The 72,089-nt window shown below is 36.1% G+C and overlaps 7 protein-coding genes and 1 long non-coding RNA gene across 10 annotated transcripts; 3 read left to right on the top strand and 5 right to left on the bottom strand.

Annotated features, from left to right (window-relative positions):
- Positions 1 to 10,227: 10,227 nt before the first annotated feature.
- Positions 10,228 to 11,832, bottom strand: LOC136216847 (methyltransferase FGSG_00040-like). Its single transcript, XM_066003398.1, has one exon. It carries the CDS (start codon positions 11,830 to 11,832, stop codon positions 10,228 to 10,230), a length of 1,605 nt encoding a protein of 534 aa, XP_065859470.1.
- Positions 11,833 to 20,889: 9,057 nt separating this feature from the next.
- LOC136217755 (methyltransferase FGSG_00040-like) lies at positions 20,890 to 23,097 on the bottom strand. Its single transcript, XM_066004403.1, has one exon. It carries the CDS (start codon positions 22,716 to 22,718, stop codon positions 21,132 to 21,134), a length of 1,587 nt encoding a protein of 528 aa, XP_065860475.1. The 5' UTR covers positions 22,719 to 23,097; the 3' UTR covers positions 20,890 to 21,131.
- A 1,777-nt stretch (positions 23,098 to 24,874) lies between these two features.
- On the bottom strand, positions 24,875 to 33,840 carry LOC136217757 (anaphase-promoting complex subunit 2). 3 transcript variants are annotated; one of them, XR_010683533.1, is made up of 18 exons: positions 33,429 to 33,839; positions 32,855 to 32,944; positions 32,545 to 32,776; positions 32,064 to 32,359; positions 30,771 to 30,842; positions 30,203 to 30,438; positions 28,663 to 29,079; positions 28,337 to 28,538; positions 28,098 to 28,209; positions 27,906 to 27,988; positions 27,249 to 27,368; positions 27,062 to 27,150; positions 26,906 to 26,987; positions 26,379 to 26,570; positions 25,792 to 25,860; positions 25,552 to 25,703; positions 25,313 to 25,471; positions 24,875 to 25,135 (listed from the first exon to the last, which is right to left on the bottom strand). XR_010683533.1 is itself a non-coding variant. In XM_066004405.1 (17 exons), the coding sequence occupies exons 1-16, from the start codon at positions 33,663 to 33,665 to the stop codon at positions 25,581 to 25,583; spliced, it is 2,652 nt and encodes an 883-aa protein (XP_065860477.1). In that variant the 5' UTR covers positions 33,666 to 33,840; the 3' UTR covers positions 25,144 to 25,386; positions 25,552 to 25,580. The 3 variants fall into 3 exon arrangements, 2 of the variants coding, with proteins under 2 accessions (XP_065860477.1, XP_065860476.1); XM_066004405.1 differs by lacking the exon at positions 24,875 to 25,135 and having other exon boundaries at positions 25,144 to 25,386; positions 33,429 to 33,840; XM_066004404.1 differs by lacking the exon at positions 24,875 to 25,135 and having other exon boundaries at positions 25,146 to 25,471.
- A 100-nt stretch (positions 33,841 to 33,940) lies between these two features.
- Positions 33,941 to 36,605, top strand: LOC136217758 (mitochondrial uncoupling protein 3). Its single transcript, XM_066004406.1, has 2 exons — positions 33,941 to 34,451; positions 35,782 to 36,605. Exons 1-2 carry the CDS (start codon positions 34,068 to 34,070, stop codon positions 36,313 to 36,315), a joined length of 918 nt encoding a protein of 305 aa, XP_065860478.1. The 5' UTR covers positions 33,941 to 34,067; the 3' UTR covers positions 36,316 to 36,605.
- Positions 36,606 to 37,873: 1,268 nt separating this feature from the next.
- LOC136217759 (uncharacterized) lies at positions 37,874 to 44,667 on the top strand. Its single transcript, XR_010683534.1, has 3 exons — positions 37,874 to 38,065; positions 38,829 to 38,916; positions 44,146 to 44,667. It is a non-coding gene; the product is annotated as an uncharacterized lncRNA (long non-coding RNA).
- LOC136220221 (uncharacterized) lies at positions 40,103 to 41,503 on the bottom strand. Its single transcript, XM_066008012.1, has one exon. The coding sequence runs from the start codon at positions 41,501 to 41,503 to the stop codon at positions 40,103 to 40,105; it is 1,401 nt and encodes a 466-aa protein (XP_065864084.1).
- Positions 44,668 to 50,220: 5,553 nt separating the features above from the next.
- LOC136217760 (uncharacterized) lies at positions 50,221 to 51,959 on the bottom strand. The gene has a single exon (XM_066004408.1). It carries the CDS (start codon positions 51,850 to 51,852, stop codon positions 50,488 to 50,490), a length of 1,365 nt encoding a protein of 454 aa, XP_065860480.1. The 5' UTR covers positions 51,853 to 51,959; the 3' UTR covers positions 50,221 to 50,487.
- Positions 51,960 to 69,715: 17,756 nt separating this feature from the next.
- Positions 69,716 to 71,665, top strand: LOC136217761 (uncharacterized). Its single transcript, XM_066004409.1, has 4 exons — positions 69,716 to 69,914; positions 70,110 to 70,232; positions 70,947 to 71,049; positions 71,154 to 71,665. Exons 1-4 carry the CDS (start codon positions 69,820 to 69,822, stop codon positions 71,397 to 71,399), a joined length of 567 nt encoding a protein of 188 aa, XP_065860481.1. The 5' UTR covers positions 69,716 to 69,819; the 3' UTR covers positions 71,400 to 71,665.
- Positions 71,666 to 72,089: the final 424 nt, after the last annotated feature.

The raw sequence follows: 72,089 nt of genomic DNA on the forward strand, positions 1-72,089 counted from the left end.
GAAACAAAAGGTGTTCGAATGGAACGAGGATTGCAAAAAGGCCTTCGAAGGAATCAAACGGTTTCTCACGGAGCCGCCCATGATGAGTCGGCCACTGAAAGGCGAGGATCTCTACATGTATGTATCGGTTACAGATAAAGCTGTGTGCACGGTCATGATACGTGAAGAGGATGGCCAGCAGTATCCGATTTATTATGTGAGTAAAGTTTTAAAAGATGCTGAGACCAGATATTCGAAGCTCGATAAAATGGCGCTGGCTGTTGTCACCATAGCAATCCGCCTTAGGCCATATTTCCAGGCTTATACTGTTGTAGTTCGAACGAATATACCAATGAGGAAGTTGTTGCAAAAGCCGGACACTTCTGGGAGATTGATGGAGTGGGCAATCCGCCTTGGTGAATTCGATGTGCGATATGAGAGCAGGTCAGCTTTGAAGAGTCAAGTCTTGGCAGACTTTGTGAATGAATTCACCGAAGAAGGGATGAATCTCCCCAAATCTCAAATAGAAGAGTGGACGATGTACACAGATGGTGCCTCCTCAGCGAACGGAGCTGGTATAGGCATCGTAATCAAAAGCCCCCGATACATAAAGCTACGATACGCAGCAAAATTGAATTTTCATACAACTAACAATGCCACGGAGTATGAAGCTCTAATATTGGGGTTACGCCTGCTCAAAGAAATCACTCCTAAGAGGATCGTGATCTATAGTGACTCTAAGCTGATGGTCAATCAAGTGATCAAGAATTACGATGTGAAAGATGATGTTTTGGCCAAATACGTAACGGAAGTCAAAAAAATTGCTGGACCACCTCGAGGCTAAAGAAACTAAATGGGAGCTGATCCATGTACCCCGAGGATCAAATACCGAGGTGGATCATCTAGCCAAAATGGCTTCCAGTGAAGAGAGCTGGACGGATCCACAATGTCCATTCGAAGTTAAAATAGCTCCAGCCTTCGCCTCGAAAGAAGTATCCCTACTCACGACAGTAGAAGATGATTGGAGGTCGGCCATTCGCCAGTATCTATCAGATGGAGCTCTACCTGAGGATAAGGAGGAAGCTCGGTGGATCGTCAGAAAAGCGGCCTATTTTTCCATGATCAACGATGGCCTCTATAGAAAATCTTTTAGCCACCCTTGGTTAAAATGCATTCTGCCAGAAGAGGGACAACAAGTCCTCAAAGAGTTGCACGAGGGATCATGTGGGGCCCATGAGGCACCCGCCTCCATCTTGAAGAAATCCAGGTTAGCGGGATTTTATTGGCCAACGGCCGAACTTGATGCACAAAAATTGGTGGAATCTTGCCATAATTGTCAGATTCATGCGAATGAATCACATACTGCCAAACATCTCCAAAGACCCATCATAGAAGGACAACCATTTTCCATCTGGGGAATTGGCATCGTCGGACCATTTCCTCCTACTCGTAGACAAAGGAAGTACGTGGTAGTGGCAGTAGATCACTTCACCAAGTGGGTAGAAGCCGAAGCTGTTTCCTCCATCACTGCTGAACGAATGGTGGAATTTGTTAAAGACAACATCATGGGAAGATATGGCGTCCCCCACACAATCATCACCGATAATGGAACGCAGTTCAACTGTGGCGAGTTCAAAACTTTCTGTGAGAAATTGGGCATTTTGAATAGATTTGCCTCCGTTTATTATCCTCAATCCAACGGTATGACTGAAGTTACGAATCGGACGATCGTAAAAGGAATAAAGAAGAGATTGGGGGAGCATGATAAGAAGTGGGCGGATCAGTTGACAAGCGTCTTATGGGCCTATCGCACCACTCCTAGAACGGCCACAGGAGAAACACCATTCGCCCTCTCTCATGGTGTAGAAGCTGTAATCCCAGTTGAAATACTGGTCCCAAGTGATAGAGTTGCATTGTATTACGAGGAGGACAACAACGACAGATTAAAGGAGAGTCTTGATCAAGTAGAAGATCACTGAGACAAGGCCTATCTACATATGGCAGCATACAAACAGCGGATCACAGCTTACCATGACAAAAATGCCAAACTTGTAGACCTGAATGTGGGAGATCTCGTGCTCCGCAAAGCAGACAAAATCCAGTCTCGAGAAGGGAAGTGCAAGCTAGGGCTCACCTGGACAGGTCCATATCAGATAGTGGACAAGATTGGGTTCGCCACTGTAGACACCGAGTCGGAGGACCTGTGACGAAAACCTGAAACAAGACGGTCGAAGCGATTGATTCCGGAAGTTTTGAAAAATATATAGAGAATAATAAGCTGAGGAAAATTAACGGCACGGCGTGGGCACACAACGGCATCCCGCACGCGGACGACGATGGTCGAACGCCCGCTTGACTGCTCGAGACGTGCGCGCAGCGTCCGTCGGACGCACCGCGAGTGGCACACTCTCGACGCCCGAGCAATGCCTGGGACCGCTGGCGGTGCGCGCCCTCGTGGGCCGTTGAGCACACGTGCCTGGCAGCGCGGAGCGCGCGTTCGGCGGCCGCGACGTGCGAGCGTCTTGCTGCGCAGAACGCGCGCTCGGTGGCCACGGTGTGCACGCGTCCGACGGCGCGGGACACGCCCCGAGGGTCGCCGGGCGGGCACCCAACCGCGTCGGGCGAATGCCCAACGCATCGGGCGGACGCCCGACGAGGGTTGGGCGCGGGCGCCCAACCCCGCGTTGGGCGGCCGCCCAACTATTGTTGGGCGGCCGCCCAACACTAGGTTGGGCGACTGCCCAACCACAATGGGCGACGCCCAAATTTTTTTGGGCGTCGCCCATTGTTCCGGGATCCGTTTCCCTATATAAGGGCACGGATCCCAAGGCAAAAAAAGGGGGAGGAGGGAGGAAAAGAAGGAGGCTTTTTGGGGGAAAACTTTCTCACTCTAAACATTTTTAGAGAGAAAGAGTGGATTTTTTTTGAGAAAAATATTTTTTTTCTCAAAAATTCCAAATTTCCTAAGTTCAATTTTTACTAAATTTTTATTAAAATCGGGAGCTCGCGGTTCGTGGAATCAATCGGCTTCGACTGTCAGATACCGAATCAAAGGTATTATCCGAGGACTACGCTCTTTATTTTATTTAATTTATTTCTCTCCTTCTATTTATTTTTTATGCTATAGTTTTTACTCCTTTAGTCATTTATTTATTTTGTCACGTTTTATTTAGTTAGCGCATTTATTTAATTTTCGTTTCGTGTTAAATAAAATTTGGTTTTGTTTTAAAATAAAAACCTCGTTTTGGATATCCCAATACGAACTCTGATCCGATAAAAAGGTAGTTCAGGTATCGAAAGTGTTGTAATTATAAGTTCTTTTTTTTGAAAGGAGGTTTCCAAATAACGTTTTAAAATAAAAACATCGTTTTAGGAACTTCCGTTTTCGACTATGATCCATCTTTGGTAGTTCGGAAGTCCAAAACGATTGAATTGATTTAATTTAAAGCTTTTGAATAAATCTGGAAAATATTGGAGCGCTGCTGTAATTTGTCAATTCTGTCACTAAATGCTGTTTACCGACGGATTTTCCGTCGGTAAATCTGCCAAAATGTAAAAAATATCACTTGGTATCTAATTAATATATACTAGTATATGATATTTTTGGTATCTAATGTGTATATATATATAGTTTTGGGAATAGTTGAGTTATTTTAGTGATTATTGAGTGTAACTCATTTCTTATAAATATTATTTTCTTAGTTATAAGATTCATTTACTACTTTCACATTTTCAAAGTATAAGTATATAGTACCTATTATTTTCATATATATATAGTTCATTTTGTATTAGCTTTTATCCTCATATCCTATTTTTGATTTTAAATGTATATATGTATGCATAAATTACTTTCTTTATTCTTTTGGGCCTAATCTTATGTCCATATTTCAAGTGGGCTTTGTTTGAGTATTGATGATGGTTTAAATGGGTTGTTAACATAATTATAGCAATTAGAGAGTCCATTAAATAGATGGGGGAAATAAAAGACAAAAAGAGAGTTTTCAATTGAATTATTTAAATTAATGAGTTTTTTTTAGATTTCTAATGCAAATAAATAGAGTCTTTCTTGTTAATATTTCAAATTGTCTTCAAAATACCATGTTTTAAAGCCTTAATCCGTTCCAAAGGCGGATTAAAGGATCATTGTAATTAAAATCGTTTTCTCTGCGAATAATAGAGTTTTGAACCATTTTCTTAAAGAATTTGTACGAAATAAAATTGACTTGTATGTTTAACCATGTTTTCTTATTAAAAGGCTTTTACTTTAACGTTTTCAATTACTCAAGTCGTTCCAACGGCGATTCGGGTAAGCTTCATCGAACAGGGTTTTAAAACGCACCTAAATCGTTCCAATGGCGATTAAGGTGCGAATCATGTAATAAACATCGTTTTGGAGAAATAAATCAATGTAGAATAGACACACAACATAACGTTTAAATACGGTTGTAAATAAATCACTTCTTTCTTCCCCCTCTCTGTGCATGTATAAACATAAATGGGTGATTCTTTACTGATGTGGCTTTTCAATATCATATGCTCAAAACAGTTTCCAAAAAGAGAAAGAAAAGGGTTTCAAATGAATTTTAAACTTAAAGAAGTATACGATTAGTCCGTTATCGCCTAACATGCTGAGTAGGAGGCCGGTGGTTCATAACCGGGCGATGTCGGGGTGCCTAGTAGCCTTTCTCCGGAAAGGAGCTAGCCTTCTCGGCTCGTACCTAAGTTTCCCGAACCCACACCGGTCTCCCGCAAGGGATCGGTGTTCATTTTCCCATTCGTGGGTGGCGACTCTTCCATATCTTCGAGCTCCGGTCCTGCCGAGCAGCTTGATTCCACGATTGGTTGCTTTTGGCGCCAATCACCGCTTACGTCGCCATGAGGTTGTCCACCCCCCGGTCCGCCCGGGAGATTAGGCCGCGGCACCTCGTCTAACAGCCACATTCAAAATTCAAGACATGGAGGGGAACACATTGCCACGTACGTGGAACCTCCAAAATCTCCGCAAATATTTTGTCAGAAAATAAAGTGTACATACGGTCTTGAGTACTCTTTTTCCTTTAGTAAGCTTTTTCCCATGTGGTTTTTCTTATTAAAGGTTTTAACGAGGCTCACATGTAAGACCTGCTTGTTGTAATCAAGCGTATCTCCTATTAATAAAGAGCCATTGTTCTATTATCCTTGTTCTTTTTAAAGTTTTTATTGCAGCAATATCAATATTCCAGTCTTAAAAAGAGGGGGGGCATCCAACGCTCTCCACATTAAAAAGTACTGCTATCCCATAGCTACTTTTTCTCCTCTAAGATAGGAGAACAAATCTCATGAGCGGATCTCTCTCTGGAGGATCCCCATTCGAGATAGAGTTAAAACAGTCCTTGGAGGCAAGGTCTTTACACTCTCTTACACCCTTCCCAGAGAAGGATTCACAAGTCCTAAAGGCGGATCACTTCACCTCAAAGATAGGTAGCAAGTTGATCCCTAAGGCAGCTTTACTTCCTCTAAGAGGAATAAAACAGCTTCTAACCCTCACAAAGGTTCACGCAATGGAGTATGGCTGCCCACCTACTCCAAAATAAATCCTAAACGCTTATATATTTACTTACGCAAACGTAAAGGTAAAATAAATAGCTACCATAAGGATTAAAAAAATTGCACTTAAAAAGTTTTTACAATCAAAAACGAAAAAAGCTAAACAACAGGAGCATCCTCATTCGCATTTTTCTCACTTGAGGCACCTGCTTGAGAAGCTTCCTTCTCCACAGCCTCAGATACGCCTACCAAGGATACCTCCTTTTGCAAGGAAGATGTTGGCCCAGGAAGAAGGGTGCTATCGGTGATCAGCTCCTCACCCGCCTTGGGGGGCACTACCTCCAGATCCACTAGCTTGACATCCGTGCTGGGTTTCCTTTCTTCAATGGGACCCTTCATCCATCTCCGAACATAATCACGGAGGTAGTCCTTGATGTCTGGAATTTTGTTATATTTGTGTACATCATCTGGGTCTGGGACGACGAACTGCGGATCTGTGAATTCGATCTCGGGATGCGCCAAGGAGACATACACCATGATCAGTTCGCCATAGAAGAAAGCTTGCTCACCAGCCATGTACTCTGCCTCTCCTATAGCATCTTCATGCTCCTTGGCATCCGTCACGATCTTCTCCTTGATTTCGGCATCCTTAAGGGCCATGGCGGGCGTGGCAGATGTGATGTTTGCATTGGCATCCACTACCTCCTTCTCCAACCTATCTATGGTAGTCTTGTCCACAACATTTTCTAGGAGCTCGGCCTCCATAGCGCGTATGCGAGTGTACATCTGTAAAAAACATACAGTTTTGTCAAAAGGAAAGAACAAAGGTACAACTTCTTCTAAAAAAGAGATCTTTTCTAGGAGACCTACCGTGAGAAGCTCCGCCTTTACCATTTGGGTGTGAACTGATCCCGGAATCTGGTTCTGATTCCTCTGTACCTCGCCCAACTGACCCAGAGCTTCGTCTAGGTCATTTATAACCGATTCATTCTCTAAGGAACCTTGAGCACCATACTTGGTGGACCAGTATCCGCCTAAGTCAGGCTTCGCCATCTACACAAAAGATGTCAGGGTCAAAACTTAGGTTCACAAACAGGGCAAACAGATAAAGATAAAGATAACCTACTTGCTCCATCTCCACTGCAGGCATGGCGGGCCTCATGGCATCCGCCATAAGCTTAGGACCTCCAGTAGCTGCCGGTTTCCTCCTCTTTAGTGGCGGATTGACTGTTGTGTCAGCTACACGTTTCCCAGCATCCTTTTGGGGATTCGCCGCTTGATCTTTCCTGCGAGCTTCAGCCTCCAACAACTTCCAACGCTTCTCTGCAAGAGCGTGATTGTCCTTAGATAAACCCCTGCCAAAGAAAACAATAAAGTATTCAAGGTTCAAGATGAAATAAAAGTTACCTTGTTCAAATTGAGCAATCTTTGAATACATGAACTTGTTCCCTTTTTGGCGAATCAGGGGAATATCGCTCATCATGAAGGCTAAAGCGTCTGCGTATGTCCAAGCATCCGCCTTGACCTCCTTCATGAGCTCCGCCACTACCTCATCGCTATCGGTCAATATGCGCATATCGCCCGCCATGTGTAAAGGTTTGAGATTCCAGAACGTTGGAAAACCCAATGATTCGCCCTCGTTTACCTTTACGTAGAAGAATCTTTCGTCCCAACAAGACATTGGACATCTTGTCACAAAATGGCGAATATGCTCCGAACTTTGCAAAAGTGAGATAAGACTCGGACTTCCGCTTTGAAGGTTTATGAAAAGCTCTAAAAATACGGGGCGTGCACACTACTCCTAAATTTGAGGCGAGGTAGCAATCTAAAGCAATGTCCAGCCAACCATTGGGATGTAATTGGCTGACAGTGATATCGAAGTAGGAGAGGATATCCGCCATCATCTTTGAAAGAGGAAGTCGGAACCCTCTCTCCACATGACTACAGTACACGGTTAGGAAACCACTTGGCGGACAGGAAGGACGTTGATGAGCCGCCGCTAACTAAGTTTCATAATTGTTGATCCATGGGAAACGACTCGCCAGATCTGATAGATCCGCGATACTCATACGAGATGGAGTGGACTCCGCTCTAGGGTTCTTTTTCCTAGGTTGGGCAGAAGAAGAGGCCATTGACCCCGAAAAACGCCTAGAATCAACGGTCGGAGCAATACCTGTGACCGGAGTAGACAGAATTTGACTCCTAGTTGAACGAGTTCGATAGCGATTACACGCCGAGTTACACAACTCAGCTAAATCGGAGCTAACTGTGTCCTCGGAAGAAGATGAATTTCCCGATGAAGAAGTGGTCCAACTAAAACTAACTACAATTTCGGGAGGAGGGGTCAAATTAAAAAGTTCAGAGGTTGATCTAGAGGATGACGAAGAACTCCTAAACATTCAGAGAAAAGTTAAAAAGAAAAGATGAACTTACATGTAAGCGAAAGCTTTGAAAAAGAACTCTGAAATCTCACAGAAAAATCTTCGAGCAACGAAGAAACAGAGGCAAATGGAGAAGGAGTGAGGAAGAAAGAGAAAGAAAAAGGAGAAGAAGGCATCTTCTCCTTGGACAGTGCGCCCGTTACACGTGGCACTCTGCGCTTGGCATCGAACAAAGTGCTCATTAATGCGGGTAATCATGACGGCACGCGCAGAAGCTCAAAAGCCCTAAAGGACTTTAAGGGAACTTTGAGGGGGCTTCTGATAACATTGAGATATTATCCCAAGGACCAAAAAGGATATTCACCCGAAGAACGCCACGTATTGATCTCCCCCCAAGAGATCCGACTGGCGGATCACCAAGGTCCCGCCAGAAGAGACCCGCCGGCGAACCTACAAGGCGAATCTCCTTGAACACACGATTCGCCACTAGAACGGTTGGGCCGACCTGGCCATAAAGACCATTAATGAGATATCAATTAGCTAACCGCCAGCTTAAAGGTAACTTGTAACCGTCATTAATGGAACATTAATGGAGACTTTCTAGTTACTGAAGGTTACAAGTTCCTAGCTATATATAGCCTACATCTCCAGCTATCAAGGTACACATTCACTTACCCTTTGTCAATTCAGTTTACTCTCTTGTTCTTCCTTACTGACTTTGGCATCGGAGCTTCCCCCCGTTGAACCCAACGACGCCCCCACAGGGACGAAAGCTGATCAGAATTTCTCCTAAGTCATCAATAACCTAACTTGCAAATAACCCATAACTTTTAACATTAAGCCACAGAACCATAAAACCAGCTAGAGAGTAGAACCACAGAACCAGCTAGAGAGCAGAAATACAGAGATGAAACAAGAATATTGATTAGAGGAGTTTTTGAAGAAGAACAGAGAAATAAGTTCAAGGTTCAGAATCTTACCAGCTAGAGAGTAGAGACTAACAAAGATGAAACAATCGTAGAAATCGGGGTAGTGAGACCGACTGGAGCGGCACCGGTGATGATGGAAACCGACGCCGTCAATGTCGCAAGGTTACAGAGTGAGAGTCGGTGCAGGCAATGTCGCAATGTTACACAGTGAGAGTTTTATCGAATGAGAGATAATTTTAGGGTTTAGAAAGGAAACTTTCTAAAACCCATTTATATAGTTTTATTTTTTATTTTAATATTTTATTATATTAAATTATATATATTGCTGATGACTGTCACTATCTCGTATATTTTTAGAGAAGGTAACCGTGCAGCGAACGCCTTGGCTAGAAATGGTGCATCTGCCGACAGTATCATCTGGTAGCCATCGGCCCCTGCTTTTTGTAATCACTTTATTTTGTATGACCTTTGTAATGTGGCGCACGTTCGCTACTCCTAACTCTCTCTATGTTCTATTCTTTATTATGTATTGAATTTGGGTTGGTCGGGGCAAGCGTCGGGGGTGCTAGCCTGGCTGGGATGTCCGGCTATTGTCTCCTGACCAGGTCCCAGCTCTTTATTAAAAAAAAAAATTATATATATTTTTTTATTTTTATTTTTTTAATATAATTTGAACTCCTACACAAATTTGGGTTGGTGATCAATATAATAGGTAGGTGCAATCACCTACAATTAAAAACACCTACTTAATTAATAGGTTTATGACTTCCTCGAACTAGTTGGGCTAGGATGGTTATAGTTTTCTGCATAAGTTTCTTGTTCTCTGCGTATGGGTCAATTCCTACAACATGGAATCCATTCTCTTGTGATGTTGAGAATGAATCATATCAACATATTTTAGCTCAGAGTGTATTTCATCCATTCGTGTGGTGGTAACATCAGTTTGCTCAGCTAGTTCAGTGTTTAGTAAACGTAGATGTTGTTCTAGGTTTTTTTACGATGGCTCCTCTTCTAGGTGTTCAAGTTCTCTTAGCAGTGTTATTTACCATATCACGATAGAATGTTTAGAAAAATAGATTTAAAAAAGACTGGGAAGAGAGAACAGAGGAAAAGAATAAAGAAGCAAGAGAGAGAAAGTTCTTAGATATTTCATAAATCATGCCTTAAATCATATTCTAGTAATCTCATATAACAACGCTACAATTATATAAAAGGACAAGACTAAATCTGCATCTACCTCTCAACAACATTAGTACCTTTTCAACTATTCATATTAACTCAGAAGTTGATAGAATAATTATATATATACTAGTTGTGTAATTATATATTAGGGTTAGCCTATAATATCTATACACACTCCACTTATACCTAATATAAACTAAGTTTGCCATATATGTACTAATTGTGTCATTCTACAGCAGTGTCTTAATTGCAAGACGATTCTTCACAACATTCCCATATATTCTTCTTCCATTTCTTATTACTCTTTCCATCATCTCACCTCCACCATTTTCACTTCTCTTCAATACTTCCATCAGCACTTTGACTATCCTCTCATCACTTCCGATTACCTCTCCAACACTATCCGCCACCACATCTGCCGCCGGAATCAGTCTCCCCCACTCCTTCAGTACCTTCTCTGAACCATATACCTTACTATATGTATCCCAAAATGATGCTCTCAAATACCCTTTCTCTATTCCTCTCATCCTTTTCATACCTTCTTCTACACTATGAACTGCACTACCAATGTCTATTAATCCCAGTTCTAGCCATTTCTCTGTAACTTCCATCTCTTGCTTCATACTCGTTTCCTCTTCAAATTTGCATCTTTTACAATTGCAATTGAAACCCCATTCTTTCAACATTTCTTTTCTTTTCTCTAGTGGCGAAAGAACATCAAAATATGGGAGTGTGATTTCTTCTCCTGATTTTACATCTCTTGAAACATGGACTAATATGTAATCTTTTATGTGTAGTCTTCTTGAATTGGGAATGCAGGAATGGTTGATGAATGAAGCTAGAACCCATAATCCATATCCATAAAAGTCTTTGTTTTTTCCTAGGACTTTGGATGAAACTGAAGCTTCAACTAGAGAATTTACATCTAATATGTTCATTAGTCTAGCCTTATCAAGATCTTCATTTTCTAGATTGTTATCAACATCTCCATCTGGCTTAAACAGACTCATTTCAGGAACTTCAAGCTTGTCTTCATCTTCTCCGGTTGATAATGTGATGATCCAATCTCGGATTCTTCCCCATTTTTGGGTGGTTTTTACAACTTCATCAACGAAATTCTTCCACATTACTAATTTTGCATTCTGGTCTGAATCTTCACCTGAAAGTATGCATCTTTCTGTGGCTATTGCTTTGTTCACAAACAACAAAGTTCCGGCATCCATGTCCTTTATTGCAAATAGGCCTCTCCCACTGAACTCTGACTTCTTGATCTCAATTGGGCCAATAAATTCAGCGAGCACCAGCAACTTTCCTCGAAAGTGATTTATCACCCAATTAGATATATCGAAAGCTCCAGTTCTTGATAGCAACTTAAGTTTCTTACATTTCTCCACATATTTCTTACATTTCTCCACATACTCATTCAAAGTTTCAAGATTCCCATTAGTCTGTGGATCAAGAAGAAGAGCTTTTTTGAAGCAATCCAAGGCTAAAGAGTACTTGTTCAAACGGAGCAAGATTTTACCTTTGCAGATAAGAGCTTCGAAATGGCTACTCTCGGTCATCAGCGCCTCATCACAATCTTCAAGTGCTTGAGTAAATTCTCTAAGCTTATATAGTGATCGGGCTCGATTGGAGAGGGCTAAACAGAAGGATTTCTGAATCTTGAGAAGGGAAGGAAGTTCAATACTCTGTTCTAGGCAGAGATTGATGAATTTAGTATAAACTTCCACCGATTCTTGCCATTCTTTTCGGAGGAGGAGTTCATTCGCCTTCAATTGGAGATTTTCCATTAGCTCCTCCAATGAGGGATTTTCATTGTCGTCTTCCGCCATTGTAATTTGGAAGGGATTGTTTTTTACTTGTGTTTGTGAATTTTCTGGTTTCTTGATTTAAATGTGGGATGTTTTAGCGGTAATGTAATAGCAACGGCCATATATGTTTCTGATAACATAAATATGACAATTCCTTTTAAAATTACAGCGCGTGCTACCAAATTATACACTTATGCAACTCGTTTACCTCAAAATAGCCTTATAAGAGTGATTTACGAAACTAATCTAAGGGCGATTCACGTCAAAATATGGAAAGAAGATGACAAAGCTTGATAACACCAAATCTAAAGTAAGTTTCATCCATCTCTTCACATCAACAAAACATGATTTAATGATATATTGGGTTTTTGATTTTTTGCATTATGTATTTCATATAGGTTTTAGGTTTTGATTTTGTTGTGATTGGGCATGAATTTGATGTTTTATGTTTGGTTATGATTTTCGAACTCATTTTTTATTTATTAGTTTAGAAATTGAAAGTTTTTGGTTCAGGGATCAGTTGTGATACTTCGTATATTATGAGTTTGCTTCGCAATTATCAAATTGTTAAGCCATTTTTTTCAACCAAGAACCTTCATCCTCATCTAGAAAATGGCTTCGCAAATAGGTAAATGTGAAACCTTCTAAGGAATTGCGAAACTATTTTTAGTAAAGGGTTTTGTAATTTCGAAATTGTGAGCATTTCACTTGGAATGCGAACTGCAATTTCCACATGTTTCACAATTGAATTAAATTACGAATTTGGTTGCTTCACAAATAGGTATATCTACAAAAGTAACCTAGAGAGATCCATTTATATTCTTAGACCCATTTCAATACATGCTATGAAACTATACACTTACTCAAACTTGTTTACCCAAAACACCTTTATAAGGGTGATTTACAAAACTACTCTAAGGGCGATTTATGCAAAATGTGGAAAGAAGATAACAAAGCTTCATAGCAACAAATGTAGAGTAAGTTTCCTCCCTCTCTTTGCATCAAAATAACATTATTTAATGGTATACGATGAGGTTTATATCTAACGGTATAATGTTTAGGAAAATCGATTTAGACAACACTGGGAAGAGAGAGAGAGAATAAGTTATTAATATTTCACAAATCATGCCTACATCATATTCTAGTGACGTCATATAGCAATGCTCTATGATGAGGTAGCAGAAACGGTTACATAAATTGACAAAGCTAGAATCTAATCCATGATTCTAACAATTTCCCTGACAACTATTTTAGGGAATTAATAATTCTAAAAACAGAATAAACAATAACTATTATAATTCAAGCAATTATCTCAAGTATTTCTATGCTTATATGTGAAAATAGCCTCCTTTGGCACATTCTTATCCCCAAGAATGGTAGAAGTCAAGGAATTGAGCAACTATCATAGTTGCATCATCCTAAGTGGCATCGATATTGAACATCAGAGTCATTGATAATGGCATTGCGGGTATTGATAACTTTAGTAGGGACAATGATGAAGGTATCATCCTGTATGGGGGCAGAGTGGCCAAGGTAGGGCTAAAGAGACCAGGTTGCTTTTTGAGGAGGGAAATGTAGAAAATAGGATGAATTCTACATGTGGTAGGAAGTTGGAGCTTGTAAGCAATTTTACCAATACGTTCCAAAACTTTATAAGGTTCGTAGTATTTTGTAGTGAGCTTGAGGGAACTCTTAAGTTCTAGTGTAGTATGTCTATAGGGTTGAATTTTGAGGCATACCTATGCTGAAACCCAATTTCGATGAAGTTTTGACTATGACAAAAATTACAATTAAAGAATTAGATCTCTCAAGTAATTAAAATTCAGAATCAATACAATGTCTTTATGTACTAATAATTTTATCCAAGTGATTTATATTGAATAAGACATTAAAGGCTAAATACAAAAGATAGCTAAAAGGCCTTAAAAGAATTAAAGACCTAGCTGAAAAGCCTAGAACCGGAACTAGAAGCCCATGTTGAAAGTCCGACAGAAGACTTTCCCAATCTGGCAAAATTTGGAAGACAAGACTCTATCAGAAACTTATCTCTCTCTATTATCGCCGATATGGAAATGCCTAGTCTACATCATGCGGTTGGACGAAGTTTTCAATGGTCAATAGTCTTCTAAAGGAAGAAACAACTAGTTTCCTTAAATGGAAAAATGGGCCGCAGCAGTCAAAAGCTCTAAAGAAGATCAGAAGTTGTTTCTTCTCAATGACCACTTTCTGATTCAAACAACTAGTCTGAAAGCTCCACCTATAAAAGCCAACTCCAGCTTAAGTTTCACAACTGATCATCAAATATATACGAGATATATTTTAAAGACAATTCTCTATTATTTCTAGTTCAAAGTTATAATTAACTCATATCTCATATATATATGGCTGTAAGCTAACTACAAAACTTTCAAATATCAACTCCAAGTCATACTTAATATCAAGTATGTAACCCATATCACCAAATATCAAATAAGTTGCAAATTTTCATACACCTAATATTTTACTAACCATCAAATCCTCGAAAAATTCCAAATTATTTCTTAGCTATCACCAAATATTCATATTCCTCAATGACTATCGATTATTTCTTAACTATCATCAAATATCGATATTCCTCAATTATTATCAACCTTAGGTCCGAAGAATTTAACATAGATCTCTGATATCAAACTGTCACACCCGACCCTAAACGACCTCAATCGGCATCGGGCGTGAAATAGAAAGATAATAAACAATACTTAGGAGTCTCCAATTTATCCACATATCATTATATTACAATGGCAATACCAAAATTTTAACCATAATTCTAACAAAAGCAGCCAACTTCCAAACCTCGCCTAATCGGGCGATAACCTTCTCTCTATCATGTACTTTCTCACCTAAAAACATTAAAACATTTAAAAATGTGAGACAAAAATCTCAGTAAGAAACTATCAGCTATAAAAACCAACTTTACTTAACATAACTACATATATACCTTTAAAAAGGGATTTAATTAAAACCTTATAAAATATATTCAAAACCAAAGTTCATAATATAGTCAAAATAGTAACCAAAAATATAAAATCTTGTATCGATTCTTAAGTTCAAAACCTTATAAAATATTATAATCAAATAAGTGTTTTATCAAACCAAATCGTAATCAATTAAACGTAAAATCTTATATCAAAATCAATCATAACGTAAAACATAATCCAAATGAACTTAAAACATTGTATCCATCCTCGAGTTTCTCCCCTTAAGTATCAATCCATAACCACATATATAATCGAGACGTCTCTTAACATTGCCTATCCCATATGGTCTTACCCGACACTTCTTTGCCATACCCAATAGGTCTTTCAAACTGTGTACACAGGCCGTGTCCCTTACTGAACATGGTCTTCAAATATGGAACCACCGATCCGGATAGCTCTCGATGGATATAAAATCATAAAATCATAAAATCATAACGTGCTCAAATTTCCTTTCACAATCAAATTCCAAACTATTTCACAACCAAAAATCATTTGGCTTCAATTAGCCATTTTGTATCATAAAAATCATATTTGGACTTCAATCCAAAATAATAATAATAACCGCAACATATTTCTCAATCCAAACACAATTCGTAAGATATCATCAAATTCATTTTGTTCAATATAGATATATATTGAAACCAAAAACATATATGTATATATGTAAATCAACCAAATTAAGCCTTAAATCAACATAATCAAGTAAAATCTGAAATTCACATTGAAGCATAGTCAATAGCTTCATTTGAACCATAATTTCACAATTAAAAGCAAAATCGTAAAAAATCCCAATTTTATAAAATTCCTGCAGAACCTTCAAATATCAATATTCGAAACTTTTTTGATTATATATATATCTATATACATAAACCTCAAAATATAGTTGATAGTTACTTACCTTGGCTACTAATTCAAGACCACAAACCCGTTCAATTCGCCACTAAACTCTGTCTAAGACATTTCTCTCTAAACACTGCCGAAACTCAAAAACTCTCGGTTAGGACTTAAATGTATGTATAAGGATTCTATGTTTCCAATTTTGAGTGATTCGGACGGTCGAATATCCGTAAATCAAAGAAACGGTGGAGAAACGGTTCGGTCTTGATGACTCTGCAGAAGAAGCAGAAAGAAAAAGAAAAAGAAAAAGTAAAGATGATGATGGTGGTGGATCATACGGGAAGGTTTGGGATATATATCCCAAATCTGGCAAATATCCCTTTTGGTCCTCCATCTTTATATAATATTTTAAAAATTATCCCAAACTTTTAATTTATACCTAAAACCATCAAATTAACTCCAAACTTTTCCTATAACACCAAATAAAAATCATACACCTAATAATCATCATATATACTAATATCAAAATATAAATTCTAGAAATTTAGTCGCGGACGTGACAATTCTCCCCACCTTAAGAAATTTCGTCCTCGAAATTCATATTCTCTAATCGAAATTTTCTTCCTCAAATCATCTCCAAAATCACAAAATTATTTCACATTATCAAGATTCCTTATAGCATAATAAGACTATAAATTCTCATCTTTCCCTCCATTAACTTCATCATTTATCCATATCCATAGTAGATAATTCTTAGTAACTCTAAACTTCAATATAGTTAATTCTATCGCCATAATCCACAATAAAACTTCAAATATCATTCATATCTTTCTAACATACACCAAATCTCACTTCAATAAATTTAAATCACAATTGAATTCCATCAATTGCAGATATATATCAAATATATTTTACCTATCTCCAAGTTCTACAGACTTCAAAAATATCACTTTTGAACCGCTAATATGTATGATATTATATTTTTCTTAAACTTCAAATAATTCGAATAATGATTATGAGGAATCTTCATAATGTGAAATAATTTTTGTGATTTTGGAGATTATTTGAGGAAGAAAAATTAGATTAGAGAACGTGAATTTCGAGGACGAAATTTTTTAAGGTGGGGAGAATTGTCACATCCGTGTCTAAATTTCTAGAAATTATATTTTGATGTTCGTATATATTATAATTATTAGGTATGTGATAGTAATTTGGTGTTATAAGGAAAATTTGGAGTTAATTTGATGGTTGTATGTGTAAATTAAAAGTTAGGATAATTTTTAAAAGATTATAGAAAGATGAAGGATCAAACATGATGTTTGCCAAATTTGAGATAAATATCTCAAATCTTAGGCGGTTATGTACGGAGATATATATCTTCTTTTCTTCCTTTTCTTTTTCTTTTTTCTTTCAGCTTTATCAAATCGTTCTTCGACCGTTTCTTCACCGTTTCTTTGATTTACGGAGATTCGACCGTCCGAATCACTTGAAATTGAAAACATAGCATCTTTATGCATAGCTCTAAGTCCTAGCCGAAAAGTTTTTGAGTTTCAGCAATGTTTGGAGGGAAATGGCTTAAACAGAATTTAGAGGAGAATTGAACGGGTTTGTGGTTTCAATTAATAGCCAAGGTAAGTAACTATCAACTATATTTTGAGGTTTATGTATATAAATATAATATATAATCAAAGAAGTTTCAGAAATTGATATTTTAGGGTTATGCAGGAATTTAAAATTGGGGTTTTTCCTGATTTTGCTTTTTATTGTGAAATTGCGGTTCAAATGAAGCTATTGATTATGCTTCTATGTGAATTTCAGGTTTTACTTGATTATATTGATTTTAAGGCTTAATTTGGTTGATTTACATATATACACATATGTGTTTTTGGTTTCAATATATATCTATATTGAACAAAATGAATTTGATGATGTCTTACGAATGGTTTTTCGATTGAGAAATCTGTTGCGGTTATTATTGTTATTATTTTGGGTTGAAGTCCAAATATGATTTTTATGATACAAAAGGGCTAATTGAAGCCAAATGATTTTGGTTAAGAAATAGTTTGGCATTTGATTGTGAAAGGAAATTTGAGTACGTTATGATTTTATGATTTTATATCCATCGAGAGCTATCCGGATCGGTGGTTCCATATTTGAAGACCATGTTCAGTGAGGGACATGGCCTGTGTACACAGTTTGAAAGACCTATTGGGTATGGCAAAGAAGTGTCGGGTAAGACCATATGGGATAGGCAATGTTAAGAGACGTCTCGATTATCTATGTGGTTATGGATTGATACTTAAGGGGAGAAACTCGAGGATGGATACAACATTTTTAAGTTCATTTGGATTATGTTTTCCGTTATGATTGATTTTAATATAAGATTTTACGTTTGTTTGATTACGATTTGGTTTGATAAAACGTTTATTTGTTTATAATATTTTATAAGGTTTTGAACTCAAGAATCGATACAAGATGATATATTTTTGGTTTTTGGTTCACTACTTTGACTATATTATGAACTTTGGTTTTGAGTGTATTTTATAAGGTTTTAATTAAATCCCTTACTAAAGGTATATATGTAGTTATGTTAAGTAAAGCTGATTTTTATAGCTGATAGTTTCTTACTGAGATTTTTGTCTCACATTTTTAAATGTTTTAATGTTTTTAGGTGAGAAAGTACATGATAGAGAGAAGGTTACCGCCCGATTAGGCGAGGTTTGGAAGTTGGATGCTTATTGTCAGAATTATAGTTAGAACGTTGGTATTGCAATTGTAATATAATGATATGTGGATAAATTGGAGACTCCTAAGTATTGATTATTATCTTTCCATTTCACGCCCGATGCCGATTGAGGTCATTTAGGGTCGGGTGTGACATTGCCTCTGATTCCAAGAATACCCTTTGTGTTGTATTGACTTGAATAAGAAAAGTTTTTAAAGGATTAAGTTACTCAATAGTTCTATTCACCCCTTTAGAACTCATCCTAGGGGACCAACAACCTAGTCACCTATAGAGAAATACAGTCTTTCCTCTTTTTGTCTTCAAACTGTTTCATGCAATTTTGAGCAAAGGACATGCATTCTTTAAGTGCTGAAGTCTTTGGTAAATCATAGATGATCTAGTAGCTCCTTTTCATAGACTGAATTTTTTTAGTTCCTTGGACTAAGAGATTTAGAAAGGAAACATATTGGCATGTGATTCTGAATGAGAACTCCCCCCATTCTAGTGCCACATGCATCACATCATCGTTGGAACGAAAAAAATCCCATGAAGGCATTTCACATATGGTGTGCAATATGCAAATTCAAGTATGAATGGTTGAGAAAATTTTGGCAAACACTAGTGCTCGAGTCATTAATAGTTTCAAGTGACAAAAAGCTCTGGATGCTTTAGAGGTCAATAGTTTCTTGAGAAGTTCTGTTAAAGGTTTACTTAGTGTCCCATAGTCCTTGATGAACTGCCTAGAGTACCATGTGAGGCCAAGGAATCTTGTTAGCCCTTTGAGGCAAGTTGGTATAGGCCAATCAACCATAGTAGAGATCTTATCTGGATCCTTTCCCACTCCCTCTTTAGATAAAATGTGACCTATATAGGCAATGTGGTGAACTCCAAATTCACACTTAGAAGCCTTAGCAAACAGCTGATGAGAAGTGAGGAGGTCATACACAACTTGAAGGCATTGTGCATGAAATTTAAATGTGGGGTTGTAAACTAGTATGTCATCGAAAAATACTAGGACAAATTTCCCGAGATAGGGTTGGAACACTGAGTTCACGAGTGATTGGAAGGTTGCAAGGGCATTTATGAGGCCAGAAGGCATCACTGTGAACTCATATTGGCTAGAGTGTGTCCTAAAAGCAATTTTGCAAATGTCATGTTCTTGCATTTTGATTTGATGATAGCCTACCATAGGAGGTCCAACTTAGAAAAAAACTCCTGCCCAATGAGTTCATCTATGAGCTTCCTTCAAGTGGGTTTCTTAAAGTTTTTCTTGTTTAATGGCTGCATATAGGTCACTGGATCTCATAGCAAATTTTAGTTCTGGTTTTAGGCTAGTAATAAAACTAATCTTGGTAAGCCAAAATCGTAGAGGTTTGCTTGAGATAGGATAGTTGCTCAACCACATCCAATGCCTCTGAGTTTTGAAATCTTTTCTCCACTTCATCCACAAATGTTTCCCAACATATCTCATTCTTACCTTGGATCCAGGTGCTATACCATTTCTCTACTTTGCCCTGCAAGTAAAGACCAACCAGTTCCACCTTTCTTTTAGGCGGTACTCCAAACAGTTGGAAGTATTTAGTGCATTGGAGATCCATAAATCCACCTCAGTACCATCACAGACAGATAGATTACACCTAGGAAACAACTTATTGAAGTATGTATTATTCCCTTGTTAGGTCTCTCTAACCTCCCTTGCAGACGGGTTGCCTAGAATTTCTCTTTCTAGATGGGTTCCAGATGAGGTATGAATTGTGTCTCTGCTTTTGGCATCATTAAGGATTCTAGAAGGAGGATGAACAGAGGAGGAAGGTTGATGACTTCCTTAGGCTAGGATGGTTATAGTTTTCAGCATCATCTCCTTGAGAAGTTTGTTGTTCTTTGCATAACAGGGTCTGCTTCTGCAACATGGAATCCATTCTCTTGTGATGTTTAGAAAGAATCGTATGAACATCTTGTAGCTCAGAGCATATTTCATCAATTCATGTGGTGGTAGCCTCAGTTTCCTCCGCAAGTTTGGTATTTAGGAAAGGTAGTTGATGTTCTAGGTTTTTCATGATGGCTTCTCTTCTAGCTGCTCGAGTTCTCTTAGCAGTGGTATTTACCATGGTTAGGGGAAAGATTGTCTCTGATACCAATGTCAGGTTTGGATCTGATGATAGAATATATATGAAAATAGATTTAGAAAAGAACCAGAAGAGAGAAGGAAGAGACAGAGAAGGAGAAAGTTCTTGATATTTCATAAATCATGCCTTAGATCATATTCTAGTGACCTCATATAACAACCCTCTGTAACGAGGTGACAGAAACAATTATATAAAATGACAGGGCCAAATCTACAACTGTTTATGATTCTAACAACTTCCTTACCCGCTATTGCAGGGAATTAATAATTCTAAAAACAATATAAACAATAACTAACATAATCCAAGCAATTATCTCAAGCATTTCTGTGCTTATATGTGACATCGTGAGGCTTAGACTTGTTCTGAAAACATAAACAAGTAAAAAGGTAACCCATTAAAAGTTTGGATTCAGACAGATTTATTTGAAATTATAGGGTAATTCTTGAACACCTCAATTGAGTAAATTTAAGAATGAATACAACTTAACAAAATGAAAAACTATTCCAACTATATGCAAAATTATAAAGCTTTAAACTTTGCATATATGGATATGAGTAATTGTAAAAAGTTGCAAGTTATACCAGCAACAAACACAAAAAATCTACTGTAATATTTTCAGCTAAGAAGTGACTTAACTGCGGGTTGTTTCTTCACCACTTTCCCATATATTCCTCTTCCATGCCTTATTACTCTTTCCATCATCTCACCCCCACCATTTTCACTTCTCTTCAACACTTTGAATACCCTCTCATCACTTCCGGTTACCTCTCCGACACTATCCACCACCACATCCGCCGCCGGAATCTGTCTCCCCCACTTCTTCACTACCTTCTCTGAACCATATACCTTACTATATGCATCCCAAAATGATGCCCTCAAATACCCTTTCTCTATTCCTCTCATCCTTTTCATACCTTCTTCTACTCTATGAACTGCTCTACCAATGTCTACTAATCCCATTTCTAGCCCTATCCCTATCTTTTCCATCTCTTGCTTCATACTCATTTCCTCTTCAAATTTGCATCTTTTACAATTGCAATTGAAACCCCATTGTTTCAACGTTTCTTTTCTTTTCTCTAATGGTGAAAGAATATCAAAATATGGCAATGTGATTTCTTCTCCTGATTTTACATCTCTTGAAGCATGGACTAATATGTGATCTCCTATGTGTACTCTTCTTGAATTGGGAATGCAGGAATGGTTGATGAATGAAGCTAGAACCCATAATCCAACTCCATAATAGTCTCTGTTTTTGCCTAGAACTTTGGATGAAACTGAATCTTCAACTAGAGAATTTACATCTAATATGCTCATTAGTCTATCCTTATCAAGATCTTGATTTGCTAGATTGATAACAACATCTCCATCTGGCTTAAACAGGCCAATTTCAGGAACTTCAAGCTTGTCTTCATCTTCTCCGGTTGACAATGTGCTGATCCAATCTCGGGTTCTTCCACATTTTTGGGTGCATTTTACAACTTCATCAACGAAATTCTTCCACATTACTAATTTTGCATTCTGGCCTGAATCTTCACCTGAAAGTATGCATCTTTCTGTGGCTATTGCTTTGTTCACAAACAACAATGTTCCGGCATCGATGTTCTTTATTGCAAATAGGCCTCTCCCACTGAACTCTGACTTCTTGATCTGAATTGGGCCAATAAACTCAGCGAGCTCCGGCAACTTTCCTCGAAACCGATTTACCACCCAATCAGATATATCGAAAGCTCCAGTTCTTGATAGAAACTCAAGTTTCTTACATTTCTCCACATACCCAATCAAAGTTTCACGATTCCCATTAGTCTGTGGATCAAGAAGAGCTTTCTTGAAGCAATCCAAGGCTAAAGAGTACTTATTCAAACAGAGCAAGATTTTACCTTTGCAGATAAGAGATTTGAAATGGCTACTCTCGATTTGCAGCGCCTGATCACAATCTTCAAGTGCTTTAGTAAATTCTCTAAGCCTAGATAGTGCTTCGGCTCGATTGGAGAGGGCTAAACAGAAGGATTTCTGAATCTTGAGAAATGGACCAGGGGGATGAAGTTCAACACTCTGGTCTTTGCAGAGATTGATGAATTGAGTATAAACTTCCACCGATTCTTGCCATTCTTCTCGGAGGAGGAGTTCATTCGCCTTCAATCGGAGATTCTGCATTAACTCCTCCGACGAGGGTTGCGGCTGTAGGCCATCGTCTTCTGCCATTGTGATTTGGAAAAGGTTTGTTTTTAGTTGTGTTTGTGCAATTTTTCTGTTTCTTGATTTAAATGTTGGAGGTTTTAACGGTCACAGAACGTAACCGCAACGGCTATAATATATAATAAATATGATAATTAAAACTATTTGACATTTAAAATGGGAAATAGAGGGATAAAAGGTAAGAATATAGTCAAAAAGCATTTTGAGGTGGTATATTTAGCCATTGATTTTTCATTTTCCTACTTAATATTTTGAATTTGAAAATTCTTAAAAGGAGGCAATATTGTATTAACTTTTTTTTTTTATAAAGTGTATTAAAATCGTAATTAGGTCCTAACGTATTTTAACATCGTCAATTGGATCTCACCTATAATTTAAATAAAATTTGATATTTTCATTTCGGGTTGGATCAATATTTTTTAATATTTTAGCTTTCGGTTATTATTTCATTTTTAGTAAAAAAAATCGTTTAAACCGAACCAAAACTAAGGTTATAGAAAATGCTAGATGCTAGTCGGGTGGATAGTTAATTAGAGATTAATCGGGGATTAATAGTTTTATATTTTTTATAATTTTTAATAAATAAATTATTTTATAAATATAATTAAATTATGAATTATATTATGTAAATATAATAATATAAAATATTTAAGATAGAAAAACATATATATTTTTAATATCTGTTACATTAATATCTAATAAAAAAATAAAAACGTGTTAACTAAATAACATTAATAAAGAATTTTATATAAAAAAATAACATTAATATCTTTAAAAATAACATTTGATACTTTTAGATAGTTTCTTTTAGTTTTTAGTTATTTAATAATTTATTTAAAATTGAAAAAATTGATATAAAATTAAATGGTCAATTTTTTAAAAATGACCGTATAACACTGCATGGATCTCTCTGGGAGCCATCTGGGATCACATGAGCAGCTAAAAATTGATAAACCATCTTATATCTACTGACTTGATTAAATCGAGATGGTATTTTAAAAATTCCCGCATAGACTCCACCTGGATCAATCTTTAGAACAGTGACCAAAATTAATATTTATGTGTATAAATTTATTTTGGTTAGATTTAGCTAATTGTTTTTACTAAAACTGAACAATTTGAAAATATAAATTTATTTTTGTTAGGTTTAGCTAAATGTTTTTACCTAATTACTTTACTCCAAGTAATCATTTTTCGAGTCTCAAATTTACTCAACTTCAAACAAGTTTCAACTTATACATATATGATTTTTCCAAGCCAATTTTGTTCAATTTCCACCATCATTGCAGCAGCCTCTAAGCTCTTAGAATTCTATTTTAATCAGACACTTTTTTTCCTCATTATTTTATTCGAATTACTCCCGCCATCATTTTCCAAACTCTTAGTTCGCTATGTAATTGTTATGAGCTTGATCTTCGCTCCAATTACCAATCCATAATCCTTTTTATTTCCTTTTCTTTTGTGCTATAATTCTAGTCAATTACTCGCTCAATAATCTTCCGTTCACACGAGATCAATTCCAACTTCAAGTCCACGAATTTGCCATTTGTTTTGGCTTCAACTTTGACATTTTAATTTCATTCATATTGTTTATTACTGTCCATTCCAATTTCAATTGTCTTGGTTTATTTGCATTAGATGCATTTTCCCTACGAAATTAGTATTTCGGTTGTAATTTCTTGCTTTCTTCCAATTCAACCTTTGTAATCAAATTATCTTTAAAAAAATCAATAAAAATGGAAATCTCAAATCCTTGTGTTAATTTTACTTTTGTAGTGACTATCAATTCTACAGTGGTGCTGGAAACCCAAGAGAGATTTTACTCAATCTTTGAAGTCTTCGTTCAATCGTCATAGTTTTAGAAGACAAGTTTATGCGCATAATCACAACCCAAAGACATCCAAAATCAATTGACAATTAATTTTTCTGACACACCTACACAAAATACACATGCGTCCAGATTGAAATCAACATATTCCGAAAATATCACTAATAAGTACATCAACACTATAACCATCCAAAACCCCGCTAATATCATGTAATGTGTCTACAAGTCACAATTTATTTTACTATCTGTATTAAAGATGACGTGTAACAATATATGATGTTTGAGTCGTGTTTGCAAGTAATATTGTAATTTTATTACCTTTATAATAAAGGTGACATGTAAAAATATGAGATAATATAATAATAATTTTAACATTCGTATCTTTTTCGAGTTAGCATGTCAACCATAACCAACCCAAAAATTTGCATGTCAGTTTCGCATCAACCCAAAACTAACACGTTACCTATTAACCTAAACTCAGACACTAAAATTGCGTGTCTTCTTATCGTGTAATTGGATCGTATGTACTTTTGCCACCTCTAATCATAGGACTCATATTGAGATGTTGTTCATGCAAGTATTTATTTGAGACTTGCTGCGAAAGAACATATACTCAATAATATATAAACTCAGAAAACTGAATGTATACATAATACATATATGAATAAATGAGAAGAATTTTGATCAGAATCCTTTCATAAACTGCAAAAATAGTCCCTGAATATTTACTTTTTAATACTAGATCAATGTGATTGTAATTCGAAAGGATTACCTGCCTCCATGGTAAGCTTGTAAAAGCCAGTTAAGATTGCAGGCGATTCCAAGACAACGATGATCATCGCAAACCTAGGATAGGTGGAGAGTGAAACTTAACGAACAAATCCATTAACCATCATTGTCACAATTGTCCTCAATTTCGAACCATTCATTACTAAAAAGACAATGATAGAAAAGATCAATCACAGCAGTAGATAGTGTTCTGATGTTATAGTGCAGGAGCAATAAACTCACTTTTGCTTGTTCTGCAGCAAATTGATTCGCTACTTCTTCAAGCAGTACATTCCATTTCTTAGTTCCAACTTCTCTTCAGAAGCTAAACCTGACAAGAAGCTTTGTAGTTGCTGGAGTGACTTGTCATAAGGAGGATCAGCCACACAAAACATCTGAAGCAATGCATTTGTTTCGAGTAAGGCTAAAGAGAAGTAACTCAAAAAAACCAATCCTGACACACTTTACTAAAACCATCCTAACCTTGAGAGTATTATGAATGCGATCCAATGCCATGCTGCCAAAATTTGTAAGCATCCCCAATATAAATTTCTACAAGAAAACAAATGAGCTTTAGAAAGTTAGGAAATACGAACTTCCAAAACATTTCTTCCACAACTCCACCTATACAAGCACATAGTTTTTCCTCATATCTGTTAGCTGACCAATATGTTACGCACAGGTAGCTTCACAGCTACAACAAGCCCATAATATCCATCGAGAAGATGCATATATAGCTGCATCTCACACAAATTTCTTTTTAATTTTCAGGGATTAACAGTTGAATTAAGCACCGCCTTAAGTGCAACAGATGGCTTATCCTGGGAGCAATTAAATCAAATTCCACCATCCAAAACACAAAGTATACCGGTGGCTAGTAGAACAATTGATTATAGTACTCATTATAGAAAGCTTTGGTGAGACAGAAAAGAATCATATTTCTAGTAACCTTAAGAGGAAATGAACACTCTAGAACCCAACATACCAGGCAGATGAAAGAGACATTTCTTGACCCATTTCAAATGATATAACACAATAGATGCTCATGCAGAAATTCATGTCATATCTACCTCATAAACTGTCATTTCCTTGCGTAATTGGTCCTCAACAGAAGCTACGGATCTCTCTCCCTCCTCATCACCAACTAGTAGTTCCTCAGAACTCACACCGTTACCACCAGTCTTACTAGCATCACCTACACCTTCCACTAGGGTAAAAATGTGATCGTTCTTGTCAATCCCAAATGATTCAGCAAGAATTCCCTGGGTGCAGAAAGAGAGGTAAAAATGGTGATTTACATCCAAACAATTTGGTCTTTTGAATTTCAATTCCATCATTAAAATATTTATTACCAGGTAATAACATTTTAGTCAAAACTTGCCAAGAAAAGAGACAAGTGGTTGACTTCAAAATAAATGGCAATTTGCATCATTCAGATCTACAAACAATAAAAACTAGATAACTGCATAATTTAATGATTTGGCTTAATCAAAATAAGCTATAGCCATGGCCTAGTCAGCAAATGTGTTTCATGTTTGTTACCAGGGATTCATATAAACATTAAAAAGTGAATGGCGTAAAAAAATTCTTGGCTGACCTTGCTTATCCAAAAGCTTATCCTCCGGATGAGTACATCCACTGGTATCCCAGTAGCAGCTGCAAGCTCGCTAGATGTCCAACTGAGGTAGAAAATGAAAAACTGTCAAACAGTGTTTGCATAAAATTATGTCTCGGAAGTGACTCCCAAAGCTACCTCTTACGGTCTTGAAATTGCATGATTATTTCAGCATGTACAGGGGTTACAGTAAATTGCATTGCTCTATCTTCAAATTGCAACTCCAACTATAACAGCATATCCATGGTTATGTATTGTTATGCTTCAGCAGAAAACTGGAGAAAAGAAACAAGGATAACTGCAAGGAGATATTGAAGCATCTAACCTTGACTGTGCCAAGATTCTTTTTCCACAGTAACTTACGAGGGGTCTTAATTTCATGAAACCTTTTTGCATAATCAGTGAGCAATTTATCAACAGGCTCAGGTACATTAAGTGTCTCATCCTGAAATTAAGAATCACATAGCTCATGCTTCTGTCAAAAATTAACTTTCACAAAAGGATGGCCTTGACAAGAATGAATACAGTACACATATAAAACTCTTATCTCAACGTAATTATTAAATACATGAAATATAAATAATGTCAAAAAACATTTTGAGAAAAAAAGATAAAACAATGTAAGCTTTCGTCTGTCTTTTGGTTTATCTCAGATTTTATTTTTGTTGAACATACAGATCGACATACTCTTTTGGATATTCCTACTCGTTTTCCCTTCAAATAACTATCGACCATAATTGCTCTATTTACCTATGTTTTTTTCCTGAAATGAAATCCAATTGTTTTTTTGTCTGGGAAACGGGTTTCCCAGACCGATACGCGTATCCAACTTCTGAATATTACGGAAACGCCCCCGAAACGTATCCCCGCAGTTTCCCAAAGTTTCCGTATCCGAAATGTATTGGAAACGTGATACGCCGGCATGTTGAAGTTTCCGTGCATCATAGAATTACAGCAGCAGTAGCCAAGTCATATGTAATACCTGAATTGGAGGCCAGAAATTTGAAGATATAATTGTTGCATCAAGAATATCAAGAGATACTCCCACGTCTTGCTGTGCCGGATCTAAGAATACACTCAAGGGAACATTGTCAACACCAAAACCAATGACACAATTAATGATGAGCAAGCAGTTGAAGAGTTCAAATAAGGCTGAAAGTTTTTAATGGATTACCTGTTTGAAATGGCTGTATAGTTTGTTTAATATTGTGGTTTGTTCTCTTTGAATCAATCAAGTCATTAAGCATGATTTCACACCTCTGCATGCTGCCCTCTCCAAAATGTATCTGGACAATGGAAGGAGAACGAAAGTTAAAAGTCTAATATTTGGACACTAAGAAACGTGAAAGGAAGATATTTCCATGCAACAAACTCAATCAAAGGGAAAGACCAAAATAGTACAAGACCACCTGCCTTGAGAAGTTCTAGAGTACGTATTTCTGAGTCAATATCATAATCTGATTTGTTAAGAAGCTTTTCAGCAAGCATCACTCTATATTCATTAACAAGTTGGTCTTTTGAACCAATTATGCTGACAATCATCCCCAATATGTCAACCTTCCTTTGATTCCTACTACCCTTTGATGGGTCCACTTCTACAGGATCAGGCTCCCAGCTGAAAGGGCAAATTTCAAACAAAGCTACAAGTCAACACTTGTAGTAGAACAAACTGATGGAATAGCATTCACCAACAAGCAATAAAATGAATTTTCGTCACATGAATTACAACTCCCACATACCGCTCAGCATCAATCCATGCTTGCTTGTCATCAGTATGAAAATCATCATCAGCACAAGCATTTTCTTGACTTTCCTCATCCCTGTTTAATTCCTCAAGAAGGCTATCCCCAGCAATTCCAGATCCGTTAGCATTTCCCCCAGTCCCATCAGTAAGCATGGTTACAATGCATTTTATGGTGTCTTTCCTACCTTTCAGATAGTCTCTTATCGGTTCACCAACAGCTTCAAGAAAGACACCAGCAGGATCAATTGTACGCAGTGCTTTAATAGTTGAAACATATTGGTGCAGTATGTCATTGGTTGAAGCACCCGCAGTAAGTAAGCGATATCTCAGTGCAGAAATAAAAGACTCAACAAGTTTAGAATGTTGTCCAGTATATTCAAGGCACTGTTTTAAGTCCTCAATAGCAGGAGAGCTGTAGGATAGGTAAAAATAATTAGGGAACATCAAGGAACTTCCAACAGTATCTTACAATAACCAAATCCATTTATTTAGCTCATTGTGTTGTATAGAAAGAGAATGGATTGTTTGTTACATGTAAAAGAAAGTGCATCCAGGTCACTGAAACAAATTGCAAAAACCGCCAAACAAAATTGCATGTTTAAAGTTGATTTCATATTTTATGAATTTAAGATGAAGAAAAAAAATCACTCCATAATTTGAAAATTAACCTTAACCAATGAATAACCCTCCAAAGAACCACTGCACCCAAAAGTTTAAACTGATGGGTAAAGGCTCCAAGAATAGTTTCATTATCTCTAACAACCCCCAACAAATAAACAAGAAAGCAACTGACAAATGGCTATTCTTCCTTTTACCAATACACTTGCTGAACTCTATAATGAACAAGATAAAAAGAAGAGCAGGTGATGCACCGAAGCCGAGTGATTTGCCAAATCCATTTGATAAATAAATTTCACATCTAACTTAGAGAAAAGTTCAAACACTTTTGCATGTGCAACAAGACTAACGTTTAAAGTATTCAGTCCAGCATTTTGGAATAATTTTCTAAGGGATGAAATATGCCTGTTAAAACCAAGTTCTGCTACTCCTTTCATGCTCACCTAAAGCAAAACCATGGATAACCCACAATCATAACCGTCAGATATTAATATGAATTGGGCCTTTAACAATCAGCTTAAGCTTTTAGTTCAATTGGTTCCATGACATGGTATCAGAGCTTCTTTGACCTTTAAGTGGTTCAATTGGTTCCTGACAACCCATTTGTTGATTTAATTTCAACAAATGGTTAGATGGGCCTATGTTGTTCATGCTTCGGAGTGTGTCAGATATTAATATGAATTGGGCCTATCAACTTAAGCTTTTAGTTCAATTGGTTCCATGACAATAACATATTGGGTTCTTAAAGTGCCATTGCAAACACGATGATGCATCAAATTATCTCATAAAGAAATATAGTAATCTTCATCCCTCACTTTGAACAAAATCAAAGTCAGAAAGGTAGATGACTAGATGCCATTCTCCTCCCACACTAGAAAGTTAAAAAGAAAATAAGGTCAGAATGCAAAAAGGCTTACCTATCAGGATAGTCCACAATAATCTCGAATAGTTTCGCTATTCTCAAATCTTGCAATGTTTCATATGCAAAATACTCTAGACGTAACTGCCATCTAACAAGTCCTTCTGATGGAGTATTAGTTTCAGGATGGTTTGATGATGGATGAGAAGCTAAAGGTGAATTGCGGCCAGGTGAAGAGCTAACAGAATCGCCAAGATATGCAAGAAGTGCATGCAAGAATTGGAGTGGAACAGCCTGTACATTATATCTCCATGGAATTATTCACTAGCAACATAACCATACAGACCCAACTGTAGACATAATAGGCAGCATGCATAAAACTACACGATCTGAACCAATTTAAAGTCTTTTCTGTGAAATTTATGGGTACAATGTGCAGTGGACTGTGTATTAAATAACAAATGAGGCAAATAAGACCGCAACACAAAATGGACAGTTGGATAATTTAATAAAGTACCAGGATAATATTATTGGAAAATAAAAGCATTCCATAAATAGAGGAATCTACAGATCCAGTAATTGGACAGACTGAGAAAATGGAAATGCTAAACAAATACAGAAACAACCTTTATCCACTCTTTAATGGACTCTAAAACAGAAGCCCTGTAATCATCTCCAGCTAGATCATGCACTTTAGCCTGCCATCAAAGAAGGAAATCGTCTGTTACAACTAAATAAGGTATATCAATGATTTGTGTGGTCATATGATATATCAATGATTTGTGTGTTCATATGCATGCTCGAGTGTGTAACATCATTAAGATGCCATGACATAAATGCAGTAAGAAAATCAAGAACCTAAGGACAAGAAAAATCAAATGAAACCTATAAGTAACTGCTTCACTCGATTGTGCTTTCCATATCCTCCTAAATTATCTCTCTAGTTTCATCCCTATACTCACAGTTTTATTTACACCCAACAGACCTGCTTCTCCACACAATTTTCCATTCTAAATACCAAAGCTGCAACCTGTCCTCTTTCAAAAATAAATATATGAAATGCTATACCAGGCAACATCAAGCTGAAAAGAACTAGTGTCAAAATTTATATTTTTTACGGTGCAATTATCTAAAAGGAAGCCATCTAAATTGCTGTATCGTCATGAACACTTAGAAGAATATAGTACCATCAAACCAAAAAATATAAATCATAATTTGAATTCATGAAAACACCTCAAAATAAAAAGTATGTTCCAAAAATTTTTCTATTTCTTTTTCTTAATTCTTTTAAAAACATAATATGTAATTGTATTTTGGGATCCAAGAATCCTTGACGTACTGCATGAAAAGTAAGTACAAAAACAAGAACTTCTGTCAAGAAAAAATTATTTCTTATGGTGCAATTATTCTAACTAAAAAGTATGTTCGAATATTTGTTTCCATTTTTTCCTAATTCTTTTAACATCAAAATGTGTAATTCAGTAATTGTATTTTGGGATCCAGAACCCTTGACTTACTTTTCTTTGGAAGAAGAGACGCAACCAAAGTAAAGTACAGTTAATGCCAATATTAAAATTCTAAATTGCAAATTAGCCCCTCATGTTCCCCCCTTTTATTTTAGAGCAACAAAATGTTCATTAAATGATACAACCCCTTTGTTTTCTAAAGTTTGCCTGATAATGAAAAAGATCAAATTTTCCCGTTTGTACTTGTTCACATTTTCTTAGTGTTTCAACGTCTGCTATAAGTGTTTTCACAATACATATTTCTTTATGAAACATAACGGAAACCTATTTCCACATTTTTTGACCAATTCAAAATATACAAATTTAAAAAGGCATTTTGATACATGAAATGGCTTGTGCTTCATGGCAGATTATCAGTGAGGAAGCAGATGAATCAACTAACCACAAATTCACCTTTAGAAGTAAAAAGATGGCAGAAGCATAAGCATCTTCAGTCATAGAAGTAAATCCAAGACTTCTAAGGTCTCGAACAACCTTCCCAATGTTCTTCACCAACATGCTTTCTGTCAATTTACCCTGGAGATAACATTCATCAATATCCATTTCACCATTTTTAGAAGACAGTTTGCTTTTTTCATCCAAATCCATGTCATCTTTATCTTGAGGATCATTATCATCATCACTAATATCTCCATCCATGATTGTGCTTAGCTCCTCCAGCCTTCCCTTAAAATATCGGTGTAGAATTTCTAAGAAAATTGTAAGGCATGCAAAGAAGGATACTGATTAAACTTACTATCAAATATTTGTTGACTCGAAACACTAAAAGAGATCACCAATTAGCTTTAACATCCATTTGAAAATATGAAGCTTAAAAGGCACATAAAACATGGTAATTCAAAATACACATGACAAACGAAGGATATATGCATACCAGGAAAACGTTGAGGAAGACTAGCCATAAGAATTGAGGATACCATTAACTGATATCTCGAAAAGAGATATGATCTTTCAGCATCTGAATTATGTTTTCCCTTAGGTAAAGATTCTTTATAAGATTGTAAAGCATGTGCTAACATTGACAGGCACTTCTCCTGATACTCTTTTTCCAAAGAAATCTCTTGGAGAGCTCCACAGAAAAATTGCTGCAGCTCATGGTCAAAACCCTACATTTTTTTTCCATTTCAAGATATCAATATCATAACTCAATAAACCGAACTGGCAAATGTAACATGCTCACTTACAGGAGTCATATTCTTCTCCTGAGCTGCTACATTGGTATAATTATCAAAATGCTGCCAAAATTTTGAAGTGCTTTCCTTCTCAAACATTTCCTGTTACATAATTGAACATATTATTTCCCTTAGGCAAATTCATGAAAAGCATATAATAATCTTATATTAACATCAGAGTAAAACATTAATTTTGTAATCATTCATTAACCGCAAAATGATACTAAAAGAAGTTGCCACAAGTTTCCCCGCTAACAATGAGTAGCAAAATAACAAGGCATAACAGAAGTATCAATTTAGACTCCACCCACAAATTAGCACCAATGTAAGCCTAACTTTAAAAAAAGTAGCAATTTAGGCCTCCATAACAAAATATGATAAGTCATTCATATTACTCCGATTTCTCTCTAGGCCTACAATTGACAAACTTAATGAAGTAATGACACTTCTGTTATTAAGACCTAAATTGGCATTTTTGTTAAAACTTTAATTCTATATTGGTTTGCTATTTTGTACGTGGAGTCTAAATTTATACTTTTCAAAAACCATAGTCCTATTTTGGTACTTTATCCCAAATAACAAATACCTCTAATGATTTGAGGAAGTGATCGCAAACGAAAGTCTCAAGGCCATGCCGGCAAAGCGAGTGAACGCGAGACACGAACTGCGGTGCAACAGAGCTATCAGTAGCGCCGTTCAGAAGAGCTTCCGTAGCTACACAGAATCCAGTATAACCCTCGAGAATTTCATGAATCGATTGACCACTGAGTAAGTCCAAAATTCCTAAATTGCTCACTAGTGGAGTTGCTTCTTCTTCTTCCATTACCTTCACTCTCTCGAAAACCCTAGAGAGAGATAGAGAGGCAGCAGAGTAGCAGCAAGGCTGAGCTGAGAGTGTAGGAGAGACTAGAGAGGGAAGGAAGGAAAACAAAAATTCCCTCTTCCTTTTTTCGTAATTTCAATTGGAAAGTGGTGAAGGAGCTTGATGACATGGTACACCTTTTAACAATTAACACCCAGTGGACCCTTAATAAGGGTCTAATTGCGCTTATGTAAAACTTATAGGGACATATTTAAGACTTATTTTAAATTAAGGGTAAAGTTGCTGCTCAAAGAAAAGGGTAAAATTGCTGCTCAATCCTTAGCAAATGTTGTTTCTACCATGAAATTACATTTCGTCGAGTAACTGTACTTGATAATATCAAGTTGATATCCGTCTTCTTCCATGAAATCGAGCCAGAGCCATGGACTCGACCAGACCGAAACTAGGACAAAAATCTTATTGACCTCACTCTCCGCCATGGTGGCGGAGACGGCGACCTTTCCGGTGGACCTTATAAAGACTCGACTTCAGCTACACGGAGAGTCTTTGTCATCCACTCGCCCCACCAACGCACTGCGAATGGCCGGTGAGATCCTTCGCCAACAAGGTCCTATGGGACTTTACCAAGGCCTTTCCCCTGCTATTCTCAGACACCTCTTCTATACCCCTATAAGAATTGTAGGTTATGAAAATTTGAGAAATTTTCATGTCAATGATGGTGCTGCTGCTTCCATTTCTCTACCTAGTAAAGCCCTCCTCGGTGGAATCTCCGGCGTTATCGCCCAGGTAAGAGATAGGAACCTATTTCTTACTATTCCAAATAAATTTGTAGTTTTAAAAATAGAGAAAGATACCTGGATGCTTGATTTAGGATTAAAGTGTGCCTTAGCAGTTATTGTAATACAGGGTTGTTTTCTTGGTATTAAGCATTCTGGTTTTAGGAGGTTATAGATATGTTTCCACACCTCATTAACAACATGATTAGAGAGCATTACTCTTTTAGAGGTTTGTTTGTTGTTCTCAGTCTATAATGTCTGATCCTTTTCTTCTATTTGGATCTTCGTCTTCTAATTTTTTAGAAAAAAATTAATCACTATATCAATGACCTTTGCTGCAATCTGACAATATAATATAGTTCTTGTTTGTTCTTCATGTTTCAGGGAGCAACAACATAATGCCATGTCAATTTTCTAGATCAAAAGATATTAACAGCATATTCTCAACATTTAGCTGCTATGCATAATTATGTATGCTTAATGTCGTATGAAGAACAAAAAAATCATACTTCCTATACTTAGAAAGTCCTAGCCTGCTTGTTCTTTTTGACTTGCAAACAGATAGATACTTTCAGATCTGCTCTTATAAGGTGTCTTATCTTTGATATCTATATACCAGTTTTAGGATTATGGTTTAGATGATATGTTTTAGTGGCTGAAGCTGTACTATTGTTTGATTTTTCATACTCAAGAAAATTCTATTGATGTTAATAATGTTTGCTTCATTCTGTTTTTCGAAAAAAGGCCTAGATGACATAATATAAAGCATTCCTCTCATTCAGAGGGTACCACACCCTTCATATCTTTAGAGGGCATGACATATAGAGTGAGCTGGAATGTCCGTATTTGCCTATTTGGTGCCATTCCATTTTATATGCTTATGTAAAGTAACATGAATTAAGAAATTCTTAGATTCACATGAAATGTTTCAGTAGGGAAAAATTGAAGCATACAAAGCTTACTTTATGCTTGAGGGCATATACCACATATGAATAAATGTTGAAATGTTGCTTCTATAGACAACAATGTCATTTGTCTGTCATTAAGTGTAGAAATGATCTGTCATTTTGGTTTTAGAAGAGCAATTATTAGTTCTGAGGTGAAAACTTCAGAACTGTGCAAATTCAAGGAGTTCAGTCAATGCTTAAAAACCGTGAAAGCATTTCAGCCACTATCAGTTGGATGATTGATCTAATTAATTCCGTATAAATTGTTGGCAGTCACTAATCAATATTAATCTAGTGATCCAAATTCTTGCTGGTGCTTTTTTTTTGTGATGCATAAATGTTGGAGAATAAGTTTAAGTAACTCAAATTCATTTCCCATTATTAGTAGTACAGATGGTGGCTAGCCCTGCTGATCTTGTTAAAGTGCGGATGCAAGCAGATGGTCGCTCAGTGATCCAAGGGCACCTACCTAGATACTCAGGTCCTTTCGATGCGTTCGGCAAGATTGTACGAGCTGAAGGGTTCAGTGGACTATGGAAAGGTGTTTTCCCAAACATACAAAGGGCATTTTTAGTGAACATGGGAGAATTAGCCTGTTATGATCATGCGAAACGATTAGTTATCGAAAACAAGATTGCTCGAGATAATATATATGCCCACACCTTAGCATCCATCATGTCGGGACTTTGTGCAACGGCGTTGAGTTGTCCAGCAGATGTGGTGAAGACTAGAATGATGAATGAGAAGGAAGGCAAGATTATATACAGGAGTTCTTATGATTGTTTGGTAAAGACAGTTAGAATTGAGGGATTAAGAGCACTTTGGAAAGGGTTTTTTCCTACATGGGCAAGACTTGGTCCTTGGCAATTTGTGTTTTGGGTTTCTTATGAGAAGTTTAGAAAAGCTGCGGGCCTATCTTCTTTCTGATAATTTTATCAATGGATTCCTTCCTTTTATGGTTTTAATTTTTTAAAATTCACAGTATTGCATGGGAAATGAAATGATTGATATTAAAAAATAAATAAATATAAGTTGCATCAAATAAATTGGTCATATATATTGTTGCTGGATTATTGTTGAATTTCTTGGTCACAAAATGTAACTAATGTCATTGGTGCTTTTTGGCGTATGCTTTGTTCTCGTTTTCATGTGCTCGAGGAAACATGTTCCATTCCATAATTGTTGATTCTGTTTTTGTAATTGCAATTGTTTCTGCCATTTTGGCTTGAATTTCCTGCATATTTTGCAATGTAACTAGTAATATGTTGTGAGATTCCGAGTTGTATCAGACTTCTTTATCGCGTTACCCTCGAGGTTATGAACTTCAAGATCTTGCTCATCACTAGTCGTGATTCTCTCTTCCCTTCTTGATGCGGAGTCAGAGAAATCTCTCAAGGCCTCCCACTGACTTCAGACGATCTCATTTTCATGTCTCGAGTTGTGGATATTGAAAATCTGGAGATCGCGGAGTAAATTTCACTCACCGCACCAAATGTTAACTTTTGAGTTGACTTCTTTGGTTGGCTCCTTGGGTACATTCTGGTACGAACACCAGTGATCAATCAGAGTAAAGATATTAATATTTTATATAATTAGTAACAACCGCTAGTTCCTTGGTTCCCTATTAGAACCATTTGCACCTTTAGATTCTCTATCAGAATCACTTACGTCTCTAGAATGTGGAATGCTTAAATTTGAAGTGATATAGACATTCTAAATCAATTACAATCCGCGGACCCTCACATTCACATCCACAAGGTACAACAAAGCATACTGGAAAAAAATGAACTTTGAAAAAACAGCACAACTTTACAAAAAGAGAAAAGAGTAAATCCTCGGAAAAACGATCCACCTAGGTCTTATAAAAATATGAAAGAGTTTCGCACTAATTAGTTGGCTTATAAGACCATTTATCACTGTTTAACCGCTAAGAAGTTAAAACAACGGCTATTAACTTTTTTTTATATGCAAACAGATATCAATCACACCTTCCGTTGGATGTGAGACATCAAGCATTAAAAATTGTCTCACATGCAATGATTTGAAATGTACCATTGAGGAAGGTATGACATAAGTTCAATGGACCCAAAAGTCTCACCACCTACTACACCGATTTATAAGCCATCATCTCAGTTAGGAGCAACAATGTATTTCACCATTTCGACTTCTAAAAGAAAAAATTAATTTTCGTTTTTTTAGAATGGATAATGCATTCCTTTTTAGTATTTTCTCCCTAGGGATCTTATTGACTACGACATCCGAATGTTCCCAGTGACTCAACCCAGTGCAGGTAAATCTCAGAAGGACAAATAAGCATCAAAGCTCTTGGCGCAGACCCATCATTTATATTTGTTAAAAACATAATAAAATGAAGCATACACTTAATATTTTATTTTATAATATAAGTATCTAATAATTCATTTGTAAGCGAATTAGAAAGGTGACGGGAGATGAAGATACTCTTATAAACTGAAAGGGTAATTTTCTGATATTGATTATACATGTTATCGAACTTCTATAAACTTGATCTTTCTTTTATAACTGCGAGCATGAACTCAATCATTCTCAGCTGTTTCACCTACGATTGAATACGGATTCATTGTTCTCAATTTTCTGAATCAGATCGACGCCATCGGTTTCCCTCAACCAAACGAAGCTTAAACTTCTCAAGCAATGGGTAAACAACTCTTCTTATTCTCTTCAAATGAAGAATCCTAATTCCGATTAGTTTGTGTTTTGAGTCATTGTTACTGCATCAAGTGCGCATTGTCAGTTCACTTATTAGGTAATTGAGACGCAATTTTCTTTTGAAACTGATAATGAATTAGTTTTCTCAACAAAGATGCGCAGAAATAGAGGTCTTTGAGCAATATATTGCCATAATTAATCATTGTCAGTAAATATGAGAATTCATGTAATGTCAATTGATAAAAGAAACATGATTGCGTATAAGGTACTAAGGTCACAAGATATATGTACTTACTTCCAATTGAGTTGACATGTGTCTTTGGTCCTTAAAGTTAAGTACACAGAGTAAGAGATATCATTGCTGAGGTCTCTTTTGGCTTCGGTACGCTTTCTTGATGCTAGTTTTTGTCGTTTGCCTATGTAGAAATAAGACGCATCTTAGAAAAACTGTTGCCTTCTTTAGATAGTCTATCTCCATCCTTATGCTTGAAAGTTGACAGGTCGTGCTGATGTTTTTAATAATTTGTCAATGTATTTATGGAGATCTCATATTAATATCATACTGTTGTTGGAATTGCACATGCAATGTTATATTATTTTGATGCCTTGAGAAGCAAAAACTCATAAATCAAAGAGAGTGTCTTTTTCTGTTTGTTTGTTTTCTTTTGTGTGTGAGAGAGAGAATATTGTGATTTTAAGTGACTCATCAGGAACAGAAAAGCAATGAAAATGCAATGATTTTTTCCTTGCAGAGGTAGAGCAATATGAAAAGGAATCAAATGCTCAACTTTGGTACTTGCTTACGTTGCTGGAAATGGGCTAAAGCTTTTGAAGCTTATGGTAAGTCATATCGATTTTCACTTGCATGAGAAACGTTTATGGTGTGGTGTTTGGAGAGTTATAGAGGTACGCATGTTTTCTTTATATTTTTGATGAGGATGTCAGATCAATGATTAGGATAACATTTAATGTTGTGAATGTAGTGTTCATATATGTATTACATATTAGCTCGTGAGAAAATAGGCACTCCTACAAGCATATTATGAAAACAACGGAGATTACACTTCATATATTAATTATTTGTCTAAGTGTGATTTTTTTTTCTTTTCCCATTTTAATTCAGGTTACATAGAAGAAATATTTATGGTTAAAGAAAAGGGATGATTTAGGAGGATGTAGTATATATGATTGAAGTTATAGAATGGATAGCAAGTCTATGTCAATTAAAAAAGATCTTTCACGACACCAGTGGCATTAGTTATTCCTTAGGGTGCAAAAGGAGGAGAGAGTGAGAGAAGAAGATGCTTATGTAATGGTTGTTTCTCATTCTAAGGGAAGGAGAAGATTTTGAAGCATGTTGATCAAAAAAGCTAAAATGCTTGCGAGTTGAGAGGACCTAATAGGTGCAAACGGTTGATAGTCAATTATGGACTTCTAGGTAGAGATGTGGAATAACTGTAGGTGAAATGCAACCAATGAGATGCATTGCCTAACGATAGGCATATCAAGTATAACATGAAAGCTTTGGCACATTTTGCACCGAGAAAGAAAAAAAGCTATTATAGTTTAGAAATAAAATGTGTAGGGGTCTTTTAAGGCTATGCTAGTATACAGTAAAATTAGTTGTCAGAATTTAAGGCTAACTAGAGTAGCTTCTTTATTAACTAATAGTCTTGTAAGTTTCTGAAGTTTAGACATGGTATTACAATACTTACATGCATATAATTGCTGGAATCTTGCATTTGTAGGCATTTTTGAACAACTTCGTCTCAACATTGGATAAGCCTGGTCTATTCTCTACATCATCTATAAAATTATGTCTTTTTTTGGAGGAAGTAGTCTTCATTTCTCCTCTATGCAACAAGTTGAGAAGAGGTGAAATGTGATGATATATATGCCTATAGGATGAGGCGATTCTAACTTCTTAGATTAAGCCCAAATACAAAGCGTATTGATCAATAGCCCGTAGCGGTTTGACTTAACAAATATTGAACTATGTTTACATGTATGACAATATACATCTATCCTATAAGGGAAGTCCTGAGCATCTTCTGAAAGTCCCAATGTTACTGCCTTCAGAAATTGCCATTCCAATTCCTGTTCTTCCTCCTCCTTCTCCAACTCCAACATAATACAATCTCCATTCATCCACTTTATCTTCCATCTGAATCAGGCATGGGGATCGTACTCCCATATTGTCCCATTTTTCCCCTTTTTGAGGCTCTAGTATTGGATCTTCTTGGAGTCTCTCCCAATTCTTCAGCCCATCTGGAGATACAGCCAATCCGATACTCCTCACTCCATTAGCGGCGGCACCCTCATATGCCATCAAGTATTTTCCATCTTTTCGGCTTCTGACTACACATGCATTTTTTACACCAAGCTCATCAAAACCACCTTTTTTCCCTCTACCCAAGATCTTCCCCAGCTTCACCCATCTAATCCCATCCCTGGATCTGGCAACTCCAAGAGCAAATGACCCACTTTCTTGGTCAAATGAATAATAATACATCCTAATGTCATCACTACTATGGACAACAACATGCGGTGCGGCAATAAATAAAGAATCCCATTTTTTGCCCGATCCTACATCAAGCAAGGCCCCACTATGAAGATCTCCTTCAATTCTGGCCCAATGCTTGCCATCTTGGCTGCAAGCTAAACCTGGTAGAGACTTAAAAATCTTGCCAATTTGATACTTCCCATCCTTTTTATTTTCGTTATCCACTCTCTCTGGATTTTCAAACATTTCTGTAGAAAATCCTGGAATTTCTACTTCTTCAGAACTGAAGCCTGTATAATAAAGCCAATAAACTGAACTGTACATTTGGCTGGACATGATCACAAGCTCTGAAGGCCTAATGCTTTCTGTGTCAAATGCCCACCAGTTCTTGCTGCAATTCATCACTACACCTGTATCATCACCACATGACCTCTCATTTTCTGATCCACGTATCCAATGGACTCCATTGCTTGAAACTGCCAATCCAATGCGGTCTGTTTTGTCGGTATCTGAGCTTCCATGGTACCACATGAACCACCTTTCTTCATTGTCGCCAATGTATCGTTTCACTACTGGAGATCCAATTTCTGTGCTATCCCATGAGTTTGTGGGACCTAAATCAAATACCAAACCTTTTAACTGCGATGGTGTATGTGATGGGTTTGATCTTGGAGTTGCTAAATGTTGGTTCATTGAATTGGAATCCAGTTCAATGGCAGGATTTCTACTTGTAGCATTATTGCTATCAATGCCTGGTTTTGTTGAGCAGCGAGTATGAAGAAGACTAGTGTGTCTGGGATTTACTGGAGCTCTTAGATGGTTTGGAAAGCTAATATAGAAAGATCTTTGTGAAGAATAGGGAGCAAACATTTCTAATCTGTTGGGAGAGCATGCTGGTTGGATTACATTTGTTGCATTAGCCATTTTTTATGAAGAGGAACAGATTCTCTAGTAGTTTTAATCCTTATGGATGTCAATGATGCTGCATCCACTACTGAAGTGCAGAGAGAATGAAAATTGATGAAAATTTGTGGCAGAAAAAAATGCCAATCATTTGATGTTGCATTTGATTGGTTTTTCTTCCTTGAAGCAGAGGTTTTATTTTTGGGCTATGTGAAGTTACTTTCTTGTTTTCCTGTATTTATAAACTCTTTCATCTTCAATCCATTTGAATGTGTTCTTTGGGAAAAATGGGTCAATGGACTTGCTAACTACTGTTTTCACTCCCTATCTGTATTTCTTCCCTATGTTTTGAGCACATCTAACTGTCAAAAGATAAAGCCTATACCATACCTTAAATGTGCATCCCCATTGTTGACTTGTTGGGTCATGATGATAAATCTTTGCCATAAAAATATTTGGGAAGTCTTTGAGAAAATATTAACACTTGTTGGGGGACATAGATGTGAAATGAATTATGTTTCACATGTTTTAGATCCAGCAGAAACAAATTCATAAATGCTGTTGTTTTTTTCCAGAAGATAGAGTTAGCTTTTATATTCATCTTCCTTTCCTTTATATTAAAATTTTCTTCCCTTTTTCATAATTGGCTTTCATGCTATAGTAAAAGACTGAATTTTCCTATACCTTTAAAGTTATCATCTGGTTTTTTTTCTTATAAAACTTGAACACTAAAATGAATATGAACAATTTGTGTTCAACTCATCTAATAAGCAAAATTGCCAAAATAGTTTAGTGCATAGTTATTAATGGCTCACCAAGTGTGGTGCTTAGCGCCTTAACATCCTGAATGGTGGGCACAGTCGCCCTGGCGCGCGCCAGGGGTGCCATTGTGCGCCAAGATGCAGTTGCCAAAGGCGCACCTCTATGTCATAGGTGCAATTTTTAGTGTTTTTTAAAGTTTTTACGGTAGGTTTAAATTCACCCTTGGATTAGATATGATACGAGGGTCCCATATAAGAAAAAAAAAATTAAAAAGAGAGACTATTTAGTTGAGCAATTGAACTTTAGCTTTATAATATGGGGTTTATTGCTTGTAAGAATTGATTTATAATTAAGAATATTATCATGGTTTAGTATTCATTGCATTTTTATTTTAGGTTTATAGCTTTATAATTTTTATTTTATTTTTGTAAGTGCCGCCTTGTGTCGCTATCACGCGCTCCATCATCGTGCGCCATGCGCCCAAGGCTCCAGGACCCGTAGCGCCTAAGTGTGCCATGTGCCTTTAATAACTATTGTTTGGTGTGCATGATTCTTTTATGTTATTATTTTTCCTACTTTATCTTATCTTAGAAGTGATGAACATATGAAGTAATGGCAGATAGATTAATATCTATGCATTATACGTTGACTTGTGATTTATAATATCTAACTTTCAAGTTAAGGTAGGCATGGAAGAATTAGTAGAGACCTGCACTGAAAATATATCTTCATATATGTGTTGGATTAGTTGCGTGCCAATTCATTGTGCGTCAATGTTTGCTTAGTTCATATATAATTATGCTTTCAGCCTGCGGAGATATTGTTATTCTTTAATTGTGGATTGAATATGCAAAAGTAGTTTTCTTTGTGTTTGGTTTGGTATATATAATTCTTGTTCACAATCAGCTACGTACATTAACATCATATATATTTAATATATATATGTCTTTAGAGGGAAGGGAGGAAACATATATATTTGAGAACCTTGGGAAACTTCTTGTGGGGTTCATTGACTTCATTCTCCCGTGGCCCTTGGGTACATTGATTTATTATGCCACTTGTCACTTAGAAAGACCATTGCATTGTCAATGTATATTTGCAATATTTTTTTTGTAAATTACATCCATGCCCCTCAATTCATACTTTATTTTTTTTTTATGGCCTCACACCTTCAAAACCGGATATAAAAGTTCATGAACTTGCCCTTTTACTAATTAATATAAAGGCTTAAATACTATTAGCCTCTTGGCATATCTCAAATGTTAGTTTTTGCTCGTTGATCTATTATTTAGTAACATTCGCCTCATGCCCTATTCAAAATGTTGATCTTTTCCCCTTGACCTATTATTTGGAAACGATTGGCCCCTGACCTATCGAAATTGGTGAAATCTCAATTGATACAAATGATAAGTTAACAGTTTTGTTAAAACCTTGACCTACCTAACAAAAAACCGATCAATAAATATTTAACGGAACTGTTAAAATTTTAATAAAAATTGTTAACTTACCATCCGCTTTGATTGAGATTTCACCAATTTTGATAGGTTGAGAGAAAAACATTACTAAATAATAGTTCAGGGGGAAATGCCAACATTTTGGATATGTTGGCGAAATTTACCAAATAATAGATCAGAGAGTAAAAACCAATATTATGATAATCTCATAAGATGCCTAACTGTTTAAACATATAATTACCACCCCTAAGAAAATATTTTGATTTGGCTTGAAAGTTAGATACATTGAAGTGTCTGTCAAATATCAATACTGCATTTTCTGTGGGGCGGGCAGTTGTGATAGTTAAAAGAGGTGAGAAGTTTGAAGTATTGATGCGTATTACTCTGAATCTTAGGTTCCTTATACAAATTGCCCACAAGAAAAATTCATGGTTTTACTTCTACCAGGGACCGATCTAGAACCGGTAGGGAAGGGGCTTGAATAAGCTTTAATTTTAGGGTGAAGGCATCCAAACCGATAGACTTTAGAGCAGCCCATGTCAGTAAATGGCCAGTGATTTCTTTTTTTTTTTTTTTTTTTTGAAACAATGGCCAGTGATTTCTCCCTGTTCTCATTTCTATAATGCATTTTTAACAATATTTGCTTTCATAAATTCTCGAACTTATTATGTTGTACATTGATCCCGTCACTTATAAAAATATTTGTGTTTGTCCATTGATTTATTATTTTATGACATTGATCACTGATGTGTAACAATCCATCGGATTTGGTTCAATTTAGACCGAAATTAGTATATATATATAAGGAGATTAGTCATATGTTGTTTTTTTTTTCTATGATTGCTAATCATAACACGGTTATTATAATATTTCGCCAATTGGCGTAGTTGCTTCAATTTTCATTTAATATTTCATATATGAAAAGCAATTGTTTCTTCGATTTTGCAATCTTGGGAACATCAGTTTTTCTTCATCCGATTAACAATCATCTCACACGTGATTTAACGAGTCTCTTTATATACGTGTTAATTTCTATCTAAATTGGATCAAATATGATTGGTTGTTATACATTAGAGACTAAATGTGATCAATTGTTATATATATGAGGGTCAATATTACAAAATAATATATCAGATAGGTTTGGAAATCATAACATTTAATAATACAAAAAAAGTTATTCTTAATGTTATTTACCGGTTTAAGTTTTTGGATCAATGATTCTTTGATATGGTATTAGAATCTCTTGAGAGTTGAAATATTATTAATTTCAGTAAATTGGTTTGTTTACAACATCAAACAGTCAGTAGAATACCTTGCTAGCTAACATTATAATTCAGTTGGCAACCGTTTTTCAAATAAAAATTGCTTATTATTAGGTCAACTTACTCTCTTTTGACTTTTGAACGTTGAAGCAAGCTTCCATTCAGTATTTTAATTTCAGAAAGAAGACAAAGAAAGAGAAAGTCATTAGTATTCCATGCAGTTATAAATAATGAAATTGTATGCACTTTTTAATAGAAAGGTATATATAGATTAATTATTTGGGAATGATTATTAGCAGCTCAGCTGCTCATCAAATATGATTTAATTATTATTGTATGATGGCAAATAGAATTAGGTTGGTGATTAAAAGATATTACGTATAAAAATATAGAAAATCAGATTAGTGGTACTGATTGATTAATTAATGAAGTTGTTATGTTCTGTCATTAGGATGTCAAAATTGAATTATCAATTAATTTGACAGCTCATTGATTATGCAAATAAAAAAGGGGTCCAGTATGTCTGTAACATTATAGTTGTGTGAGGAGAAGACGGTAACTTGAAGTAAAACAACAAATAATCAACCAATACGCATGTGAACAAAGTTTTAGGATCTCAAAGTATAGTTTTATCTTCAACCTGTAATTCAAATTCAATACATTTAGGTGCTCTGTTATTATTCAACCTGCCCCCAATTAAAAAAAAACTTATTGATAATTTCAAAACAAATCCATGTGGTTATAGGACTTCCAGATCAAGAATGGTTTTTTTCGTTGTCAAAACGAAAACTGGCAATTTGGCCGTTAATTTGCAAAATCGAGAATTTTGGGTTGATATTGACAATTTGACCGTTAACGATCTCAAAATGAAATTTTTTAAAATTTGATGATATTCTAAACAATTTAAGTTCCCTAACTTATTTTTTAAGGCCATTTAAAGTTAATGATAGAGAAAAAAATCTAAAAAAGATGATTTTAAAAAAATGGTTTTATAGTAAATGTGATATTTAATGCTTGAATTTTTTTTATTTTGGAGCAGTTAAAAGTCAAATGGAGAATGTTAACTCCAAAGTTTTTGATATTGAAATGATGGTTATAAATGACTAATGTTTTAATAAGTTCATAAAAGTATTTTATCTCAATAAAATAAGTTACATTTGCTTATCATTTCAATAAAGTCATATTAACTATCTTTGCTACCTTCTCAAAATTGATATTCCTTTATTTATATGCCAAGTGGCATGAATCTTAAGCCATCTCCTAACTAACTCCAATACATCTTAGTTAATTTATTAACCTAAACTAACTAAAATCAGATAATATGTAATATGTAACGACTCGGTTCGGAGTGGGTGGTGTCGGGGTAGAAAGCCTGAGCAAGGAGCGGCCCTAAGGGATGACGATGTGGGTAGGAATGAACTGAATCTCACATCAGAAATGAAGATGGAGTGATGTGGCTTATTAGTAAGATGTGAATCCAATACATGCAGACGCGTTTTAAAGCCGTGAGACCTAAAGTGTTGGATTTGGGCCAGAGCGGACAATATCTACATGGTGCTAGGTGGGTGTTACATAATACACGTAAAAACTTATGTCTTCCTTTCTTGCTCAAATGCAAATCCATCTTCTTTCTTGCTCAAACGCCATGAACTCTTTACCCTAACTTCCAAATAACATATTTGTTCATCTTCCCTTATTCATGAAGTCCATCTCCATTACCATTCATGGTTTGTGTGTCTGAAATTCCTTAGTCTAATCAATGGAAGTCTACCTATCATCTGAAATTTTCATCTATAATAACTTACCATCTGAATAATATGCATTAGATAGTGGTGGTGTTTTATTTAAAATCTTTACTACTCACTTTTCTTTCTTTCTTTTTTTACAATATGGGACAATTAGTTTTGAGTGTGAGGACAATTAATAATATATAGTGCTAATAATTAATACACTATTTAATATATATATTGATTTTTTCCACGGTTGCTTCATGTAAGAGATTAATATAAGATATATGATTGAACCTTAACTTCTGTTAATTCAATCGATTATATGACATGATATCAGGTCCGTTTGGATCAAACGGTCGAAGATTTGAATGCTGGCAAACATAAATATTTGGGGGCTCAATGAACAAAAATTTACTAAGCAAACATGCTTCTTTTTTGGGATGAAGAAACACATACGGAAATCCATCCCTTATTCTGTTCGTGATGTGCAATTAATCACCAACAAAATAGTTATGCATATGGATGAAAATTTCTGTTCGTTAGATATAATTTTTGTTATTCGGTGATCCACTCGTGACACTAGATTTCAAAATAGATAGACAAAACACAAGTGCTCATTATGTGAATGTTTTTATTCAAAACCAAATGACCAACAACAATCAAAACTTGTCTTCCTCTATAAGATCAATTAACTAAATGAAGGGTAAATTACATAAGTGGTTGTTTGTCATATTTCATAATTTAGTGTACAATCTTCAATTTTGTTCATAAAAGTATATAACATTTTGGTGATTTTCCATTAAAGTGTACGACCGGTAATTATGACCGGTCACAAAAATGTCATATTTCACACTTTAGTGTACAACCTTCAATTTTGTTCATAAAAGTATATAACATTTTGGTGATTTTCCATTAAAGTGTACGACCGGTAATTATGACCGGTCATAAAAGTGTCATATTGCACACTTTAATGTACAACCTTCAATTTTGCTCACAAAAGTATACAACATTTTGGTGACCTCTCATTAAAGTGTATAGCCAGTAATTGTGACCGGTCAACCTGAAATTAACATGTCACATTAATAATTTGACCTCTATAAAAGTTAAAATTGCTGACGTGTCGTGTTGACTTTGCATTGACCGGTCAACTTTTGACTTTTATGGAGATCAAATTGCTGATGTGTCGTATTGATCGATCATAACACTTTAGTGGAAGATCACCAAAAGGTTATACACTTTTGTGAGTAAAATTGAAAGTTGTATATCAAGTGTGAAATATGACAAAAATTGTACAGCACTTATATAATTTACCCTTTACCCTCTAAATGAAAAGCTTCCATTTAGGATAATTTCTAGCTGCAATTGAGTCAAAAAGCTTCCATTTACCCAAATGAATTTGACATACGACGCTTTTCTAGCCTTGTTGATCAAAGTCTACTTAAAGTTTCTCGCATTAGTATATTTTTTTAACATATGACACTTTATTATTATTATTATTATTATTATTATTATATTAATTTTTACATATTATTTTTATTATTTAACAAAATATAACTAAAATTACTGGTCACAATTACCGACTGTACACTTTAGTGGAAAGTCATCAAATGGTTGTACAGTTTTGTATGCAAAATTAAAAGTTATATACCAAATTATAAAATAGGACAAATATTGCACACCACGAAAGCCATCTAGGTTATTGTTTTAAATATCTACCTAGATTATACTTAATAAATATCTAGGTTATTTTCATTATTCAAAAACTTGAGAAAAATGAAAGCATATCTAAACTCAACTTTAAAGTTGAAATGTTTTTCAAGTTGGAAATCAGCAAACTTCAGAGTTCATAGTAATTAAATTTTGGGCCCAACAATTATAACATCATATAATACGGCCCAACTTCTCCATTGCCTTCAGCTTTTGGTGTTTGCTCAAAAACATTAGAAAGTTAAATATGGTAGCAAGACATTTTAAAAAAAAAAATCACATGATTTGGCCTATCACAAAAATAAAATCCACTCCAAATTTTAAACTCAAACGTGATCAGATTCAAACCTAAATTCTTACTACAACATTGCTTTAAGAGGAAGGAACTTCTAAAATACAATAAAACCTCTATAAATTAATACTCGATAAATTAATAAACTCTTTAAAATAATAATTTCTTCTGGTCCCGACTTGGACCAGTTCAAAAAATGATCAATTTTAATAAATTAATAAAATAATAATTTTCTGGAACAAACCTTTATAAATACATTGTATTATTACCTCTATAAATTAATAATTTCTCAAATACATATGCGAAATATATATAGATATACATACATGGAATAATTTAGCAAAATATGAATCTATAGTATTTTGTTTTTTCTTGAAATTTAAATCTAGTTGAATTTGTCTCTAACTATTCTCATTGCATTCAAAAATTTTGTTGTATCCTTGTCCAATTGTAATAAAAAAATTATAAAAAGTAGATGATGTTATAATTGCTTCCTTTCTTGTCACTGGTTTCAAAGGTACCGAATCATCCTAAACTTCATCCTCAATTGAATTTTGCATAACGCTCGACATAATTTCTTCTAAACTTTGAACTTGTGAGCATTCATTGTTTTCACCTGGATAATCCAATATTTGATTGACATTCATTTGATTGCGGTAACCAAGCTGACCAATCATTCCCTCAAGTTCATGAGTGTCTTCTTCCGTGATTGCTTCCTCTAAATTCGTTGTGACAGATTCCTCTAAAATTTATTTAAAAAAATTTTCAAATCACTCTATAAATTAATAATTATTAATTTATCGATTAATTAATATCTCTATAAATTAATAAAATTTCATGGTCCCAACATTATTAATTTATAGAGGTTTTACTGTAGTAGCAAATTGTAGTACTATTGAATTTTAGTGTATATGGTTATAAAGTATGAAATTTGTACTTGTGGTCATACAAATAAAGTTATTAAAGTATCAAATTTATATCAATAAAATCACCATGGTTGGAACCCGATGATATGAACCACTAAAAAATAGTTGTAATTGTCACCTTATAATATGTTTAACACACCCCACATGAAAATTAAAAAGAAAATAATGAATTTGATCAATTTGGAACGAGTTACTAGTTAAGATATTCAGAAAACCTATTTTTTAATTGACATGTGTCACCATGTAGCTGTCATGTGCTAAAAATATTGTGAGGTGACCACATTAGCTTTTCGATAATGTAGATCGTTGGATCTAATCGTAGTGACTTTATTGAAACAAATTTGTTACTTTAGTAATTTTATTAAATCAAAAACTATTTTAATTATCATTGGTCTACACCCCTACTTCACTTACTTCACTTACCATGTAACCTTTTTACTTATGTATATTATTAATACGTTATATTTTCTTTAAAACGTAATATAACGAGTCAATTCGAAACAAGTGCCAAAAGTAGTCTTAAAGGATGGTAATGGAAGTAGAAATGAATTGAGATATATTAGTATTGTGTGTTTTCAATATATAAACGCACTTTAAAGCCGCGAATTTCAATAAAGTAAGATCTTACACCAAAACAGATAATATCTACATAGTATTAGGTCAAATTGTTATAATTGATATATATCAAAGCCAACTCTTGTACAATATGCTAATTCTAATGGCCCAATAACAAACCGGTATTGGCGGAATAATATTGGAATGTAAGGTCCGAGCAAGTAACGATCTTAAGAGATAGCTATAAGAGATATAAACTTTGAATGAGTAGAGAAAAGAATGAAGAAGCAATTTCCTAAAAATGATACTAGTACTAATTACAATGGAAAGCCAGTCCATCTTTGAAAAGTGCTGAAATCATTTCCAAAACAAAAAGCCATACCAATCCCACTTCTTCCATCAATCCCAACTCCTCTGTAATACAATCTCCATTCATCATCAACATCACCTTCAATTTGCACCAAACATGGTGATCCAACTCCATTACTATCCCATCCATCTTTTTCAGATTTCAACACTCCATTTCCATCATCATCTTCTCCATATCTCCTCCAATCTTTCAATCCATCACTAGAAACTGCTAACCCTATACTTCTGACCTTTCCATCACCACCACTAACACCTTCATATGCCATTACATAACTCCCATCTTTTTTGTTCCTAACAACACTTGCATTCATCACACCCTTTTCATCAAAAGATCCAATCTTTCCTCCACCCATTATTTTCCCCAATTTCACCCACTTAATCCCATCTCTTGATCTTGCTATCCCAATCCCAAATTCCCCCTTTTCTCTGTCAAATGAGTGGTAATACATTCTCATATCATCACTTCCATGAAAAACTACTTGTGGGTTTGAAATGAATGAACAATCCCATTCTTTTTCAGTTCCTACATCAAACAATGCCCCACTATGATGCTCTCCTTCAATTCTAGCCCAATGTCTTCCATCTTGACTCATGGCTAAACCAGGTAAGGATTTGAAGCATTCAGCATTGCAAAACCTTTCTGGGTTTTGTAAATTGAACTTCAAAGAATCAACATCACTCAAAAATTCAATCTTTTCTGCACTGAAACCAGTATAATAAAGCCAGTAAACAGCACTTGAGCCTCTGATTTTACTGCTTGACATAATAATCACTTCACTTGGCCTAACACTAATTGTGTCAAATGCCCACCAATTTTCCCCCTTTTTCATAACTAAACCCACATCGCCACTCGAATTCACAGCTTCTATCCCTCTTTCCCAGTGAATCCCATTGTTTGAAACTGCTAATCCAATTGAATCAGAAACTGGGGTTTCCCCAGAATTACCATGGTACCACATGTACCATCTCTCTTCTTCATCACTGAGGAATCTTTTCACCACGGGTGACCCAATTTCCTTACTGTCCCATGAATTTGAAATTCCCAAATCAAACACCAGTCCCCTTGAGGAGGAGGACGGGGAAATCGAATTGCTTGAAAGAGGCGTTGAATTGTTGTGGGAATTTTGAGTGTGATTGGAGGAGCTAGTACTCGAATTTGTGTTGGTGTCTGGTTTTGCGGAGCAACAAAGAGTGGTAAAGTTGAGTTTTTTAGAAGGTGAGATTGAGATGAAGGCATATGGGTATGCTAATCTCTGGGTGATGGAAGTTGCAAGGACATTAATGGTGGCTTTGGGTGATGCTGCGATTTCCATGGCTTCGCAAGAGAGGAATGATGATAAGGACCGTAAGATTTCTGTTATCTGTTTTAGATTTTCTCTACATTTTACAAAGGAAAATGCATCGCTAACCAATTGATTGATGATTCCCATTTGTATCTTTTATTTCAAATACATTAAACCTTAATTATTTATTTTTTATCACATTAGATTCATATTTATCAAATTAATCACGAATTTTTTTAAATGAATTATCTGTATTTTTTTACAGATATACTTATAACTTCCTTGGATGAAAAAACTACGAGTACAGTAAAATAAAATAAAATAAAACCTTACAAGATCTGCATAAAGATAAAATGACTATAAATAACAAAAAGAACTTACAAAATGTATAAAACACACAAAAAATAAAATATATATTTCTTGCAAATCAAAATCTATAGAAAAGTATTACAATTAAATTTTCAGTATTTAGATCATTCCGAACATTCGGATCATAATCATTTATTTTGATACAACCACGTAGATCTATTGATCCACGGATAATCCGTTTCCACTCTTGCTAAATTTGAAAAAATTTGTAAATGAAAGAGGAATAGATAGCAGATACTATTCGGACGGATAAAGAGATCCGACAAAACATATGAATACTGATTAAAAAAGAAATAATAATAAAAAGGCTTAATACATACAAAGTCCCCTGAACTTGTTCATTTTTTTCATTTTACCCCCTAAACTTAAGGGGCAACTTATTGACCCCTAAACTTCCAAAAAACCACTCAATTTACCCTTTTTCTCCGACGTGACGCTGACCTGGCAAAATACAAAGCTGCAATAATTCAAGCGCCACGTCGGAGGGGATTGGTAAATTGGGTGGCTTTTTGGAAGTTTATGGGGTTAATAGGTTGTCCCTTAAGTTTAGGAGGTTGCATATGTGTTATGCCTAATAAAAAAAACACAAATCTAACCTAATGGGAGGAGGATAAAAGATTTATAAAATTGGATAGATTATGAAATTTGGACAAAAGAGGGAAAGAGAATCGAATTAGCCATACTTTCAAACTATTAAAAAATATAAATTTAAAATGTAAATAAAATGAATAATTTTTTGCTAGGGTGTTTGTTGAGTCTCGTATGGGAAAATCAGTTAAAATTATATATATAAAAAAATCTATTAAGTAAATTTATGTTCAAAACCAATTTTCTAGTCATTCTAATGATAAAAAAAAATAAAGATTTAAAGTATGGGTTATCATTTGCTCTATCCAAAATTTTGGTTTTTTTATTATGGATCCATTAATTGATAATATTTACTTTTTAATTTATCTAAAATATTATATTTTTTTGCCTTATGACCTATAATTTGATAATGTTTATCTCATAATCTATTAAAATTTGTGAAATTTCAACCAACGTGAATAATAAATTGATATTGAGATTTTATCAATTTTAATATCAGTGAATAAATGTTACCAAATAATAAATTAGAGAGAAAAAAAATCAATATTTTAAATAGATCATAGAAAAACATGTCTATGAAATAATAAACAAAAGTAAGAAAACAACCTTTTTAAATAAATGAATAGATAAATAGTACTTTAACTAGTTTTAGATTCACGGTTTTTTAATTTGATATTATCACCATTATATAAAGGATTAATTACAAATAACTATCGTGTGGTTTGACCGATTTGCGATGTGGTACTTGTGGTATTTTTTTTGCAAACACAACCCTATAGTTGCAAAATTTTACATGTTTTTTTTACTTTGTCAAATTTGGCCGATGACGACTTTTTCAAGAGTTAAATGATATTGTAAGCAACTTTAATACTTCAACTTTTTAGGTTTGAGGTCATTTAGGTGGTGTTTTTTATGAGAGAGAAATAAAATGTTTAGAGAGAGAAAACTCCAAAAATGATGATTTTGAAAAATTAAGAATATGGTTCCATAGTAAATATGATACCAAATAAGTTTAATTCTTGAAATTTTTCATTTTGAGGTCGTTATCGGCCAAATTTGGCAAAGTAAAAAAACATGTAAAATTTTGCAACCATAGGGTTGTGTTTGCAAAAAAAATACCACAGGTACCACATCGCAAATCGGTCAAACCACAGGATAGTTATTTATAATTAACCCTTATATAAATGTCTAAAAATTTACAGATTAAAATTTTAATGAATATATAACCATTAAAAGTTATTGTAATAATTTTTAATATATAGCGCATTAAAATATTAAAAAATAATGTGTAATTCAGTTAGTATTTTTAAATAGTTTTTTTAGAAACTAAATTTTGAGTGAATGAATAAGAGTTTTATTAATTTTCATATACCCAGTCAAAAAAAAAATTAGTGAAACTCAGTTTTAAGGAGGGAAGGAAGAAGGTTAATCCCAACTAGGTTGACACCAACCAATCAACTGAACCCCGACCGAGAAACCAAAAAACTTTATTAAAAGGAAAAAAAGAAAAGTACAATACAATCAAGGCAAAGGCCTACTTAATAAAGCGAAAATACTTTGTCCTATTTGCATCTCTAAACACAGTATTAGAGCAAAAATAAGGAAAAGAGTTCCACCAACAGTCAGAGGTAGCTGTGATAGCAAACTTGGAAAGACAATCTGCAACTTCATTCCACTCCCTAAACACATGAGAAATTCGAACTGCACGAGTACGAATAATGTCAAGACAAATCAACCAATCCGAGAGAAGGCTCCAATGAACATTTCTCGATCTCGATTTCAGTAACTTAATCGCATAGATTGAGTCACTCTCAATGCACAATGGAAACCAATTCCGCTCAACTGCTTTGAGGATAGCAATTGTTATTGCTTTCAACTCAACCATAAAAGCTTGTTGTTGCCCCAAAGGATGCGCAAAACAAGCTAAAGGAAAACCACGGAAAGTCCGAAAAATTTCGCCGGCGCCCACTCCCGTCAAGCCTGCTGCCCTGTCGGTGTTAACTTTAATCCACCGCTGAGGAGGGGGCTGCCATTCCAGAGAGAAAACAGTAAGAATCGACTGAGCAATGCTCTTGACTCCGAAATTGTCCAGGATTTTCTTATCAAGAACGGTATTATGCATATACCCCTTCATCCCAATGCTAGCCTCCTTCACACACTTCCAAATAGTCTTCAATGTGAAAATAATAGAAGGTTTAACATCATTAAAGACGCTATCATTTCTAACCTTCCAAAGAGTCCAGAAACTGCTAACAATGGCCGAATTCCATAATTGAAAAATTCGACTGCTGAAATTTGCTTGGTCTGCCGAAATAATTAAAGTTTTAATAGTCGAGGTGCAATTAACAGAGGTCCCAAAAGCATCCCCGATACTCTGCCAAACCTGTGAAGAAAACAGGCACTGAAGAAAAATATGAGCGCTAGATTCCTCGCTCCTTTCGCATAGAGGGCAACGCGAAGCTATTATGAGACCTTTTTCGCGTAATAAATCCATGGTGCTAAGCTTCCCTAAAATCGCCTTCCAGCAAACAATAGATCTTGAAGGTGGCAAAAATTCTTTCCAAATGAAACGCGCCCAATCAACTGAGCGGGAAGGACGGATGATCGACATAGCATATTTCACCGTAAAAATTCCATTTGAGCTCGGTTTCCAGGCGCATACATCGTCCTCCTGACTACCAATGTGAACCTGGTTAATAGAGAGAGAAATATTGGCGCTTACCGACAGGTTAGGTCTCCAAACACCATCAACAATAAAATCCAAGACCTTGTCTTTCAAAACATTTTGCGCAGAGAGAGGAATTTGCAATTGAGTAGCAATATTAGGGACAATCCAATTATCTGTCCAGAAACAAAGTCTGGAATTGACACCGATGCTCCAAAAAATATTATTCCATACAACAATGAGGCTGAAACGAAGAGAAACCCCAATGGACGAGATGCCAGTGATTTTTTTAGGAATATTGTTCCGAGTAAGAAGCCGACCCCTTAACAGTTTAGGAATCAAGTTGTCCTCATGAAGAACCTGCCAATATAATTTATGGAGCATAGCCGTATTAACATGGGCAATATTAGGGATGTTTAAACCGCCGGCAGACCGAGGAGTGCAAACCGTACTCCAAGCAACCGAGATTAACTTTTTAGAATGAATATCCCCGGACCACAAGAAATTCCGCATAGCCAACGATAGACAGTAAAGGAATGGAGCAAGGAGCTGCTGATTACCGAATTAATGAGAATAAGCCTGCCACCCATGGAGAGAGATTTACCTTTCCAATTCCCAAAATGAGAAATAACTTTGTCTGCGGTAAGTTGTAACCAACACTTTTTAGGTGCACCTAGAAAAAGAGGGACCCGTAGATAATTAAGCGGAAAGCTTCCTTGAGACATCCCCATCAGATTCCGGAGCTCAAGAACCCGAGAGGAGGAGAGAGTGTTCCCCACAAAGAAAGTGGACTTATTCACATTAATGTTCTGACCGGAAAGAGTAGAATAAATATGAAAAATATCCGTCATTGCTCTGACATTGCGTTTAGTGGCCCTCATGAACAAAATGACATCATCTGCGTATAAAAGGTGGCTAGGAAAACTTACATTCCTGGAATACATACACGGCTGAATAGCCCCAATATCCACTCTTTACGTGATAAGCCTGCTTAGAAAGTCTTCTGCACTGCAGAAAAGCAAAGGAGAAAAAGGGTCCCCCTGTCGAACACCACGAGTGCACGAGAAATAACCCTTGGCAGCCCCATTGATTAACATAAAGATTCTAGAAGAATTAAAAATGTTCCGCACCCAATTTCTGAATTTATCACTGAAGCCATAAGAACCTAGAACCTCCATCAAGAAATCCCAATCAATAGTATCAAATGCTTTTCTGATGTCCACCTTAACAGCCATATCGCCCCCAAACGTGGATTTATTTAAAAGGTTAACCCCTTTAGAGGCTCTAGAGATGCAATCAGTAATAGAGCGGCCTCTAATAAACCCGGATTGTTGAGGAGAAACAATATATTCAGCGATGATAGCAAGTCTAGCAGCAAGGATTTTAGTCACAATCTTAAAGCAGAAATTGCTCAAGACAATGGGACGGAACTGGTCAATTGTAATTGCATCTGACACCTTAGGTAAAAGCACCATGAGGTTAGAATTCCAGCCTGTAGACATCCAACCAGTACAGAAAAACTATGAACTGCAGCAAAAACATTAGCACCAACAATATCCCAATAAGTTTTAAAGAAAGCCCTAGTGAAACCATCAGGACCAGGTGCACTCTGATCATCCATCTGAAAAACAATAGCTTTAACTTCCTCAGGATTAGGACTAGTTGTAAGCATATCATTATCAGCAGCAGACACCAAATTAGGTATAATGTCCATGACAATAGTAAAATCCTGATTCCTCATATCAGTGGCAGCAAACAGATCCGAATAGTACCCCATGATATGCTATTCGATTATACTACTATCAGAACAAAGCTCATCATCGATCCTCAGATGTCGAATCCCCATCTTGGATTTGCGTCTAACTACTTTCTGATGAAAAAAATTTGTGTTACGGTCTCCTTCCTTAAGCCATTGCTCCTTATAGAAAATTTCCTGTTGTAAAAGGGACGCTTCATAGTTAGCATGAGCTTGCAGCTCCTGCTGATGAAGTAAATCATAAAAACCTTCTCTGGCTATTCGCTCCTGAACCTCAGAAAGGGCCCTAGTAACAGAATCAATTTTGATGCCTAAATGTCCAAAGCTATTTTTGTTCCAATCCTGAATAATCGGTCTAAGTCGTCAAAGCTTATAGCTCAAACGCTGCATGGGATGCAAATGAGGGGTGGGTTCAGCCCAACTAGAAACTAGAATATCCTGTAAAGACGGGTCAGTGATCCACATTTGAAGAAATCGAAATCGAGTGATAATATTAGTGTTGACCGCACAATCCAGGAGCAATGGTGTGTGATCGGAACAGTGTCGAGGGAGAGCAACACAATGCACAGAAGTCCAAACATTGAAAAAATTAAAGTTCCCAACCGCCCTGTCAAGCTCGCATTCAACACGTTGGTCGCCTCTTCTACCATTAGACCAAGTATAAAAAGCACCTCTAGTAACAATATCAGACATATCACACTGAGTAATGCAATTATTAAAATCGTCACAAGCAGACCGGTTAGGGGGCAGCCCTAATTTCTCATGGGAACCATGCACCACATTGAAGTCACCAATCATTGCCCAAGGGCCAGAACAAACTTGAGCAACAGAAATCAAACTATCCCAAAGATCACGTCGAGCAATAGGGCAATTAGCAGCATAAACAATAGAGAGAGAAACTTCCATATCATCAACCGTAACATTAAAAGTGATATGTTGTCCATGTCTAGCAACTAAAGAAACAGGAGTATCACATGTGACAAAGATCCACAAAGAATTTTGTGGATGAGTAAAAACTAAATCCATATTCAAATTCATCCATAAGGTAGGAGGAAGAGAACTGAAACTAACCATTGGTTCCACAAGACACCTAACATCAGGTTTGTGGTCAAAACAAATGTTACGCAGCCGTCGCTGAGTGGAGGCATTAGCAATGCCCCTGTAGTTCCAGAAAAGAGCAATCATCGGAGGCGGAGAGGTAACTGGGTAGTTCTACCTGAAGTTCGCAGAGGAACCAATTGCTGCTGTTGTTTCTTATTCTTGTTGCGCTTCTTCTTTTTCGAAGTAACCAGGGTCCAATCACTATCATCTTTATCAGATTTGGTTGACTCCTTTTCAAAATCACATTCATCTGCCCAGTTGGATTTTGCAGTCGCGGTCTTCTCCTGAAGTGGAAGTTCATCAGTGCTATGAATTGATTGTAAAGGCATTTGATGCTTAATGGCTTTCAGAGGCTCGAAAATAACCATCTGCCCATCATTAGCTATTGCTCCTTCGTACGCCGCTTCCATCTCATCGAAATATGAGGAATCATTATCATTTGTCTGCTGCTGAATAGGGTCGACTCCAGGAGGTTTGTTTGGGTTAGTTGGAGGAGAGGAGAGTTCACTCTCCTTTGAAAGAGAAAACAGCGGCATCGGCTGCTCCTTCAAGGCTTTCGGTTCCGTATTATCCAAGGTAGGATTTTTGGAACTCTCGGCCCCTTCTATTCGTTGCCAAATGTGGCGTCTAGGTGGCTCCTTCCTTATTTCCTATCGTGCTATTGCTTTGCCTTTATCAATAGGTGCTTTGCTATCCGGCTTCCCTTTATCCTTCACTCTCCTGCAATTGACCGTCACATATCCCACAAAATTGCATTCCGAGCAAAAACCCGGTAAGTTTTCATAAAATACTTGTGCCCAAACCATTAGATTATCAGTGTCAACTCTAATCTCCTTCTGCAAAGGCTTGGAAAGATCTATATCAATCAGGATCCTTGCAAAGTGACCGAACTCCCCATCAATTGTGTTCTTGTCAAAACGGAGCGGCACTCCAATTACTCTTGCAATGTCAGCGATAATTTGTTTATCCCAGAATTCCCATGGGAGATTGTAAAGCCGAACCTAAATTTACGCGCTCGTTGTTCTATGATTTACAGGATCGAATCCTGGTTGCCACGGATTCTATGATTGATGAATGCTATATGTATATATAATTTTATATTTGAAATATGAACTTTTCTTTATAAAATATATAAATGAATTGCTAGGGTACCAATTCCTCTTGAACACCATGAAGCTTGAGAAAACATTTATTGGAAAAATAGAATATGAAAAAGATGAAGAAAATTTCATTATAATTCTTTTCCTAAAGAAACACAGAGCAATACAATGGTAATAGAAAGCAAAAGAAGAAGAGAACGTTACATCTGTGAAATAAGGAGAAAGGGACAGGTGGATAACAGAATGAGAGAAAAAATAGAGCGTGGACAAGTGTAATATATTGTAATAGCCTCCTTCAAGCTGGAGTGTGAATATTCGAAACACCAAGCTTACACAGTAAAACAGAAAAATGAGTTCAAGGTAATGATTTAGTGAGAATATCAATTAATTGAGCTGCAGATGTAACAGGAAGAGTGTGAATTAGGCCAGCCATAATTTTTCTTGGACAATGTGACAATCAATTTCTATATGTTTGGTCTGTTTGTGAAAAAATGCGTTTTGAGCTATGTGAATAGTTGAAAGGTTGTCACAAAACAGAATGGCTAATTGTGAATGAGGAACAATAAGATCATTAAGAAGGTATTTGAGCCATTGGATTTCACAAGTGACAGAGGCCATGACGCGATATTATGATTCAAATGAAGATTGGGAAACAATACATTGTTTCTTGCTTTTCCAAGAAACAAAGGATTCCCCAAGAGAAACACAAAAATTGGGTGATAGATTGCCTTGTGCCCGGGCAAGTAGCCTAATCAGAATCAGATAAAGCCTTTTAGGTGTGGTGTGGAAGAAGAATAAAATAATCCTTGTGAAGGTGAGGATGTTATTTAACGAAGAACATGATGAGCTGCTCTCAAATATACTAGTGTTGGAGATGAAAGAAATTCACTGAGGTTTGAAACAGCAAAACTGATATCAGGGCGAGTATTGGTCAAGTACAACAAACATCCTACTAATCTGCGATATGGGCCAGAATCGGATAAGAAAATACCAACATCATTGGTTAATTTGGTAGTGGAACTCATTGGAGTAGAAGCAGGCTTGCAATGCAGAAAACCAACATCCTTTAAAATATCAAAAGCATATTTACGTTAGTATAATAATATTCTTTTTGGAGTTCCAACAACTCGGGACCCAAAAAAAATACAAATATGAAAATGAGGAATTATAGTTTTAAAAACTAATAATTCTTTTAAATTGTTTAATTCAGCCCGTAATTTTTTTTTTTTTTTTATAAAAGTAAAATAAAAAATTAGCTTATGATGTAACTAAAAGAAATCAATTAATTAACAAAATATAAAATATAAAATATCACTAGTAAATTGTAAAATTTATTATATAATTCATTTTTCATGTAATTTCCTCTTAAAATTTCTCTTGAGAATTACTAGCATATTTTGAAAATAATTTTGGGCTATTTACATGGAAGTCAGAAACACTCTAAATAAATACAACATAATCAGATTACAAAATTTTATCCCCAAAATATCATAGCTGATAAAAATCAGGCCCAGGCATTTCATTGGATTGGGCTTTAAAAATTATTGAGGAAATTATACAAGAAATTACTTTTGAATTATTTTTTACAGTTAAATATATTTTCAATTTGACTTTTATCATCATATGATATTTTTAGTTTGAAATATTAAAATCAATTATTGTTTTGTCAAATTATCAGTTAGTAGAATTTAAATTACTCAATTTTGAATTATTTTCCAAATTCATAATTCTTTCCTCACCCATTCCTATATTCACGTTTCAACTACCCACAGTTTTGCAAATAACCTCTGCCATGGTTTTTTTTTTCTTCTTCTATCATTGAAGATAAATTATTAAAAGATAAGGGCCATGTTTGGTAAAGAGCGTTTTGGGATAAAAAGAGCGGTGACCAACTTTAGCGGTTTGACCACTGAAACCGCTGATTAGAGTGTTTGGTGGAGAGAGGTTTGAGAGAGAGTTTTGGGATGAAAACGCTAATTTAGAAAAAGCTCCTTTTGGGAGCTTTTTCAATTAGCGTTTTGCAATATTAAAATTAATGGACTTCTTTAACATAGACTCCTCCTCCAGCCAAATAAACGTTTCATTCGATCCTCTCATCTTCTCATGCGCTTTTCTTCAATTTTTTACTTCTTGCGACCTTAGGAAGAAATCTGGGAATCTGTTTGCTGCAGAAGAATTTTTTTTTTTTTTGAAGAAGCTCTTAAACATGCTTCTTAAACATTTGTTTTCATTTGTATAAATAAACATATGTTTTTCTTTAATGTGTATGCATTAATAAAGACATGAAAATACTTTTAATTATTTTAAATATATTTTTATGTATTAAAAAAGAAATGCCCTTATTCGTCTTTTTGCACAAACCGCTATTATCAATCAGCTAATTTTTACTAAACAGGTCTACACAAACAGCTAGTCAAATCAGCTAATGTAATCAGCTAACAGCTAATGTAATCAGCTAACAGCTAACAGCTAATTCCCAAACAGGACGAAGATGTCCATTGTTTTCACTTTAAACATATAAACAGATCAATATTTTTCTAATGACAGTATACATATTTGACATTTTTATTATATATGAAATTGGATTCGTTTTTGAAATAATATTCTCCATTGACAAACAAAGATAATGTGAAACCCAAAAAATAAGAAGAATTGATAAAGAAACCAATCTTGATCACATGCACCTTAACGAGCATATAGAATTTGCTCATTCGACTTTAGATCTGGGTTTATTAGAATTCTAAGGTGGATATTCAAAGCATCTTGAGGCTTAGATTTAATAAGTCTATATCTAACGGTGGATGAGCAAATTCACTTGCTCATTAAGGTGCATGTGAAAATTCATGGAAACAAAGAATATGAAAACCAGATTAAAAAAAAATTGAAAAATATATTATCTTTTATATTCTAATTATATTTATCTAATATCTATATTTCAATTATGTGTTTTGTGTTTAAGAAAGATGAAGTTATTTACAGTACATGGTAGTAGTTGTCTACAATTATTTTTATTAATTATTAAAAATATTATTACGAGATAATTTTTTTCTAAAAATAAGGGATTTGTTGATTAAATGATATTTGCATAATAGAGTTAGTGATTTACTATACCTAGCCACAAATTCCTACATCTAGCCTCGGGAATTGACCGAACTACCCTTTGCCCAAAAATTGAAAAAAACCAAAACCTCTCAAATACCCTATACATTCTTCGATCAAATCCGGACTCGTTTGTGAACCAAATCATGGATCGTGTAGCCCGTAAAGGGAAAGACAAAATGGTAAGATTTACGGTTTTATTTCGTTGATTTTCGCTCTGTTTTGTGATCTGTGGGGTATTTAAAAAATTCGTCGGAATCGCAGTCGGGCGTATGAACATCACGCCCGACCTGTGGTTCCGGCATAAGGGAATCACGCCCGACCAGTGGTGCGGGCGTGATAGCCACATGCCCGCACCACTGGTCGGGCGTGATTCTCGAACGTCCGAACCACAGGTCGGGCGTGATGCGCTTACGCCCGACCACTAGTTGGGCGTAATGTTCATACGCTCGACCAGTGGTCTGGGCGTGATTCCCTTACGCCTAAGGTTTTTTTTATAAAAATTTACATTATTTACAATTTTATTAATTTAGTGTAATTTTATAATTTTAGTTTAATTTTAGTATAAATTTAGTATAATTTTAGTATAATTTTAGCATAATTTTTACAATTTTATTAATTTAGTGTAATTTTATAATTTTAGTATAAATTTAGTATAATTTTAGTATAAATTTAGTATAATTTTAGCATAATTTTATAACTTTAGTATAATTTATTATAATTTTATAATTTTAGTATAATTACAATTATTTACAATTTTATTAATTTAGTAGTATTTTAGTATAATTTAGTATAATTTTAGTATAATTTTATAATTTTAGTATATTTTAGTATAATTTTAGTATAATTTTATAACTTTCAGGGACAAGCAAACGTCCCAAAGCTAGTGAGGACGAGAGCTGGCTAATTAGTGGACCGGTGGATGGTGGCCCCGTTGATGGTTCCGTGATTCCTAGTTTTTTAGGACATGTTGCCTCACGGATGCTAGGAGGAGAGATTCAGTCGTTTCTGACATGCTACAACAGATCATCAGCATGCCGAGATTTGTGTCAGTAGTTTTCTGGTGCGTCACCCGAGGTAAGAATAATATAGTGTGTCAACATTTATTGTAATTTGTATTTTTAACTATAAACATAAAAAATATTCAGTAATTGTATAAATTGTATATGTGTCATTTTACAGCTAAAGGAGATGATCGAGAAGACTGGTTTGTCTCACTTTCCACATGCCATGTTTAAGAACCTCGACACTCCGCTGTTGACTGCGTTCGTGGAGCGGTGGCAGCCCGATACGAACTCCTTCCACATGCCGTTCGGGGAGATGACTATCCAGCTGCATGATGTGTGGCAGATTCTTCGGATCCCGATCGACGGTCCGATGGTGTCTGAGTCTTCCACTATTGACGGGCTTCATGCCATGTGCATGATGATGTTTGGGGTGACTCGGGATCAGCTTCTGTTGCCGGGCCGACATTTATGGGGTGGTGGAGGTGTATTTGTTCAGGCTGTACACGGGCTTGTCATCCAAGGTAGGGATGACGCTACTCGGGCCACAACGTGGATGTGGCTTTTGCTTGGATCCACTCTGTTTGTTGACAATAGTGGAGATAGGATTAGGCCGGTCCATCTTGATGAGATTTACGGCGGTGTCAGCGGGGCAGCTGGACTTTCATGGGGGTCTGCTACACTTGCCATGTTGTACCGGCAGCTGGGGATAGCGAGCAGAGGAGACTGTTCAGGTATATGCGGATGTTTGACCCTACTGCGGGCATGGATATACGAGTATTTTCCGGTGTTCCGGCCGTATAGAGGAGCTCACTTGATCCCAGCTGACCATGTCCGTGCACTGAGATGGGGGGTCGGGGTACCAGGCTAGACGACCGCCCGACTAGATACCATACGCGGACAGTTGGACCGTATGACGGCAGCAGAGGTATTTTATAAAATTTTAGAATTAATGTAAGTATTATTTATAGTATATTATTATTTTTTATTGAGTATTATTTTTTTCAGGTGACGTGGTTGCCTTATGGTCCTGTCCCCGATGATGATCAGCTTCGAGTGTCCTACGCCGGTTGGATACGGTGTAGAGACATCGTCGAGCCGTATATGCCCGATCGAGCGCTGCGACAGGTCGGATATACTCAGCCTATCACAGCTGAGCGTATTAGACCTGATAAAACAGTACGACCATGGAGATCTTCAGCGTATAAGCTCACGCATTCCTTAGTCACAGTTGAGGATACCTGGCGGAGATTTCCATCGGCTCGGGGCATTGCTCGGAGGAGATGCCGACTAGTTGGATACGATCCCAGTGCCTGTGATCCTGCTTATATGGACTGGTATATGCGATATTCGTATCCTTATCTCCTTCATGCACCACAGGCTGGACCGGTACAACATGCTCGCGCCAATAGTGAATTTGTAAGTTTATTATTAATTAATATTATTATTTAGTATTAGTTTACATGTGTTTAATTTTTAATATTTATTTATTAATTTTTTTTGCAGTGGGCTAGCTGGTTGTGGCGTGTCACCCAACTAGCGGCTACCCACCGATCTGACGAGGATGCTCCACGCATTAAGAGGGAGATGGATGAGTTTATGGATGCGTGGCGTCGGACGAACTAGATTATTTTTTTTTGTAGAACTTCATACATTTTAACACTTTTGATATTATATCTTTTATGTTTATAAATTTTTATGTTTATTAATTTTTATTTTAATATTTATGTTTTTAAATTTTATTTGTTAAAGGGTAATACGAGTTAAAATGCCGTAATTTTATTTCTAAACGGATAATTCGAGTTACCACAATTATGAACAATTTTTTTTTGTGATTTATTCATGCGGACGTGAGGTAATCACGCCTCACCCTGTGGTGAGGCGTGAGGCTATCACGCCTCACCGTAGGTGCAGACGTGATAGTCCCACGCCTCACCTTGTGGTGAGGCGTGATGATCTCATGCCTCACCACATGGTGAGGCGTGATTACCTCACGCCCACGTGCCGGGAGATATTTTTTTTCCCAATTTCCTACTTCAAAGCTTGAAAGGGTACTTTCGTCCTTTCACGGGGCTAGAGGTGGGAAATTGGGGCTGGGTATAACAACACCTTAGGGTGTTGTTAAACCCAGCCCCAAATTCCCACCCCTAGCCTCGTGAAAGGACGAAAATGCCCTTTCATGGGTTTTGGGGACGGAAATTCTATTTTTTTTGCCAATCCGACACGCGGGCGTGTGGATATCACGCCTCACCGTGTGATCGGACGTGATATACACACGCCTCACCGCGTGGTCGGACGTGATAGCCCCACGCCTCACCGCAAGGTCGGGCAGTTGGCTATCACGTCCGACCACGCGGTGAGGCGTGTGTATATCACGTCCGACCACGCGGTGAGGCGTGATATCCACACGCCCGCGTGTCGGATTGGCAAAAAAAAACAGCTTTTTAACCCTCCGTAAATAGTTCGTTAAACCCGTAAATAGGCCGTGAAACCCGTAAATAGGCCGTTAAGCCCGTAACTACAGAATTGTACGTAACAAATAAAATTTAAAAACATAAAAATTAAAATAAACATAAATAAACATAAACATTTATAAACGTAAAAGAGTAAATATAATATATACAACAAAAAGTGTTAAAATGTATGAATTTCTACAACAAAAATTCAGCTCGCCCGACGCCACGCATCCATAAACTCATCCATCTCCCTCTTAATGCGTGGAACATCCTCGTCAGATCGGTGGGTAGCCGATAGTTGGGTGACACGCCACAACCAGCTAACCCACTACAAAAAAAAAAAAATTAATAAATAAATATTAACAATTAAACACATAGAAAATAATACTAAATAATAATATTAAATAATAATAAACTTACAAATTCGCTGTTGGCTCGAGCATGCTGTACCGGTCCAGCCTGTGGTACATGAAGGAGATGGGGATGCGAATGTCGCCTATACCTGTCCATATAAGCAGGCTCACAGGCAGTGGGATCGTATCCAACGGGTCAGCATCTCCTCCGATCAATGCCCCGAGCCAATGGAAATCTACGCCATGTATCCTCAACTATGACTAAGGAATGCGTGAGCTTATACGCTATAGATCTCCATGGTCGTACGGTATTATCAGGTCTAATACGCTCAGCTGGGATAGGCTGAGTATATCCGACCTGTCGCAGCGCTCGATCGGGCATATACGGCTCGACGATGTCTCTACACCGTATCCAACCGGCATAGGACACTCGAAGCCGATCATCATCGGGGACAGGACCATAAGGCAACCACGTCACCTGGAAAAAAATAATACTCAATAAAAAAATAATAATATACTATAAATAATACTTAAATTAATTCTAAAATTTTATAAAATACCTCTGCCGCCGTCATACGGTCCAGCTGCCCGCGAAAGGTATCTAGTCGGGCGGTCGTCTTGTCTGGTACCCCGACCTCCCATCTCAGTGCACGGGCATGGTCAGCTGGGATCAAGTGAGCTCCTCTATGCGACCGGAACACCGGAAAATACTCGTATATCCATGCCTGCAGTAGGGTCAAACATCCGCATATACCTGAACAGTCTCCTCTGCTCGCTATCCCCAGCTGCCGGTACAACATGGCTAGTGTAGCAGACCCCATGATAGTCCAGCTGCCCCGCTGACACCGCTGTAAACCTCAGCAAGATGGGCCGACCTAATCCTATCTCCACTATTGTCAACAAACAGAGTGGATCCAAGCATAAGCCACATCCACGTTGTGGCCCGAGTAGCGTCATCCCTACCCTCGGTCAGAAGCCCATGTACAGCCCCAACAAATACACCTCCACCACCCATAAATGTCGGGTCGGCAACAGAAGCTCAGCCTGACTCACCCCAAACATCATTATGCACATGGCATGAAGCCCGTCAGTAGGGGGAGACTCGGACGCCATCGGACCGTCGATCGGGATCCGAAGAATCTGCCACACATCATGCAGCTAGATAGTCATCTCCCCGAACGGCATGTGGAAGGAGTTCGTATCGGGCTGCCACCGCTCCACGAATGCAGTCAATAGCGGAGTGTCGAGGTTCTTAAACATGGCATGTGGAAGGTGAGACAAACCAGTCCTTTCGATCATCTCCCTCAGCTGTAAAATGACACATATACAATTTATACAATTACTGAATGTTTTTTATGTTTATAGTTAAAAATACACATTTCAATAAATGAAATTGCACTATATTATGCTTACCTCGGGTGACGCACCAGAAAACCACTGACACAAATCTCGGCATGCTGTTGATCTGTTGTAGCATGTCCGAAACGACCGAATCTCTCCTCCCAACATCCGTGAGGCAACATGTCCTAGAAAACTAGGAATCATGGAACCATCAACGGGACCACCATCAACCGGTGCAGTAACTAACCAGCTCTCGTCCTCACTAGCTTTGGGACGTTTGCTTGTCCCTGAAAATTATAAAATTATATTAAAATATCCTAAAAAATACTAAATTATACTAAAAAATACTAAAATTATACTAAAATATACTTAAATTATACTAAAATATACTAAAAATATACTAAAATATACTAAAATATACTAAAATTATACTAAATTATACTAAAATTATACTAAAATATACCTAAATTATACTAAAATTATAAATTATAATAAAATATACCTAAATTATACTAAAATTATACTAAAATATACTAAATTATACTAAAAATATACTAAAATTATACTAAAATATACTAAAATATACCTAAATTATACTAAATTATACTAAATTATACTAAAATTATACTAAAATATACCTAAATTATACTAAATTATACTAAATTATACTAAAAGATACTAAAATTATACTAAATTATAAATATACTAAAATATACTAATATACTAAAATTATAAAAAATACCTGTACTCGCAAAACGACCTCCTACGCGCTGGGTCGGCTGTCTCCCCGGGGTCGGCTGCTCATCGCTCTCCTCAACCTCGCGATCATGTGCAACTGCAGACTGTCGCACTGCCCGGGCTGCCACATCCAGGTAGTCTTGAAAAGAATCGCTATCAGGCTGTCTGTCATCAAAATCAGTCGCCCCCTCTGATCCATGAATATCGGGCTGATCCACAATCGGCCCCCTCCTCACCTGCTCCGTCGCAGCCCCTCTCAGTCTACGAGTAGATCCATCAATACCACGCAATCTCGTATGCCGTGGTGTATCATCATCGTCGTCCATATCTAGACGACGAGCAGATGACGGGATGGATTTCCCACCCCTAGTAGGCCGCTCCGTCTATAAAAAAAATTACACTAAATTAATAAAATTGTAAATAATGTAAATTATACTAAATTTATAAAATTATGCTAAAATAATACTAAATTAATACAATTGATAATAATAAATTACACTAAATTAATAACATTATAATAAATTATACTAAAGTTATACTCAATTTATACTAAATTATACTAAATTTATACTAAATTTTACTAAAATACTACTAAATTAATACAATTGATAATAATAAATTACACTAAATTAATAAAATTATAATAAATTATACTAAAGTTATACTCAATTTATACTAAATTATACTAAATTTATACTAAATTTATAAAATTACCCTAAATTAATAAAATTGTAAAAATCATGCTAATACTATACTAAAATTATACTAAAATTAAACTAAAATTATAAAATTACACTAAATAACTAAAATTTTAAATAATATAAATTTTTATAAAAAAACAACGTGGGGCGTAAGGGAATCACGTCCGAACCACTGGGCGGGCGTATGAACATCACGCCATATCAGTGGTTCGGGCGTATGAGTATCACGCCCTACCACTGGTGCGGGCAAGTGGCTATCACGCCCGCACCACTGGTCGGGCGTGATACTCATACGCCCGAACCGCAGATCGGGCGTGATTCTCATACGCCCGACTGCGATTCCGGCGATTTTTTTCAAACCACCAACAGATTCAATTCGAGCTACAAATCAACGAAATAAAGCGGTAAATCTTACCATTTTAGCTTTTTCTTTACGGTTTCTGTCACCATCCATGATTCGGTTCACTAATTTGTCCGGATTTGAGTAAAAATCGTATAGGGCTCTTGAGAGGTTTTGGGTTTTTTCAAATTTAGTACAAAGGGTAGTTCGATCTATTCACGGGGCTAAAAGTATAAATTAGTGGCTGAGTTTAGTAAACCATCTTTTAAAAGTTCCGGACTCCTGAATCTACCGCACCCTTTTCCTTCTCAAACCAGAGGTCCGCACTCTGCAGTAAAAGAGAAAGGTAGCGACGAGTAAGCAAGCAGAGAAAGGAAGCAGCAGCCATGTCGTTTATGAGAGGAGATTTGCTTACGAGAACCAGAAAGCTCGTCAAGGGCATGGCCAAGGCCGAGCCTTCTTGGCTCAAAGCCATGGAACAGTCAGTCTCTCCTCTCTCTTTTTTTAAATCTTATATCGTAATTACTTCTCAAAGTGCTCAAAGTTTGATCTAAATCTTCTTATATGATAGCGATGGTAACAAACAATTTTCGTTGACATCTCTTTGTAATGGTAGAACTACTTCATAACTCTCTTTCTTCCTTTTCTTAATCTGTGTAATCGATTGCATTTTCAGGGCACCGCCGGCTACTTTCCCTCGTTCCGATGGGAAAATTAAGAAGATCAGTCTCCCAGAGGATCCTTACATAAAAAAGTTCTTCTCGGCACATCCGGATTCGAAATATCACGATGCCATCAAGTATTTAATTTTATTCCTGCTATTGATATTATCAATTTCAGTTCCTATTTTCGGTGCCATAGGTTTCAATTCTTCTGCTGTTGTGATCGGAAATTAATTCAGTTTACTGGCTGCCTCCAAATGCTGGAATATGAATGCTGATTGGATGCATATAACCATAATTTTAAATATTTTCCTGAATTTATTTTTAGTTATTTCGGCTTATGTGAATATGCTTTTGACCTACATCAAGAACATTATTACTTGTTTTTTGATTCAAAGATTTAGTAATGTTATCTGTTCTGATCACTAACATGCCTGAATTTCAAAGAATAATGTAGAATTTTAGGTTAAACCTTCGATTTTGTTGAATGGGTGCTGGAAGTTTGAAGCTTGGTTGAATATAAGTTATGGTTTTGCTGTTGTTAGAACTTTTTGTAGTGTGGGATTTTTGGTCCAGCTGGCTCAATTTCTTCAATGCTGATCAATTCATGAGCATTAATGAAAGTATAGATATTATTGCACATGTTGATGTCTTTTGTTTGTGCATTTGAATAGCCATTGATGCTTGCGGCTTTGCTTGATAATTCTCAGCATAGAATGCTTTGTAGCTTTACAATCACAATGAGATTTTGGCTTCAGCTGCAAATCTAAAACCAAAAAGGGCACCAATTGAAATAACCGAAATCAGAACATAAAAAGAATTTGATTTCAATCATGCTTTGTTTTTTGCAGGATTTCTGCATTTGATCCTCCTCCAGCCCGTATATTTGGTCTACGGGTTGTTGAGTTGAAGGAGCAGGGAGTTGGTGAGAAGCAAGCTATGGCCGTAGCTGATGTATGTTTTCTCTGGATTCTTTCCTTTTGCTTCTCCCGTAGACATTGAATCCTCTTTTCTTATTCTTTTCCTAGTGCTTATCGCTACGTTTTTCTGGTGTGTAGATGGAATATCGGGCAGAGAAGAAAGAAAAAAAGAAGGCATATGCTCGATTGAGAAAAATTGCTCGTCTTCAGGGTAAAAGACCTCCACCAAATCCATATCCTAGTCCCATTAAGGAAATTCAAGCTGAGGAAAGGAAGTATGTTCGTGACCGGTTTTTTAATCCGAATATTCGTCAAATCCTGAATAGGATGAAAGAAGAGCAGGCAGCTGAGGCATTTGACAGACAACAAAGGGGTGGATGGTAATACGAGAGAAGCTTTTTTGTTGCTTCAGTAATGTTAGTAATAAGCCGGCCAAATACTAGTAATTTTTGTTTGTTATAATTGGAATGACATGGCAAAGTATGTTTAGACTTGTACATTTGATTTGCCCCATTTAAATTACCATTCGTTTTAGGGGCAAGCCCTGGAATTTCTTATTGTTAGTTTCTACAATTTTGTAATACCTGTTGTTCAGTAGCAATTTGATATCTATATTTCGACAATGCAGTTACCGAATTATTTCAGAACAAGGGTGGCAGTTCTTTTAAGTAGGCCATGTTCGTATGTGTAGTTATCGAGTTAGTGTTAAATGACTCGACTTTAATTTTATCGAAAAAGTTCATATCATAAACGTGTCAATCCTTTTAGTTTTGTGTCATTTTGGCAGGTTTCGTATGACTAACTACTACCTCTTTGGATTAACAGGTTAACTCTTACCCTCTAAAAGTTTGACCTAAACTCTATGTCATAAACACATAATCCGTGGCTTTAAGCACTTTTTGGCCCCTGATCTATCCAAAATTTGTGCATTTGGCCCCTAACCTTTTATTTAGTCATATTTGGCCCCTGACCTATCAAATTAGATAAAATTCAACCCATATTGAATGAAAAATTAACTTTATTGGAAAATTAACTGCAGTCACCAATACAAAAACGACACATGACACATAAGTA

This window comes from Euphorbia lathyris, chromosome 2 (assembly GCF_963576675.1).
Source record: "Euphorbia lathyris chromosome 2, ddEupLath1.1, whole genome shotgun sequence".
NCBI lineage: Eukaryota > Viridiplantae > Streptophyta > Magnoliopsida > Malpighiales > Euphorbiaceae > Euphorbia > Euphorbia lathyris.

Coding starts and splice junctions, on each gene's coding strand:
- LOC136216847 (XM_066003398.1), bottom strand. CDS start 11,832: ATGGCGGAAGACGACAATGAAAATCCCTCATTGGAGGAGCTAATGGAA.
- LOC136217755 (XM_066004403.1), bottom strand. CDS start 22,718: ATGGCAGAAGACGATGGCCTACAGCCGCAACCCTCGTCGGAGGAGTTA.
- LOC136217757 (XM_066004405.1), bottom strand. CDS start 33,665: ATGGAAGAAGAAGAAGCAACTCCACTAGTGAGCAATTTAGGAATTTTG. Junction 32,360..32,544: donor TCTTCCTCAACGTTTTCCTG/GTATGCATATAT, acceptor CAATTTTCTTAG/AAATTCTACACCGATATTTT. Junction 28,210..28,336: donor GTACTCTAGAACTTCTCAAG/GCAGGTGGTCTT, acceptor TCCATTGTCCAG/ATACATTTTGGAGAGGGCAG.
- LOC136217758 (XM_066004406.1), top strand. CDS start 34,068: ATGAAATCGAGCCAGAGCCATGGACTCGACCAGACCGAAACTAGGACA. Junction 34,452..35,781: donor TCTCCGGCGTTATCGCCCAG/GTAAGAGATAGG, acceptor TTAGTAGTACAG/ATGGTGGCTAGCCCTGCTGA.
- LOC136220221 (XM_066008012.1), bottom strand. CDS start 41,503: ATGGCTAATGCAACAAATGTAATCCAACCAGCATGCTCTCCCAACAGA.
- LOC136217760 (XM_066004408.1), bottom strand. CDS start 51,852: ATGGAAATCGCAGCATCACCCAAAGCCACCATTAATGTCCTTGCAACT.
- LOC136217761 (XM_066004409.1), top strand. CDS start 69,820: ATGTCGTTTATGAGAGGAGATTTGCTTACGAGAACCAGAAAGCTCGTC. Junction 69,915..70,109: donor TGGCTCAAAGCCATGGAACA/GTCAGTCTCTCC, acceptor TTGCATTTTCAG/GGCACCGCCGGCTACTTTCC. Junction 70,233..70,946: donor AAATATCACGATGCCATCAA/GTATTTAATTTT, acceptor TGTTTTTTGCAG/GATTTCTGCATTTGATCCTC.